At 42.4% G+C, this 71183-nt stretch overlaps 2 protein-coding genes and 1 pseudogene across 8 annotated transcripts; 2 read left to right on the top strand and 1 right to left on the bottom strand.

The window, feature by feature from the left end:
- Positions 1–11681: 11681 nt before the first annotated feature.
- Positions 11682–32856, top strand: MCM3 (minichromosome maintenance complex component 3). 7 transcript variants are annotated; one of them, XM_032299672.1, is made up of 18 exons: positions 11847–12084; positions 13332–13444; positions 13919–14127; positions 14600–14730; positions 17782–18020; positions 18516–18624; positions 19678–19831; positions 20172–20303; positions 20893–21101; positions 23428–23602; positions 23987–24113; positions 24857–25007; positions 28054–28194; positions 29159–29262; positions 30110–30195; positions 30675–30744; positions 31494–31641; positions 32090–32212. In XM_032299672.1, exons 1-18 carry the CDS (start codon positions 12007–12009, stop codon positions 32210–32212), a joined length of 2499 nt encoding a protein of 832 aa, XP_032155563.1. In that variant the 5' UTR covers positions 11847–12006. The 7 variants fall into 7 exon arrangements, with proteins under 7 accessions (XP_032155559.1, XP_032155563.1, XP_032155557.1 ...); XM_032299668.1 differs by lacking the exons at positions 11847–12084; positions 31494–31641 and adding an exon at positions 11682–11704 and having other exon boundaries at positions 32090–32855; XM_032299666.1 differs by lacking the exon at positions 31494–31641 and having other exon boundaries at positions 32090–32856.
- Positions 32857–47005: 14149 nt separating this feature from the next.
- Positions 47006–47966, bottom strand: LOC116565822 (annotated as a pseudogene).
- A 1997-nt stretch (positions 47967–49963) lies between these two features.
- Positions 49964–56949, top strand: IL17F (interleukin 17F). Its single transcript, XM_032299376.1, has 3 exons — positions 49964–49996; positions 54317–54567; positions 56459–56949. The coding sequence occupies exons 1-3, from the start codon at positions 49964–49966 to the stop codon at positions 56694–56696; spliced, it is 522 nt and encodes a 173-aa protein (XP_032155267.1). The 3' UTR covers positions 56697–56949.
- Positions 56950–71183: the final 14234 nt, after the last annotated feature.

Raw genomic sequence — 71183 nt, 5'->3', positions numbered from 1 at the left:
AAGGACTCTTAAGGATGTGCCCAATGCTGCAGAATTTGCTGAGGTGATTGTTTTCATACTCCTTTGACTGCTGGAGCTCATCAGGGATGGTCCTGGAACAACAGATGCTGCTGTGGAGACTCCAGGATAGTTGAACTTGCTAATGTCCTAGGCCCCTGTGCTCTGCCACTTCTTTCCTCAAGCTGGAGCCTAAGGCAGCGAGAGATGGAACCAGAGAGCTGTTCTCTTGGCTATCATTCACCCAGGCTGACCCATCCAGAGATCCCAGTCCTGTCCAGAGCCCAGTGAGACTGGTTGTCTCATGAGTCTGTCTCATGGCTGCCTCCTTGACCAGCCACAGCCACCCTAATCCGCTGACGGGGAGAGATAAGTATGGACCTGTTGGTCTTGTCCTCTCTTGAAGCAAACAGTAGGCTTCCTCTAAGTAAGCCGCAGGTGGCTCTGCCCACACGTATCTGCCTCACTGCAGTGTACAAAGACTGTGCAAATATCTCACTGACATTCAGCTTTCTTCCTTACTTGCCTCCGCCTCAGCCAGTTACTCCTGCCGGGTGAGCAGGTCTTGCATGCTGGCTGGCCAATGAGAAAATGGGCCCAGGGTGGGTCAGCTGCCCTCCAGGAGACTAGTTGCACCAATGTCTTTGTGAGAAAAATCCCTTGAGCTACAACTTAACAGAACAGATTGGTTCCCACAGCGCAGTTGACAGAAATATCTTGCCAGGCTAGACTTTCTCTGTTAAGACAGCACCACCCCACCCACAGCTATAAACACATCTGATTTCTTTTGAAAAGAGATGATTGTGGCCGGGCATGGTGACTCACACCTGTAATCCCAGCACTTTGGGAGGCCGAAGCAGGTGGATCACCTGAGGTCAGGAGTTTGAGACCAGCCTGACCAACATGGTGAAACCCTGTCTCTACTTAAAAATACAAAATTAGCCAGGCGTGGTGGTGCATGCCTATAATCCCAGACACTAGGGAGGCTGAGGGAGGAGAATCGCCTGAACTCAGGAGGCTGAGGTTGCAGTGAGCCAAGTTTGCACCATTGCACTCCAGCCTGGGCAACCAGAGCAAAACTCCGTCTCAGAGAGAGAGAGAGAGAGAGAAAGAAAGAGAGAGAGACAGGATTGTTACCACAAAGACCAGGGCTGGCTTTGGCAGGCCAGGGCTGGGTGTGAGGGAATGCTTGTGGGGCTCCATGCTTCAGCCTGGGACAAAGAGGTGGGAGGGATAGGATAACGCGGTGTCAGGAACTGCCGCGTCCCTCTCCTCTATCCTCCCAACCGTGGCTCCCTGTCAAACCTCTCACAAAGTGAAAAAACGTCAGGCTCAGGAATTGGTGACCCTGCTACTTCTGGGGCCTCAGAAAGTTCCTGTTCCCAGACACTGTGCCCAGTCTGTTTCCTTTGTCTTCCTGACAAAGCACTCTTGGGCCACCTAGAAACTAGTTTAAGTGTCCCAGCTTAGAGCCAAAGAGCATAAAGTTTTCCAATTTTGGGGGGCCTGAAAGAGGGACCATGAATTCAGTGAAGCAAAAGAGGAAGGCTTGGAGGGCTCACCGAACAAAAGGAAGCTGTATGAATGGAAACAAGAGGCCAAGAAATCTATGAAGATCTGAAGGTCTATATTCAGTGTTAATTTGACAGACCTTATTAAGGCCTACTCTGTGTCAGGCGCTGGGCTAAGCGCTCAGGTTAAGAAGCAGAACAAGACATGGTTCACTGGAGTAAACAGGCATATAAACGCCAATTGCAATATGATGAAAGAAGCGCCCAAGGAAAATTGTTAAAGCAAGAAGGCTAGGTTGTTCCATCCCACTGTCTGTTATAGGGATACGGTGCTGGTGGTGACTGCGTGAGCAGAGGCAAGTGGGAGCCCTCTACCACACCCCCTTCTCCTTCTTTCCCCTTCTCTCCTTCCTATCCTTTTCCTTTTCTTCTGTCTCTTCTTTCCCCCTCCTCTACTGCCATAAAATGCCACCTATGGGCACTCACAAATCCCATTAATAGAACAGAGTTATATATAAGCATCCCCCCTCATCTACAGTGTTTCTTTTCTTGGTTTCAGATACTCAGTCAACTGTGGCCTGAAAATATTCAATGGCAAAGTCCAGAAATAATTCATTGTAAATTGTCCTTCATTCTGAACAGCATGATAAAATCTCTTGCTGTTCCCCTGTGTTCTGCCTGGGAGGTGATTCATCCCTTTGCCCAGTGTATCTACCTGCATTAGTCACTTAGCAGGGTCTTAGTGAGCACGTCAACTGTTGAGGTATTACAGTGCTGCGTTCAAGTAACCCTGTTAGAACAGGCAGATAGTTAGATGTGAGCATGAAAGGGATCCCCTGGAGGAGGAAGCACTGGAAAATATAGCACCTTAGAGACTGCCTGATACATGCGTGCTAAATATGAGCAGAGAGGAGGGGAAATACCAAAAGGAATGTCCCCTCAAGGAGAGGAAATACCAAAAGGAATGTCCCCTCAAGGAGGGGACACTAAGAAATGTTACTTTCTCAAGTATGCAGAAATGAATACCCTGAAACACCCTTTAAGATGCCCAATAATCGCTCATTTTGTGGTTAAACTGTCAGAATGTAGCTAGCTACATGCTAACAGGAGGGGGAAAAGGGCAAAAGGGGAATTCCTAAGAGATATGCAGGCGCCGCTATGTGACCTTCCTGGAGTGGTGGTTATAAGACACACTGCCATTAGGCAGGATTCACACTAATCACTGGGCCTCATGCATGCACATCACCCAACAGTAAGGGAGGGTCCCACAAGCCTGGGCGGTAAACTAGGTGGGAACAAAGGCAGAGACTTAAGACAGAAGCCAGGAAACTAGACAAAGACAAAGGCAGAGAATTGAGACAGAGGCCAGAACTTAAAAAGTCCAGCATAATAAAAACTGCATCACAGAACTCTCGGGCCTGTGCCCAGCCAGGTCAGCCCACTCTTCTCCTGCAGTGTACTTTTATTTCCATAATAAACCATTCTTGCTTGCTTCACTAATTGGTCTCTTGGCTGAATTCTTTCTTCCAAGAAGATAAGAACCAAGGATCTCCACACTTCTTGATAACAACCCTTATTAAATTTAATACTGGACCAAAATGTAGGAGTGGTAATGCTACTATATTATAATTTTCTATTTTTTATTGGTTATTGTTGTTAATCTCTTACTGAGCCTAATCTATAAATTAAACTTTATCATATGTATAGCAAGAAATGTGGTATATACAGGGTTTGGTACTATCTGCAATTTCAGGCATCCACTTGGGATGTGGGAAGGTGTTGCTAACCCCATGTATTAGTCCAGTTTTTAGTTGCTATCAAGGAATACCTGCGACTGGGTAATTTATAAAGAAAAGAGGTTTAATTTGCTCATAGTTCTGCCAGTTGTACAAGCATGGCACAAATGTTAAGTTTAACTTAATCAGTATTAGATTAAAATTAAAAATTATTTTCCTTAGTTGCATAGCCACATTTCGAATGCACAATAGTTACATGTGGCTAATGGCTATCAGACTGAACAGAGCAGATACAGAATATTTACATCATTGAAGAAAATACTGCGAGACAATCCTAGTTATTTACATCTAGCTTCTAACTCCCCAACTAATTAGTCATTATTATTCGTATTAATTTTTAGAGTCAAGACTTTCTTAGATTTACCTTTGTGTTTACCAATTTATTTGCTTACCATTGTTTTTTGCATTTATAGGGATATAAAATATAAATCCTAAGCAAAGAACATTAAATCATTTTTCATAGTATATCTCCATTTCCCCCACTCTGCCATCGTACGAGCAATTTCTTCAGCTCTATCTCCTAGTTTATCTTTTTTCAAATAAGTATGCTCTGCTTTCAACTAGTCTGTTAATTTTTCTTTCAATAATATATTTTTGAATTTTAAAAGTATGATTTGCTCAAATCTACTTTTCTTTCAGGTTCTTCTTCTGTCCTGAGTATTTCCCTATCTTTAAAAAACATTTCACTTTGAATATGTTAATTTTAGAGTGTAACTGATTTTTCTGGACCTCAGTTATCTAAACTATGAAATGGAGCTTTAGAATAAATGGCCTGTAAGGTGACTCCCAGCTCCGAAATTCTAGTATGCACTTTGACATTCATTTATTTTTTAATAAATATTGTTGGAGTACTTTGCATTTCCAAGTAATGAAGGTGACACCGAAGCATGCCAGTGAATAAAGAATGGATATTTCAAAAGCTACCTTCCACAGACCTCTACAGGCCCTGAGCCAACACCTTCAGTTTTCTCATATCCCCTTCCTGTATTAGCATAGAGAGAAACAGGTGGCTGACCAGATGGACAGAGGCCAGGAAAAATTTCCATCTGAGTTTCGTTTCAGATCAGAGATATTTTTTGGAGGCTCATCAAAGAATCCAGTGAAAGGCTGGGAAAAAGAGGTGAACGTTAGATCTCTAAGCTCAGAGATTTTTGTTTTGATCGTTATAACATATAAAATATAAAATAAGAGTTTCAACAGTTTTTCTACACTCTCTAAAACCAACAGAACACAGTAGTGCTGGAGGAACAGTAACAAAGGTCTGTGTTTCTGTTTAAAGATTCCTGAAGTTGACCCGGAAGAACATAGTAAGATGCTGGAAGGGAACTGTGGGTATGACCTGGGGTGAGGGATAGGAGAGGTGATTTTATTATATTTTCTAAAGGGCAAGTAATTGATCAATACAACCATTTCTGCAGTTTATATCTCACAGTGCCTCACAAGCATCTTTCAGGTTTTGCTCCTGTGTTGTCAAATGTTCTGTGAGTAAAGGATACAATGAGATTCAGTTGTCCCAAATCCTGGCTTCCGTCAGTCTTTCACACTGCGGGTAAATGCTGTGGATAGGAACTGTAGTTTATTAGGCAAATAACATGGAACCAATTAAAAGAAATATTCAACACATTTCAAGGAGCATTGATTCTCCAGCCCCCTTTCAAACCAGATGCGATCATGATGCTTTGTAATTTTATTTATTTCCTTTGCCAAGGTTTTTAGAATAAACTTGATTAGGGAATACTTTATGTACTTTCCCTTCTTGAGACATACTTTGTATATAGTACTTTGTTTTAAAATTCAACAAAATAAACTTTCCTTCCTCTTCTATACTGTCCCAGACAAAGTTTAGAAACTAAATGTCAAGGTTGAATTCTTCTTTTGACTACCACTATTTTGGGAGACTTGACTGTCTCTGAAATTTCTTTTCCATTGTGTCAACCATAAAACAACTGTTCATTCTAACTAAAGATATAAGTAAAGATCTTTAACGTTTGCATGCTTTTTGTAAGTCCTTGAGGCAGTATATCTAATTTATACTACCTACATATAATTTTTATCCCTCTGTATTAGCCTGTTTTCACACTGCTGATGAAGACATACCCAAGACTGGGTAATTTACAAAGAAAAAGAGGTTTAAGGGACTCATAGTTCCACGTGGCTGGGAGGCCTAACAATCATGGTGGAAGGTGAAAGGCACGTCTTACATGGTGGCAGACAGGTGAGAAATGAGAACCAAGCCAAAGCTGAAACCCCTTATAAAATCATCAGATTTTGTGAGACTTATTCATTACCACCAGAGTAGTATGGGGAAAACTGCCCCCATAATTCAGTTATCTCCCACAAAGTCCCTCCCACACACATGGGAATTATAAGAGCTACAATTCAAGATGAGATTTGGGTGGGGACACAGCCAAACCATATCATCCTCCTTTTCCCTCATTCCTGCTTCTATCCAAATAGCTTTTCTATGTGTGAGTTTTCTTTCTGAAATGTCTTGCCCTCATCCTTTCCTTGCAGATCCCTTTATGAACATCTTTTCCTGGTCTCATTTCTTTTTTTTTTTTTTTATTAAAATAATTAATTCTACATATGCTCTGTCCAGATTAATGTTCCTAAAGCACAAATTTGATAGTCTTTACTTTGCTCAAAAGCCATCAATGTCTCCCTTTCTCCCACTAAATCAGGCACTGTGCACTTATTCTGCTGGCAGTGACCTCTAGAGCCAGGCCCACTGTACCCAGCTGCTTTCAGTCGTACCTTTACTGTGTCCCCTCCATTCTAGTCACATTGGTATCTCCCAAGGGCTTGGCTATACCTGCCTTTACTTAAAATGCCACATCTCTCTAGAGGCAAGATTGCCCACTTTTTGATCCTCAGATCAAATACTCCCTCCTCTCATTAGCCTTTCCTCATCTCTCCAGTGCAAATTTATATGTTATTTTTAATAAATATGATGCTTTATACTATTCCTATAGCATGTATTTTTAACTCAATTAAAATATTTTAAAATATAAAATACCTGTCCACTTAATATTGAAATAAATTCAACTGAGTCTAAAGGATCAGATTCTACATTTGAACATTAACATATTCATTTTCTTGTTATTTTTTGAGACAGAGTCTCACTCTGTTGCCCAAGCTGGAATGCAGTGGCGCAATCTTGGCTCATTGCAACTTTTGCTTCTCGGGTTCAAGTGATTCTCCTGCTTCAGCCTTCTGAGTAGCTGGGACTACAGGCATATGCCACCACACCTGGCTAATTTTTTGCACAGATAAGGTTTTGCCATGTTGGTCAGTCTGGTCTCAAACTTCTGACCTCAGATGATCCACCTGCCTTGGCCTCTCAAAATGTTGAGATTATAGGTGTAGCCACCATGTCCAGCTCTCATTTGTTCTTAAATGCTATTTGATATAGTAATGAAGATCTGGGTTCAAATCCTATCCCTGCCCCTTGCTAGTACAGAATTCTGAGATCTTTTAAACTTTAGTTTCCTCACTTGTAAAATGAGGATTAAAATTGACCACTTCACAAGGTGAGGTAAAAATTAAATGAGATTTTATGGTTTATAAAGTGCTTAGCAAAGTGTCTGGCACATAGTACATGCTCAATGAATGGTTACTTTTTTTTTTTTTTTTTTTTTTTTGAGACAGAGTCTTGCTCTGTCGTCCAGGCTGGAGTGCAGTGGCATGATCTTGGCTCACTGCAACCTCCGCCTCCCGGGTTCAAGTGATTCTACTGCCTCAGCCTCCTGAGTAACTGGAATTACAGGCATGCACCATCACACCTGGCTAATTTTGTATTTTTGGTAGAGACGGGGTTTGTCCATGTTGGTTAGGTTGGTCTTGATCTCCCAATCTCAGGTAATCTGCCTGCTTTGGCCTCCCAAAGTGCTGGGATTACAGGCATAAACTACTGTGCCTGGCCCTTTTTTATCTTTCAAAATGTGGCTACTGTAAAATTCGAGTTATATATGTGTCTCGCATTATATTTCTATCAGGCAGCACTGATCTAAAAAAGTCTTTGTTCCAGGACAGAATTAGGTATACAGATGCTTAACTAATATTTGATTGGTTGGTATGACTAAAGCTCTTCATCATTTTTAAAAACATTTATTTATTTATTCCCCTACAATGCCAATATACATCATTTTGTTACATTAAGGGATTGTGTCTTTAAAAATGCATGCTTACACAAATCTAGACAAATTTACAGAACAGAGTTATTATTAGAGCATTTCATATGCTATATTCATATTCACTCAATTCATTTTTAGTAATTGTCTTCTGCAAATCTCTGTGGCTCTAAGCACTGAAGTAAAGCTCTTCAGAGCATCACTAAAGACTTGTACAATTAAGAAAGGGGGCTGGGCATGTTGGCTCACACCAAGTTGGGAGGATAATTTGAGGCCAGGAGTTTGAGACCATTCTGAGCAGCATAGTGAAAACCCATCTCTTAAAAAAAAAAAAAAAAAAAAAAAAAGAATGATGATGACATCTCAGGGAACTAAGAAATTGGATTACTGAAATTAACCTTGGCAAATACCAACGAACTGCTAATTGTTGGCAAGCCAACTGTGTTGTTACATTTCATGGGAAAATCAGGATCAATTATTTTCTCTGTCTGGCTTCTGGATTTTCCTGCTCTTTTTAGCATATCTAACCAGGCCTCCAGGAAGCAACAGATGAGTGCAAAAGGGAGACAAGAAGGGTGATCAGGCTTTTTATTTATTTATTTATTTATTGAGATGGAGCTCACTCTTGTCACCCAGGCTGGAGTGCAATGGCGTGACCTTGGCTCAATGCAACCGCTATCTCCTGGGTTCAAGCGATTCTTCTGCCTCAGCCTTCTGAGTAGCTGAGATTACAGGTACCTGCCACCATGACCAGCTAATTTTTTGTATTTTTGGTAGAGATGGGGTTTCTCCATGTTGGCTAGGTTGGTCTTAAACTCCTGATCTCAAGTGATCCACCCGCCTTGGCTTCCCAAAGTGCTGGGATTACAGGTGTAAGCCACTGACCGCACCCGGCCAATCAGACTCTTTTAAGAGTTTTCTAAAAAAGTCCATTTAGCATTTCATAATGTTCCTTGAGCATGGAGTAAATGCATCTGATGGCTTCCAACACTGGCAGAATCAGAGCCAAACAATAACCTGCCTATGTTTTTTTTTTAGCCAATTGGACTTCCAGCAGACAAAGGTCTCACTCACGGAAGTGTCTGGATTGGTTGTGTTGTAAGTTTTTTGGCAGAAGTGGGAAGGGGGCTTGAATTCGGTTGTCTGAATTGTTCCAGAATACACTCCAGTGCTTCCTCCCCTTCTCCTATCCCTTGACTCCTCTCCAACTACCATCCACCACCACTATCAATAGTTAACATTTATGTAATGCTTACTACATACCCGACACCTTTTTCAGTATTTTACATCTGTTATGACTTCACTGGATACTTAAACCTTCATTTGAGCTAGATATTACTATCCTAATTTGAAAGTTGAAAAACTGTGACACAGAGTAAGATATATCTGTATATGTCGCACAGATAATATACAGAGCAGCCAGAAAGAGTAACCAAATCTGCCTGCGTTGGTGCTTGAAACTCTAGACGCTATAGCATCTGAAGATTCTGACTTCACACTGTGGAACTGCTAGTTTAGGGCAAGCCTGTGCCTGCAGATGATTCCTTGAGCTGCTGTGACACCTGGAGGCATAGATTTTCTCACCTCCAAGCTTTGGTGGCTTCTGAGTAAATGTCAAAGGACTACTAATGAATTATGGCACTTTACTGAGTGCCTAAACAGGTTATTAATCACAGGTTATTAATCACAGATTATTAATCACAGGTTATTAATCACATTTGAAATGTTCTGCAACATATAATGTTCGTTGGTTTGAACAAAGGTATATATACTTTCGTGTCAATAATATGTATTAACGGATTTGTATTGTGCCTTTGGGTATTTTTTGGACCCTGTGGGCATAGAAAAATGGAAGTATTACAACTATTTTGCAATCTCTTTGCAATCTTGTTTTCTTTCTACTATCATCCTGTACAGGTATATTCCGCTCTCCGGGGAGCCCCCTAGCGTTTAGGTAGCCTTGGAGATGGGCTTGAGTCTATTAAAAGTGTAGGGTAGACTCAGGCCGGTAAACCCAGCACTTTGGGAGGCCCAGGTGGGTGGATCACGAGGTCAAGAGATCGAGACCATCCTGGCCAACATGGTGAAACCCCGTCTCTACTAAAAATGCAAAAATTAGCTGGTCGTGGTGGTGCGCGCCTGTAGTCCCAGCTACTCGAGAGGCTGAGGCGGAAGAATCGCTTGAACTCAGGAGGCGGAGGTTGCAGTGAGCCGAGATTGTGTCCAGCCTGGCGACAGAGCAAGACTCTGTCTCAAAAAAAATAAAAAGTCTAGGGTGGAAAGAAAATTGAAACTGAGGAAAGCAGGAATGTGACCCAAGTATGGAAACTGTAGATATACTACTTTATTAGGTTATATGTGCTTTTAACTTTTAATCGGGATAGAGGAGGGCCACGGGGTAAGCTCAGCTGGACTCTATATGAGATATGGACAAATGCCCCAATTACTCTGTAGCAACAACCTGATTGGTTTTGGGCAGTTTGTAGGTATGGGGGATCCAAAGGAAACACATTTCCTCTGCTTAAAGATTTCATGCCCTAATGAAAGAAGGGAGAAACACCAATTAAATAGAGGTGTGCCCTTAACAGCTGAAGATGATGACATTAGGACAAATCAAATCTTTATCTAAGACCATTGCATAATTAATTCATTGAATAGTATTGTCATTACATAGTTTCCAAATTTGCCATTAGCTCATGGAATGTTAGAGTAAGACATATTAACAGAGATATTCTACTTCAGTTTCTTCATCTTATACTGTATATAAGGAAACCAGCCCAGAAAAAAGTGGAGAATGAAAGACATGGTTTTCAGATTTCCACTCTTTCAGACTTTCCACTGCAAATGACTTGACTTCTTTTCTAGTTTGAACTAAGCTTCCCGGTTCTTTTAGTGTTAATTTCAAATTGTTTCCAGAGCAGAGCTTATCTCAGTACTGTGATCAATAAATTCATAATAGTTATGATTAAGTGATAAAAAGTCTTAAGTAAATCAGTAATTACTTCTTGCTATATAACTGCAAACAGGATCTTTATTCTAGATTTTTTTTTTTTTTTTTTGCCCATTAATATACACAAAAGCAAGCAAATGACAGCCTTTTTGCTTTGGCTAAGGATAGATTTATCTGCCCGCTAGGATGGCACAAAACATGTAATAACTGCAAACTGCATAACTAGAAATACATACACCCACACAGATAGATGGCATATATATTTTGTTTAGGCAGATTATTCTTAGAATATTTATCAGTACATAGTGAGCCCTGAAGACTTTGAAACACAAGCTAATTATCAGTTGGCTGAAATTTCAGATAACAAGTTATCAACTATCTGGGGTTGGACATCTGGTATTTTAGCTTCTTGTTCAGTAAAATTAAAAACAATGCTGGGGCAATGGGCATGCTCTTTACTGTGTAGAGTGGTTACATGGGTGTAAACACAGATAAAAATTCATTGAGCTGAAGATTTGTGCATTTTACTGTGTATACATTATACCTCAAAATAAAACTAAAAAATAATAAAAACCCAACCACGACGGACTAAAAACAAACATACAAATTTGGACATGCAATGATCTTTTAATGATTACAACCATTTAACCATAGATTTTTAATCAAAGTCAGCATGAAACACTATTTCCCCCTTTGTGTTGATCATTCAATAAGCTAAGTTACTTAAAAGGATCCTGAGATCTTTTCATAAGACCAGAAAGTCTTTAATTTATCCGTTACTAAGTAAGATGGAGTAGTAACGGTTTCTAGAATTTGTATAACACACGCTGCGGTCTCTAAGGGGCGGGGAAAATACCGAATTTTTGTTCACTTTATCATCCTCCGCGGCCTGATGTCTTTATGGGGTTCTTCAGGCAACGGTTATCAGACGGCAAATAGGTTAACTAAATAATCTTTCCCGAAGATGCTATAGTTCTATATTCTATCCTATAGATTCTCAAAATCCAGTTTTCCACCAGGATGCCACTTGAGGACAGTTCTGATTTGGATATATCTTAAAAATGATTTTTTTAATGTTTTCATCTCCCTGCGTTATAAACCACCATCCTCTGACGTTTAGTCTACTTTCAAGGAAAGTCCCACCGCTAGCCAGAATTTGGTCAGTGCATCGGGTCAAAAGTTCTGCAGCTTGAAAAAACCCTGCAAAATATCCGGGATAGAGGGCGAACACTCCTAGAACGCAGCGCTTTCCTTTTCTCCAGGCCGCTCCCTCCAGCTACCCAATGACCAGCCTCTATGAACCTCCTCTCGGCCCTATTGGTTAGTTTTCCAGTCAGTGAGGAGGAGGTGGGAGGGGAGGAACCTAGAGCCCCGGATGGTACGTTTCCCGCCACGGCGAGGCGCCCAGCGGAAACCTGGAGAAGAATAAGCTTTTGATTGGACAGTTGCTATTCCGGCGTCAGAGAATTCAGCCAATCATAATGTTTATATGCTACCAGGGTCCCCGCCTCTTCCTCGAGGTAACCTTTGGTGGCGGGAAAAGTTCGGAAGTTTAGCGCGGGGTGGAGTGATTCTGGGAACCTCCGCGCTGCTTTGGTGGAGGTAGTTCTTCGGCGGCGGGCATGGCAGGTACCGTGGTGCTGGACGATGTGGAGCTGCGGGAGGCCCAGAGAGATTACCTGGACTTCCTGGATGATGAGGTGAGGGAGGCGCCGGCGCGCGAGCACTAGCGCTCGGAGTCCCTGCGAACGCCGCCCGGCCAGGCCCGCCAGACATCCAGACCGTGTTCCTCCCCGGAGCCTGCTGACCCGAGCCTCCCGCCCCAATCTTGTAGTTCTCGCGCTGGACTTGCTAGTTTGTGTTCTATAAGCGAACTCTTAGGAAGCGATCCTTTAACTTTGTCCTGAGTACAAGCGATGTTCCGGGCGCGCGAAAGGCGACAGGTTCCCATTAATGCCAGCAGAATGGCAAAGCCCACCGCGGCCTTTTGCACTTGACACCCAGCTCTCTCTTGATTTGGGGAGATTGTGGGCTAGGGAATGCCCTAGGGCTGTAGTGATCAGCCGCGTTGCCGGGTGCTCAAATTTTAGGGACTGACTTTTTACCTGGAGGAAAAGACTTCCTAATTCGGCTGCACTGTTTTTCAGTACCAACAAAGATGCAGATAAAAAGTGTTTTGTATGCAGGCTAAGGGGATTTTATGTGCAACCCAAGACTTAAAGCCATAGAATGTTGAAAAACCATCTTGGAGGGTTGATGATATAACCAAATAGCTGAGATTCTCTATTTTAGGAGAACCCTTGCCTTATTACAGAAATGATCGGGAAAAATATTACTTTTGTACATAATTCTTAAATGAAAAGCCATTTTAATGTGAATATTGAGTCACATTATTACAAAATGTACAAATTATATACACTTAAATTTGTATACTACATGTAAATATATGTAGAATACATTGATATATAGTATACATTGATATACATGGTGAAATGTATGTTAGTGTATACTGTATACAGCGTATATACAGTGAAGCAAATTATACAGTTATATACAGTGAAGCAAATTAATATATCCATCTATTTACATTGTTACCTTTTTACTTACATTTTAACAAAGTTTGCATTTATCGTCCTTTTAGACATTTCATGAGCTCATTTTAAATCTTCACTAAAGACAGAAATGACAGCATACAGAAAAGTTGTCCATGAGGATGGGAATAACAGCATGGACCTTGAAGAAGTCATTATAATTCTTACAGCTCCCTCTTAGGGTGTATTTCAAATCTGAAAATAGTGAATGAAAGGGAAACATCGATGAGCATATACTTGGGATTCAGCTCTGCTGCAGTGATTAGCGTAGTTATCTGGCTGTGAGAACTATTTCTATTAGAAACATTTTGTTTTTGAATTTGTGGCTATTGTGATATGTGATGGCCGTTTTGCAGGAAGACCAGGGAATTTATCAGAGCAAAGTTCGGGAGCTGATCAGTGACAACCAATACCGGCTGATTGTCAACGTGAATGACCTGCGCAGGAAAAACGAGAAGAGGGCTAACCGGTGAGTGGCAAGGGGATATACTGGTCCTCAATGAGAATGGCTCCCTTCCCTCATGGCCAGATTGGAATATACTGGTCCTCAATGAGAATGGCTCCCTTCCCTCATGGCCAGATTGGAACGGCCTCCGAGGAGAGGACTTGTATGAAACAGTATTGATCTAGAAGCCTTAATAGCTCACCAGCACCTATTTTTTTTTTCTTCCAAAAAGTAGGTGGTTGGCATTTTCCTCCCAAATGCCCTCCTTCCAATGTTTAGCTGAATATGATTTTTATATATTTGATAAGTTGAATTAAAGTTGGTCCTTAGTTTTGGTATTCTGCAGAGTCTTATAGGATGGCAGGAGAAAGCAGAAGCTGGAATTTCCTATTGTTCTTAATGATCCAAGAATATTTGCTCTTTTGAGAATGCATTTTTTTTTTTTTTTTATAGTTCTGCCCTGTCTGCCTAATTTTTCTTTCTCTTGTCCATGTACAGGCTCCTGAACAATGCCTTTGAGGAACTGGTTGCCTTCCAGCGGGCCTTAAAGGATTTTGTGGCTTCCATTGATGCTACCTATGCGAAGCAGTATGAGGAGTTCTACATAGGATTGGAAGGCAGCTTTGGCTCCAAGCACGTCTCCCCACGGACTCTTACCTCTTGCTTCCTCAGCTGTGTGATCTGTGTGGAGGGCATTGTCACTAAATGTAAGTGGATTAAAGGGAGCCACTAAGGAAATGAAGGTAGAATAGACTTAAGGAGATGGGGAAAACAGGAAGGGCAAGGTAGGTGTGGGTAGCTTGTGGCTTCAGAGAAGTGGAGCGTTGGAATTATGTGGTAAAACTTCGAGAGGCTCAGTGCACAATGATTAGGGGGATCTTGAATAATCACTTGAGTTAGTAGAATGATGAATTCTGATGCTAGAGGAGTCTTGGTTTGCGGCAATCTTTCATTTCAACCCCTAACTCCACCTTTTAATTGGGATTGGTAGTGCTTAAAATTTTACATGGATATGGTGGTGGTCTATGTATAAATAAAAAAGTGAATAAAAGGTAATATTGAAATAAGTTAACCTGGTCAAAAGAACACAGTGTTTGGAGTCATGATAGGCTCGCATAGGTTTGGGTCCCACCTGAATCAGTCTAGTTGGGTGACTTTATGCACATTTTTCATTCCTAGGTTCTCTAGTTCGTCCCAAAGTTGTCCGCAGTGTCCACTACTGTCCTGCTACTAAGAAGACCATAGAGCGACGTTATTCTGATCTCACCACCCTGGTGGCCTTTCCCTCCAGCTCTGTCTATCCCACCAAGGTAGGGGGGATACATTGAGCCTTCTTGGGGGTTGGAGTCAAAGATTCCAAAGGCAAGGAATTGTGTAATATCTGGTCTTTTTTCTATAAAGGGTGAAAAATAAGGACTAATCCAAAGGAAAGATTGATTGCAGGCCAGAGTTTAATATGAAAATCTCACAATTCTTACTTGTTTATTTTTAGAGATGAGGTCCTCCTATGTTGCCTAGGCTGGGGTGCAGTGGCTATTCACAGGTGTAATCATGGTGCACTAAATTCTCAAACTCCTAGGCTCAAGTGATCTTCCTGAGTAGTTGGGATTACAGGTATGTGCTATGACACCTGGCTTCCTAATTCTTATTTTTTTTATTTTTTTATTTTATTTTATTTTTTTTTGAGACGGAGTTTCGCTCTTGTTACCCAGGCTGGAGTGCAATGGTGCGATCTCGGCTCACCACAACCTCCGCCTCCTGGGTTCAGGCAATTCTCCTGCCTCGGCCTCCTGAGTAGCTGGGACTACAGGCACGTGCCACCATGCCCAGCTAATTTTTTGTAGTTTTAGTAGAGACGGGGTTTCACCATGTTGACCAGGATGGTCTTGATCTCTTGACCTCGTGATCCACCCGCCTCGGCCTCCCAAAGTGCTGGGATTACAGGCTTGAGCCACCGCGCCCGGCCTTTATTTTTTTTTTTTTAGAGATAGGATCTCTGTCTCTCAGGCTGGAGTGCAGTGGTACGATTATAGGTCACTGCAGCCTCAAACTCCTGGACTCAAGGAATCCTCCCACCTTAGCCTCCTGAGTACCTGGGATTGTGGGCATGCACCACCACGCTAATTTTTTTCACTTTTTATAGATATGGGATCTCACTATGTTGCCCAGGCTAGGCTTGAAGTCCTGGCCTCAAGTAATCCTCCTGCTTGCATCTTCCAAAGTACTGAGATTATAGACATGGACCATCATGTCCAGCCACAGCTCTTCTTATTTTTTTAAGAAAACACTTGTTCACTTTAGAAAATTATGGAGTAGTCATTAACATAGCTGTTTTAACAAAGTTATATAATTTTATGATCTACCTTTTAAACAGTAGAAAAATAATGCTAGACTGTTAGGTAATCTTTACAAATATTTTGTTGTGGGTTTGGGAGAAGGCTGGCATAGGAAAATGCTTTCTTTATTCTTAGTGTCCAGATTGATCTGGATTGAGGACAATACAAGGCTTTCTTCAGGAGATGAGAGATCATTAGTATTGATTACTTGATGTGTGAAATCATTCTATCAGAGAATTCCTCTCCTCCTCTCATCAAATTTTAATTGAGAACACTGTATTCAAAGCACTGTCAAGCCCTATGGAGGACAAGGATATAAATTAGACCAGTCCTCATCATCAGTCTTCAAAGTGATAGAGAAATGAAACATATAAACAAAAACAATAATGGGTATCTTAGAATTATAACTTAAACATACTTTAGCGTCATTTAGTCTACCTCCAGATGAAATGCTGAGATCAGAGAAGTTAAATGATTTGCTTATGGTCCCAGTTAGTGATGGCTTTAAGGACTAGGACCTGTGTCTCTTTCGTATTTTTTTTTTTTTTTTTTTTTGAGATGGAGTCTAGCTCTTGTTGCCCAGGCTAGAGTGCAGTGGCCTGATCTTAGCTCATTGCAACCTCTGCTTCCTGGGTTCAAGCGATTCTTCTGCCTCAGCCTCCTGAGTAGCTGGGATTGCAGGTGCCTGCCACCCCAGCTGGCTAATTTTTGTACTTTTAGTAGAGATGGGGGTTTCACCATGTTGGCCAGGTTGGTCTTAAACTCCTGACCTCAGGTGATCTGCCCACCCTTGGCCTCCCAAAGTGCTGGGATTACGGGCATGATCTACTACCCAGCCTGTCAGTTGTATTTTCTAAGTCATTCTGTTGTCTTTGGACCTTAAGGTCTCCACTTTTCTGGAATTTCCTCTTCAGGAAGTACTCGGGGAATACTCCTCTGTTGATTACTGTGGCCAAGCTTCTTTGTTCAAAAGGTGAAATACATTGGATCAGATCTTCTGGAGGTTGTTTAGGCTGGTGCTTAAGAACGTGGGCTTTGGAGTTCACATTTGTGTCAAGTCCAGGCTCTGCTACTTAACTGTGTTACCTGGGGGAACTTATTTCATCTCTCCTAGTATCCTGGTTTCCTTGTCCATGATGTGTGAAAAATACCTTCTTTATAAAGTTGTGATAACTACATGAGATAATTTTGTGAAGGAGGAGTAGCACAGTGCCTGGCACATAGCAAGCACTCAGTAAGTGACAACTGTGTTTTTAGAAAATTCAAATGTCAAGGAAGTAAAACTTTAGTAGATATACAGGAAAGCTCACATAAGTATGGTTTGATGACATTTTAGAAGCTGAGTATATCTATGTGACCAGCATCCAAATGAGGAAATGAAGCATTAGCATTCAGAAGTCCCTCTTGAGGGCTCATGTTACCCAAGGGTAACCACTATTCTGATGTCTTAACAGCATAGATTACTTTTGCCTGTTTTTCTGTTTTATTTAAATACTCTTGTGTTGGGCTTCTTTTGCTCAACATTGTGTTTATGAGATTTATCCATGTTGCATATAGGTGTTTCATACATTTTTATTGCTGTATAGTATTCATTTATGCAAATATACTGTGCTTGTTTAACCATTATACTATTGGTGGCATTTTTATATTTTAAAATATTTGACTATTAGGCATAATGCTGCTACGAGCTTTATAGTGCATGACTTTGGGTGAATGTTTCTGTTGGTTATTACCAAGGAGTGGAAAAACTGCTGCAGAATATAAGCATATATTCAGCTTTAGAGGGGAAGTAAGAATCTTAACTTAGATGTTAATATAACCTAGTCCATTCAGACTAGGAGTTGCCCCTTCCATTTGATAATTTGTTACTAAAACAGGAACAGAAAAAGCTAGAGAAGGTACTTGGCTCTTTTTGTTCCTGAATAATAAAATTTTATGAAGTCATCTTATTTCCCATGACACATCAGTGTGGCATTTTTAAGACAGGACTGAGATCACTCTACCCCTCTGTGTGTCTTTTTCTAGGATGAGGAGAACAATCCCCTTGAGACGGAATATGGCCTGTCTGTTTACAAGGATCACCAGACCATCACCATCCAGGAGATGCCAGAGAAGGCCCCAGCCGGCCAGCTCCCCCGCTCTGTGGATGTCATTCTGGATGATGACTTGGTGGATAAAGTGAAGCCTGGTGATCGAGTTCAGGTGGTGGGAACCTACCGTTGCCTTCCTGGAAAGAAGGGAGGCTACACCTCTGGGACCTTCAGGTAAAAGGCCTGCCTTACAGTGTATGGAATGCTGTCGACAGCTTCCATTTCTGGTAATATCCTTTCTCCAGTTTGCTGTATTCCAGAGAGTTGTATCTGATAGGTGGAGTGCTCTCTCTGCCTGGGAGACAGGATACCTTCAATACCTCTTTTCTGTCAGATAAAGCGGGCGTCATATGCCAAAAATGAGACTTATCTGTGACAACGATTATAGCCTCATGGCTTTCCTGGGAGTTTCTCATGTAATTACACTTCATCCCCATACACAGTTCTGTCTGAAGCTCTGTGGGTCAATTTCAGAGGTGGGGCATGATCAGCATATTTGGGTCACAGACAGAACCAGTTGTTTAATTGACAACAGTTACCCTCCCTCCACCAACTCTGATCTGCTGGTCTAGTTTGGTAGCCTAAAAAGGCTTACTCTTGCTGGGGGTACTAGCTACTGATGTTAGGAATTGAATATAACAGGCTTTCTCTTTATTCTCTTTGTCCCAGGACTGTCCTGATTGCCTGTAATGTGAAGCAGATGAGCAAGGACGCTCAGCCTTCTTTCTCTGCTGAGGACATAGCCAAGATCAAGAAGTTCAGTAAAACCCGATCCAAGGTCTGGGCATTCTTTAGATATTTGAGGGTGGGAATGGATTTCTAAGAGTTGTGTTTTGTTGCATGGCTGTTTTTGTACTAGATCAGAAGAAAGGGTTAAAGTTTTTTTCTCAAAAGTATTTGGTGTTAGCTTCTTCTATTTTTGTCCCAATCAATAAGTGAAAGGGTGTTTTTGCTGTTTGTTCTTTAATAATTCTTTGTTATTAAACAATTTTAATACCTGCTACCTGTTGGGCTGCTAAATGAGCCTAATACAAATATTAGGATAGGAGTTAACTTAGCAGTGTACCAGTAAGTGTATTTATTACTGAAGACATTAGTGATGCATTACTAAAATTAAGCATTTTTTCTTTGTTTTAGTTCTCCAACTTGTTTTTCTTTTTAAAGATAGGATGTATATCCACATTTAGAATTGAACTACATATATGAATGTGTGATGATAAAGGTTACTGCTCAAGCATAGTACATATTCTTTTTTTTTTGAGACGGAGTTTCACTCATGTTACCCAGGCTGGAGTGCAATGGCGCGATCTCGGCTCACCGCAACCTCCGCCTCCTGGGTTCAGGCAATTCTCCTGCCTCAGCCTCCTGAGTAGCTGGGATTACAGGCACGCACCACCATGCCCAGCTAATTTTTTGTAATTTTAGTAGAGACGGGGTTTCACCATGTTGACCAGGATGGTCTCGATCTCTTGACCTCGTGATCCACCTGCCTCGGCCTCCCAAAGTGCTGGGATTACAGGCTTGAGCCACCGCGCCCGGCCTCATAGTACATATTCTTATTAAACCTAAAATGTTTTGAACCTGGGGCGACTTTTTTTCCCTTGAAGATTAAACCTCTAAACAGGTTTCGGAATCCAGGCTGCCTTTGTGCCTACTCTGATAATGGCCTGATAATGTGATTTGTCTTAGAGAAGAAGCTTTTGCAATTAGGAACAATGTACATGTTTATATATTTCTTCAAGTATTTTCTATAGGCCAAAGTATATAAAGTGGAGTTCCACAAAGTTCCATTGAATTTCACTAGGCTTGCCATTGGTTATTTCTCCTGCAGGATATCTTTGACCAGCTGGCCAGGTCATTGGCCCCTAGTATCCATGGGCATGACTATGTCAAGAAAGCAATCCTCTGCTTGCTCTTGGGCGGGGTGGAACGAGACCTAGAAAATGGCAGCCACATCCGTGGGGACATCAATATTCTTCTAATAGGTATGATGTTGGGGATTTGCTTTAGACTCTTGTTCTTTTGGAGTTCTTTTGTAGGGACCTGTAATATGTAAGATTGAATATTCTGTACTTGGCAGTATTTCAGTCCTATCAAAGGACAAAAGGCTAAAATGAATCTTTTTTTTCTTAATTGTGTCTGGAATTCCTGACTTATAGCATATAAAATATATTCTTCCGTGAGTGGTAAAGGGAAAAGCGAAGGAAATAATTTTGAAAGCCAGTTACTGTATGACTGTTGTGTCAAGAGCTGTGCTAGAAAGGCAGAACTTGCTGGGGTTGCTGGGGAGTTTCCTAGAGAGTCATCACTGCCCCCACCCTGCAGGAGACCCATCGGTTGCCAAGTCTCAGCTTCTGCGGTACGTGCTTTGCACTGCCCCCCGGGCTATCCCCACCACTGGCCGGGGCTCCTCTGGAGTGGGTCTGACGGCTGCTGTCACAACAGACCAGGAAACAGGTAAGGGTGTAAGGGTCCTTGGCAAAGGCCCAGCAAAGAAACTGAGCGTAGATCCATTGTGTGCCCTGGCCTATGTTCTGAAGATATATTCGAGAGGTTATTTGGGGCATGATTGTAGAGGACTGAGTATTCAGCAATGGTGGGTGAATTATTCAAGTCTTTGGGTGTTCATCTGTTTACAGGAATGTTTTTGATTTGAAAGGAGAAAAGCTTAGCACATTAGAAAGGAAATAAAAATGAAAATTCTACTATTTTATGAACTAGAGGAAGGGATTTGGAGACCAGTGAAGAGAGAGCAGAAGTCTAGCTGGGATATTACTTGAGGATGATGCCAATGAGCAAATCTATAAAGGAAATTTGTGAGAAGTTAGTTACTTGGAGGTCAAAGTGGGACAGAAAGATACTAATATTTAGGTTTTAGCTGAAAAGGTGACCCACCAGGGTTTCCTCTAAGTTTCTTGGAGCCAAGACACCTTTGCTGCATTCTTATGTGTAAAGTGAGAGATTCCTAGGAAGGGGATTCAAATCCCTTGCTTCTGGCCCCTATAACCTAGACTGTGGCACATATGTTTACCTTCTCACTTCCCAGGGGAGCGCCGTCTGGAAGCGGGGGCTATGGTCCTGGCTGACCGAGGTGTGGTTTGCATTGATGAATTTGACAAAATGTCTGACATGGATCGCACAGCCATCCATGAAGTGATGGAGCAGGGTCGAGTGACCATCGCCAAGGCTGGCATCCATGCTCGGCTGAATGCCCGCTGCAGTGTTTTGGCAGCTGCCAACCCTGTCTACGGCAGGGTAAGTGGAATCAGGCCCCAGTCACTGTCCTCACCTTCATCTGGTTTTGCTAACTGGGCCGAGAAGTGTATTCTAGGTGACCCAGGGGAATAGTAGGCCAAAGACTAAAGTAAGGTCATTTTCTTGTTACCGTCCTTTGTTTAGAGCAGTGTTCCTCATCCAGGCCTGCACAGCAGAATCCCCTGGAAAGTTCCTTATTTTAAAGTAACTTCTTAATACAGTTAAACAGTCCATTTAATGTATTTAACAGTCCATTAAATAAAAAGACTACATGCACGTGGCGGGAGAATTTCTAAACAGAACAGAGATATAGTATGAAAACGAAAAGACTCACTTCTCTCCCTTCTCACTTGGCCAAGAGATAACTGCTTTGAAGTGTTTCAAGAAACAATTTAAGCATGTACCAGCAAATATACTAGTTCCTTGTTAAGAATGATCTCTTTATCTTTATCATGACCATGATGTGCCTAGATATGTGTCTTTTTATATTTGTCTGTGCTCGGGGTTTGCTGTGTTTTCCTTTTAAAGAAATAGATTTCTAATATTCCATCATAGGGATTTAGGGATTTATTTAACTGGTCTCCATTTGATGGGTATTTAGTGGTTTCCTTTTTTTCTTCCTATTATGAATGAAGCTGTAGTGGCCATCCTTTTATGTGTGTTTTGTTGTCGATTTGGGAATATATCTATAGTGTAAATACCTAGCAATGAAATTATTGGATGAAGAGTTATATGCATTTTTCTTTTGGTAGAGATTGCAAAATTATCCTCTAAAGATTGTACCATAGCAATACTTCCATTAGTAAATGCTCTTAAATGCGTTATATTTACCAACTCCTTTTATCCTCTCAGTAACTACCTCACAATGTGTAGTTATCTTTTATTTACAGATGAGAAAATGGAGGTACAAAAGATTATGTAACTTGCTTAAGAGCCACAAACCTGAAAATGGCAGAGCCAGGATTTGAGCCCAGAGCTCATGCTGTGTCCTGGCAGTTTATAATCCCCTAGTGTATGGGAACATCTTGTTGCAATGGTGTTTTTATATATACAGATGTGTGGTCTCCAGCTCAGAGTTTCTGAATTGAAATCTGTGAGTTGGGGCTCTTGGTAGCTATGGTTTAGAGAAGCTCTGCAGGTTGGTTATATATGTGTAGACAAGGCTGACAACCATACGTTTTAAAATTAATGATAGGGCTGGGTGCAGTGTCTCATGCTTATAATCCTAGCATTTTGAGGGGCCAAGGTGGGAGGATCACTTGAGCCCAGGAATTTGAGACCAACCTGGGCAATATGGTGAGACCTCGTCTGTAAAAGTAAAATAAAATAAAATAAAACAAAACAAAATAAAATAAATGGTAATGTATGTTTATGTCATTCTGAAGAATGATTGGGCAGTATAAGAAAAATGGCAGGACCTGAAATGTGAACATGGTCAAAGTCATTATTACCTAAAGGCTGTGAAGTGTATGTGGATGGGTAGGCATCAGTCCAGTAGGCCCAGAATTGAAAGGAGAGTATTGAGGTCCTTGAATCCTAAAGAAAAACTCCCTTGATTCATGCTTGTTTTTTGAGACGATCTCACCCTGTCATCCAAGCTGGAGTACAGTGGAGTGATCCTGGCTTACTATACCCTCGACCTTCCTTGGCTTAGGTGATCCTTCCACCTTAGCCTCCCCAGTAGCTGGGACTATAGAGGTGCACCACCATGCCTGGCAAATTTTTTTTTTTTTTTTTTTTTTAATTTTTGTAGGGACAGGGTTTTACCATGTTGCCCAGGCTGGTCTCAAACTCCTGGGCTCAAGGAATCCACCTGCCTCAGCCTCCCAAAGTGCTGGGATCACAGGTGTGAGTGGCTGTGCCTGACCAGTTTCTAAGATGTTATGATTTATAGATCATTGGCTATTTTAGTTGAGGTTTTACCCATATCTTCTGAGTAAGGGACTCCAAAAAGTTCTAAGTGCTTCTAGCCTAACCAGCTTGCCCTGTCTTTAGGGAAAGGGATCATCTTTCAGAGTCAATCCTGCCTTGGGAATGAGAAGAGCAGAATAAGGCTTGGGAAGGAGGTCCTGGTTTTGAGACCTACACTCAGCCTGTTAGAGGTTACTGTGGTATAGGAAGTGGGGCTTCCTAAGGAGGTCAGTTAAAGAAGGGTTGCAGGTAGAGGAGATGATTTACCTTGTTCAGTGGCTTTAAAATTTCACTGTTTTTTGTCTGTTTTGCTCTTTGAGGTCAAGCCTTCCATTCCCACTCCCAGAGTCGCTGCAGCCTTGTTCTTTCTTCCTATTGATGTCATGTTCACTTCTGTTGTTCTCGCATTCCCCAGTATGACCAGTATAAGACTCCAATGGAGAACATTGGACTACAGGACTCACTGCTGTCTCGATTTGACTTGCTCTTCATCATGCTGGATCAGATGGATCCTGAGCAGGATCGGGAGATATCGGATCATGTCCTTCGGATGCACCGTTACAGAGCACCTGGGGAGCAGGATGGCGATGGTGAGGCCATGAGGATAGTAAGAGTAACTAATGGAAAGGGGCGAAATGCATGGTAGTTTGGACACAGCCCAGGTGGTGGTAGGTGTTTTAGTGTCGGGGTTGATGTTGAAGAGCCCTCAACTGCTTAGCTACCTCCCCTTCTTCCTTACTGGAGGTTATCCTAAGGTGGGTCTTTTGTCGTTTTCTGGGTCTGGGAATAACTTTGAGCATCTTCTGTGGGCCAGGCAGTTCCACCATCTTTATTTGTGGGTTCCATGTGTCTGATTCTTTTTGGACCTTTTCTGTATGAATCTTGGTGTCTTCCCTTCTTGTGCTATGGAAGAAGCAATTTTCCCTGGGTTAAACTCTTTATTACTCTCCTTTCTCCTAACTGGCGTATACCAGCTATGCCCTTGGGTAGTGCTGTGGATATCCTGGCCACAGATGATCCCAACTTCAGCCAGGAGGATCAGCAGGACACCCAGATTTATGAGAAGCATGACAACCTTCTGCATGGGACCAAGAAGAAAAAGTGAGCATTCTCTTAACTCTTCCTCAAGGGTACCTGCAATTTGTGTTATATTAGAACATGTGTATATCTAAGCTTAGCTAAGGCATTATGTGCCCAGATCAAAGCCATGCCTGGAGTCATAACCATGTGGACCAATTTTCTTTTCTGGGTCCACAATATATCCTTTATCCTGGTCAGTTGCCTTGTAAAAGTTTGAGTGATTCTGATGGTGGATGTGTGATGTCTTCTTATACATGAAAGATGACACATGTCAGGAAGCCACTTGTGATGAAGGGCTAGTAGACAGCAACCATTTGAGACTTTGTAGGTAGACTTGGGTGAAGGACACGTGATCAGGCACTCAAAGTGTGAATTGTGGGGTCTTACACCTCTGTTTTTGGCCGTGATGCAGTAAGAAGCATAGCATAACCTTCAAAGCTGTTGGTTTAAGAAGTAGAATTTGGAGTCAGAAAACTTTATTTGAGTCCACTTTAGCTTCTCTGAGCCATAGTTTTCCCACCTACAATTAGAGCAAATAATACCTAAACTTTCTACCTAAACTACCTAACTCACAAATAATACCTAAAATAATTAAATAAAAATATGTGAAAGAGTCTTGCATATGTTCGATATACATGGCAGTTATGATAATGGGTTCTAGGCTTTGTCTGTTTTGACCCTGGGTTTTCCGAGAGGCAAAGCCACTAATCCAGGCAGGTGGTAAGGTGCGGCAGGGAGATGGAATTCACTGTGTGTGGCTCCAGGGAGAAAATGGTGAGTGCAGCATTCATGAAGAAGTACATCCATGTGGCCAAAATCATCAAGCCTGTCCTGACACAGGAGTCAGCCTCCTACATTGCAGAAGAGTATTCACGCCTGCGCAGCCAGGATAGCATGAGCTCGGACACCGCCAGGGTGAGTGCCCAGGGGAGCATGGGCCTGGGGTCCCTTAGGTATAAGACTGGGGCAGGAGTCCCTGCCATCTGGGAGCTTTGAAAGCATTTTAACTTAGTGACTTTTTTTTCCTGATCTGAAGGGCTTCCTGTTACACAATTTTAATCATTTCCTTTTACAAAGGAAAATGAAATAAGGACCCCAGAGATAACATGTATCTCATGAGTTCGAATGACATTGGCCTCCAGAAGCTGTGATTCATTCAGCAAACATAGTGACTTCTGGGAAGTGACCTAGTCTCTCTTCTTACAAGCAATGTAAAATTAATAAGGACTCTTCTCAAAGAGCTAAGATCCAGGAGAGAGAAGCACAAAGGTAGATAGAAAGACATCCATACATATTTATAATTATATACCCCGGTGTGGTACTTACAAAGGAATCAGTGTGAGAGGCTATTTGAGTATAGATGAAGAAACTGTTAATTTTTCTTTTAGTTTCCCTTAGGGGTATGAATATCAAGAGTATGTTATTTGGACTGGACTTTGAAAAATTACTAGCAGTTAGGCAACCATGATGATTATTCAAAGCAATTTCTAGTAACTTAACATAGCTGTCCTTGAATTTGTCTAAATCTTTCTTTTTGAGACAGCGTTTTGGTCTTTGTTGCTCTGGCTGGAGTGCAATGGCGTGATCTTGGCTCACCGCAACCTCCACCTCCTGGGTTCAAATGATTCTCCTGCCTCAGCCTCCTGAGTAACTGGGATTACAGGCATACACCACCAGCCTGGCTAATTTTGTGTTTTTAGTAGAGATGGGATTTCTCCATGTTGGTTAGGCTGGTCTCGAACTCCCGACTCCAGGTGATCCACCTGCCTCAGCCTCCCAAAGTGCTGAGATTACAGGCATGAGCCGCCGTGCCTGGCCCAAATTTGTCTAAATCTTTTAGGGGCTGTGTAGTTTGCGTAGGATTTTACAGCAGAAATATCCAAATCCAGAACTCTTATTACATGACATAGATGTAGACTCTTGAATTAGACATGATCCCAGATTATCTACTCCAGCCTCACCCACTCTGTCTTCTCAAATGCTGGGACTTTCTCGCCCTGCCACTAGGCTGGAGTGCAGTGTGGCACGATCTTGGGTCCCTGCAACCTCCGCCTTCTAGGTTCCAGCTAGTCTGCCTTAGCCTCCCGGATAGTCGGGACTATAGGCGTGCGCCACCATGTCTGGCTAATTTTGTATTTTTAGTAGAGACAGGGTTTCACCATGTTGGCCAGGCTGGTCTCGATCTCCGGTCTTGATCTCCTGACCTCGTGATCCGCCCGCCTTGACCTCCAAAGTGCTGGGATTACAGGTTTGAGCCATTGCACCTGGCCGGGATTTTCAATACCCCCAGTGACAGCATGCTCTGAACATTACTGTTTTGAAATTTTAGAATATTTTTTAAGCTTAAACCCCACAATTTTTACCTATGGGTGTTAGTCTTGTTTTTTGGAGTTTGCGTATCACCTATCTTCCTCATTAAACAGTTTACTTTCTTTTTAACTGTTCCTTTCCACATGGAACTTCTGGTGTGTCACAGGCCCTCTCATTGAACCTAGAATTGAGCATCATACACTATTTTAGTTGTGGTCTTAGTGTAGGGTCTGTAAGTCTCTCAATTTGTATTCTCTAGGTCTGCTAGTGCAGGCTAGGATTTCACCAGCATTTTAGGTGGTTCAAGAATTAGAACATGTAATGAAGTGTATGACTTCCAAACTCTGGTAGCTTTCTAAATTATTACAGGATTTGATGAATGAATTTAAATGTGAATGCATTTATTTTTGAATGTCATTGTGGATATACATGGTAATTTAGGAAACTTGAAACAAGAAGTAACCAGGATATGTCAGTGATGGGTCATATAATGGGAGACTGGGGAGGTGTGCCAGAAGGAAGTAGTTTCATGTCTGATTCCACCTCTGTAGCTAGTTTTTGGACTGTAGACAAATCCTTTCACCCCTCAGGTCAGCTTCCTTATCCATAAAATGAGAGGATTGGACACATTAGAATCACCTGAAACTTGTACACATGTCTAGTCGTAAACACCGAGATTTCTGATTCATTCATTTCCAATTCATTCTGACTGATTAGGTCAAGGACGCCATTCAGACAATAGCATTTTAAAAGGTAAAAGCATCTTGGTTTGGTATTCACCGGTCCCCGTGAAAACCATTTGTTAGAAATGTGTCCGAGTTCTCCTCCTCTGGACTGAGTTTACTCAATCATTACATATTTGTCCTCAGATTACTTCTTTCCTTATCCCTCCTTTAGTGTGACTTTGGAAAATTGACTTGAAGGTCTTTGAGTCCCATTTCCTTCATGTATAAAACTTCCTCAAGTTTTAAAGAGGGTAAAATGGCAGAATGTATATAAAGGCAAACTTCCTGCTGCATTGCAGGCCTGCAGACACTGATTATTTTTCTCCCTTCTCCTTTCTACGCTGTAGCCTTTTATCTTTCCAGTTGTAAGATGCCTCATTTTCTTTTTTTTTTTTTTTTGGGGACGGAGTTTCGCTCTTGTTACCCAGGCTGGAGTGCAATGGCGCGATCTCGGCTCACCGCAACCTCCGCCTCCTGGGTTCAGGCAATTCTCCTGCCCCAGCCCCCTGAGTAGCTGGGATTACAGGCACACGCCACCATGCCCAGCTAATTTTTTGTATTTTTAGTAGAGACGGAGTTTCACCATGTTGACCAGGATGGTCTCGATCTCTTGATCTCGTGATCCACCCGCCTCGGCCTCCCAAAGTGCTGGGATTACAGGCTTGAGCCACCGCGCCCGGCAGATGCCTCATTTTCTTCCCTGTTCACTTGTTCCTCCTTCCTGCAGCACTCTTGGGTATATTTCCTTGATCATGTTTATCATCTTTCTGAATTTCAGATGGCATCTATAGAGAATACAGAGCTCTGAATTCTCTGCTTGGGCCGCCTGGCGCTTTTCTGGTAGTGTCATTTCCCTTTCTATGCAGTAGGATTGATGGGTGTGCCTAAAGGATTCAGGATAAGCAATCTTCCCTTTTCTTCCCTAGACATCTCCAGTTACAGCCCGAACACTGGAAACTCTGATTCGACTTGCCACAGCCCATGCAAAGGCCCGCATGAGCAAGACTGTGGACCTGCAGGATGCAGAGGAAGCTGTGGAGTTGGTCCAGTATGCTTACTTCAAGAAGGTGAGGATTCAGATGCCTGGGCATGAGAGGCTCTTCTGAAAACAAATCACAGTTGCATGGGCTTCCCAGCCTTCTGTGGCTGACAGCTACATTTGGATTGTCAACAAAAAGCAGTATTTGTCTCCCAATGTTCAGTCTGCCTCACTCTTTCCTCTCGGACACTCAGTGATTCTCAACCCTGACTGCACCTGAGAATTGAAGGAAAGCTTTAAAATGCTGATTCCAGGGGTCCTAGAGATTCTGGTTTAGTTCATGTTCTGTACTTTCAGTCAGCTGCTTCTCCGTCTACCCCTACTTCCTTTGTGTTTTAAAAAAGTAGGTGTTTTCAAAGGAGCTACCTCAGTAGTCTTCCTCATCCCTCTGTACATTTCCCCTTGGTAGTCTCTTCAAATGTTCCATTGACACCTCAGAAACTCATGTTAAAAGTTGAACTCTCAGACTTAACCTTTTATCCTGTTTCTGTTTTTGTTTGTGACATTGCGTCTCTGTCATTTTAGATATTAAGCGTCAAAGCCTAGACTCCCTTTTCCTAGTTGCCTACTCCTGACCTAGTCTGGTGAATTTTAGCCTTTTGGTGTTGAGTTGTGGGTCTGATAAGCTCTTCCTCGCTTTTTGCTAGGTTAAAGGTTGTCTTGGATTTCAATTAGACACCTGATTTATAAGGAAATAGATTGTTTTCCACTTAACCATTATGGGCTAGATATTCGATTCTTTATTCAGTAAACATTTACTGAGTACCTACTACATAAACAGCATTTAACATACTTCCCAGCATTGAAAAAAGATGGGTATCAGTCTCTACTTGTGCCCCTGGTCCTGGGACTTAGGATCAAGAGGAGCTGGGTAAACCATTGGAAACATGGAATTCATTCCTGCTGATGGTACAGAAGGGACTCAGAGTTCTTGAAGCAGCCACCCTGCATCAGTGACCCCTCTAGCTTACCCACACTTGCCTTGGTCCTAGGTTCTGGAGAAGGAGAAGAAACGTAAGAAGCGAAGTGAGGATGAATCAGAGACAGATGATGAAGAGGAGAAAAGCCAAGAGGACCGGGAGCAGAAGAGGAAGAGGTAAGGTGGAGCAAAGCCAATGAGATTAAAAAGTTCCAGTTGGTGCCCAGGCGCGGTGGCTCCTGCCTATAATAATCCCAGCACTTTGGGAGGCCGAGGCAGGTGGGTCACTTGAGTCCAGGAGTTTGAGACCAGCCTGGGAATTATGGCAAAACTCTGTTCCTACAAAAAATACAAAAATTAGCTGGGTGTGATGATGCACACCTGTGGTCCCTGCTGCTCAGTAGGCTGGGGTTGGAGGATCGCTTGAGCCTAGGAGGCAGCAGTTACAGTAAACTGGGATCATGCCACTGTACTCCAGCCTGGTCCACAGAGACCCCATCTTAAAAAAAAAAAAAAGTTCCGGTGGGGGCTGGGGAGAGGAGTAGAGGCTGGAGGAAGTGCTCCTTATTGATATCAGGTTGTTCATGGAGGATGTGCCTAGACCTGCAGGGTTTGAGGATGAAGATAACCGGGGTAAAGGAGGGAGCGAGCCAGCCCTTCTCTTGTGCTTTTTACTGCCCTACTGCTAAAGAAATGCTAAACAGTAGAAGCAGCAACCCAACCACTGAGGGTTTTGAATATATACTTCAGAATTCTAAGGGAAAAAGCTCCATGGCTGTGGTTGCATTTATAAGGGTGAGTGATGTGGAAAAAGAGCATTGGGAAGCAGTGCCTGTTTGTGTACTAGTCTGGGGACTTGGTCTTGTTTAGAACAGGCAGCAGTTTGCAAAGGTCTAAGCCTAGTGCTTCACTTTGACTTAGGTGGTTCTGAGTCCTTTACTACATGGTTAGAGGACAAGATGGGGCTCCCTCGCCATTCTGTCTCCAAACTCTTTCTCTCTCTTAACTGCTGTGTGTGTTTTAGAAGGAAGACTAGCCAGCCAGATGCCAAAGATGGGGATTCATATGACCCCTATGACTTCAGTGACACAGAGGAGGAGATGCCTCAAGGTGAGCAAGCACCCCTTACTGATGAAAGAGGTTCTTTCTGTGCCTCATGGACTTTTCCAGTTGCTCTGTGCACTTTATTTTCTTGTGGACTCTTATTTGTTTGGCTCCCTGCTTGGAGCCTGTGTCTAAGAGCTTTGTCCCAAGAGAGCTTCAGGCGAAACCCACAGTAAAAACTTTGGAAAAAGCTTTGCTCTATTGTGTACAGCTTCTTGATGAATTGTGCTGTTTTGTTACACCTGGTATAAGCATCTCAGATAATATATATGTTGAGGGTCTCCTGCCTGACTCAATTCCTTCATCATCCAGTGAAGATTTCCCTTTATCCTAATTGTTCTGCCTAGCCCCATGAGAACCCTAGGAACTAGGAGTGTTCAGCAGGCTGAGTGAGGGAAGGGGAGTGGAGATGATTTCTCTAGTGTTTGTGGAAACTGCTTCACCTTGCTGTCTTCCCCAACTCTACAACTGTCAACCCTCTGAAGTACACACTCCAAAGACGGCTGACTCGCAGGAGACCAAGGAATCCCAAAAAGTGGAGTTGAGTGAAGCCAGGTGAGTAGAGAAATTACTCCCACCCTTCAGGGATTCTGTGTATCTCTGAGGAAGGGACGTTGTTTCCTTGCAGAGAGTGAGAAACTGCTGGTTATGGATAGAACTCAAAACTAGAGGCCCGCGGCTTTTAACGTTTTATATTCTCATTTAATTTCAAACTTAACTGAAAAGTTACGAGAAAAGCATGAAGAACTTCTGGATGTCCTTTTCCCAGAACCCTCAGTTGTTTAAATTTTGCCATTTGCTTTATTAAAAATTCTCTCTCTGAGAATTTGAATTATGTCCTTGTGGGGTCAGGAAGAAGTGTTTTATAGCAAGGACAAAACTTATGTCTTATTGTAGCCTCTGATTCTTCTTGGTGGGATAGATACATTTTGGCCATTTGTTTTTGAAATGAATTTTTACCATCAGGGTTTTAGAAAACATTTTTATCTATAAATTTTTAAAAAAGTTTAAAAAATTTTAAACCAAAGAAACTCCATAGCCAAGTTTTACCCTTTTTTCTTTTTATACCTTAAACACATAACACAATGTGTTTACTGAAGAAAATTTGAAAAGTGTTTAGAAAAAAAATTAAAATCAATTATAACTCTATCCCCCAGAGACAACCATTGAACTGTATCTTAAGATGCTTCTTGAATTAGCTCATATAGATCTCACTCTTTTTTTCTTTTTTTTTTTTTTGGAGACAGGGTCTCACTGTGTTGCCCAGCCTGGAATGCAGTGTTTATTTTTTATTTTTTGTAGAGGGGGGTCTTGCCATGTGGCGCAGACTGGTTTTGGACTCCTGGCCTCAAGCAATCCTCCTACCTGGGCCTCCCAAAGGGCTGGGATTTTAGGCATAAGCCACTGGGTTTGTTTGATCTCATTCTTTTTAATGACAGCAGGATTTCCATCGTATGGATATATAAAAATTTATTGAAATTCTGTAATGATAGACATTTGGGTTGTCCCCTGTTTACAGTAAAACAGTATTAAATTTATCAGTATGCACTCATGCAAGTATAGCTATAAGGTTTGTTCCTAGAAATGGGCTCCCTGGGCCAAAGGATATATGCTTTTATGGCTTTAGTTAAGTGCTGCTAAATGGTTCCCCATTGATGCTGACCAGGTTACTATTTTACAGTGAATGGGAATGCCAGTTTCCCACACACTAGTACAAGAGTTTAGCTTTAAAGGGGGCTTCTCAAGGGTAGCACTGCCATCAGAGGCACATTGTGTGCGAGAAAGAATATTGAGGGGACATCTCTACTGTATTAATACTGTGGATTTTCCTAGCATAGCTCTTTCCTAAGAGCATTTGGGTTTGTTTACTCCTCTTCCCCCTTTCTTCTGTCTGGGGCAGGTTGAAGGCATTCAAGGTGGCTCTCTTGGATGTGTTCCGGGAAGCTCATGCCCAGTCAGTTGGCACGAATCGCCTCATAGAATCCATCAACCGGGACCGCGAAGAGCCCTTCTCTTCAGTTGAGATCCAGGCTGCACTGAGCAAGATGCAGGATGACAATCAGGTCATGGTGTCTGAGGGCATCGTCTTCCTCATATGAGGAGGCCTCGTCACTGAACTTGGGTTGTGCCAAGAGTTTCTTCCATGTTTTCCACCCTCTCCCCCACCCAAGTCTTTGCCTCTACTCCCCTGACTAACAATGTTGAATTGAACTGAAGGCGAGGAATGTTGGTGATGAAGCTGAGTCAGGACTCGGTAGACCCTTTGGGAATGGGTCTGGAAAGCTGCCATGGGATGAGGAAAGGGGATTCAGTGGGAAAGGGCGAGGACTATTGCATCTTCATTACAAATGCTCTGGCTCGTACGCCCTGCTTCCCGGTCCCACACAAACCCAACTGTTATTTTCTGTAAGTAACTTGACTTCTGAGTACTTTTGGCGGCACAACTCTTTTCTGTTGGCTGTTATTTTTTTCCTTCCTCCAGAGCACTTTGGTCTATACTAGGCTTGGGTGGTTCTAACTGGTGGAGAGAGGCTCTGAGGCAAGTCATGCAGGTCAAGAAAGCTTTCTTTGCAGTAGCACCAGTTAAGGTGAATATTTTACCCCAAAACAAACCCCATATCTGGATGAATATCCAGGATGTTGAATAAACGTAGCCATTTTGTACACGTGGTCTTAAGAGTCTGTTTTTTATACACACATTGAGCTTTGTTTTCCTTGAGAGCAACCAACCCAGCAGGGTTTGCTGCTCCCGCATTTGCAGCAAACTACCACAAGGTGGCAGCAGCCTGCTGTGATCACTCTGGGGGTTCTATCTTCTCTAGAGGTAGTTTTCTTCCTCAGCAGCACCAGCATTTATCAGTCAAAATTGGTAGTGCAGACCAAACCCTGCCAATTTAAAATAGCTAAATGGCCATGGGAGGCCAGTGAGTAAAAGTCCAGGAAAAGAATCGCCCGTCTGCCTGGCACTTTTTGCCTGAATCTAAACTTACCCTTCATGAAGATAAAATACCTGGTAATATCAGATACCTCAGAATCCTGGGAGTTCTTGCCTATAATGAGATCTTGTTACAGGATCCTTTTTTTTTCTTTTCTTTTTTTTTTGAGACAGGGTCTCACTTTGTGCCCAGGCTACAGTGCAGTGGTACAATCATAGCCCACGGCAGCCTCCACCTCCTGGGCTCAAGGGATCCTCTCACCTCAGCCTCCTGAGTAGCTGGGACCATAAGCATGCACCATCGTGCCCAGCTAGTAGAGATGAGGTCTCTGTTGCCCAGGCTGGCCTCAAACTCCTGTAACTCCAGTGATTCTCCTGTCTCTGCCTCCTAAAGCGTGAGATTATAGGCGTGAGCCACGGTGTACAGCCTACAGGATGCTTTTGAAAACTATCTGGGTGTCCACTTTTTGGGGTTGGTTATCCTGTTTTCACAGGGGCAGGGCAGGACTTCTCCTACCATTGTATGGTTTGAGTAACTTCTGAAAAAATTTTTGAAATTACTTAAAGGAAAAAGAATTATGTAGCTTTTTGGGGGGCCTGGGTCACATGGACTGGAAGCTGCTTTCTGGTGGCACATGTGGCTCTGAAGTGCCAATTCTTGGCTGTAAGATTGCTGAGGTACTTTCTTCTCCCTTTTTGCTGAGGGGTGATCCTTTACCATGAAGCAGGAGATATTGTTTGGTTCATTATGACAAAGGGATTTTTTTCTTAAAGGGAATGCAAAATTGTTGGGGAATTCTGTTTTATCTGTGATTCTTTTTTCCTCATAGATGTGAGATCCAAGTCCTATTGGAAGTGGTCTAGAGAGCACAGTTTCAAAGGAGAGTGCAGTGGTACCAGAAGGAGGAATTCACCATTCACTGAGCATTGGCAATGAGTCCAAAGTTGTGCTAGGTACAGCAGTGGGTGCAAAAGTGTGCTCTGGGCCTGTGGTACAAAAGTATGCTGTGAGGCCTGTGGGCTGGTGATAAGTCAATATGTTGGTGAAAATTTAAAAATATAAAGTATACAGCTGGGCATAATGGCTCATGCCTGTAATCTCAGCCCTTTGGGAGGCCGAGGCGGGCAGATTGCTTGAGTCCAGGAATTTAAGGCCAGGCTGGGCAACATGGCGAGACCCTGTCTCTCTAAAAAAAAAAATTACGATTATATACCAAGTGAGGGTACACACCATAAGAGCTATAGGAATCCAGGGAGGACGATGAGGATGTCAGGCACTCCATACAGCTATGAGGAATAGCTCTAGGAGTTTTTAGGGAGTCTCCTCAACTGATTTGTTTTAGAAGGGCAAACATTTTGTAAATGGGAATCTTAGTCTATCCTTCGCCCCTGAGGAAACTGAGCCACCCAGTTGGAGTATATGTACACCTACCATTTCGATAATAGCTTGTAATAACAGGTTTGCTTTGCTGACCATTTCATCACTCTTCAAGCTAGCCAAAATAATAGAAGGTAGAAGACTATACATAGCAGCCACAATAGATACCGTATTAAAATAGCATGACTCAACCTTTACATCGAGTTTTAAGAAACTTGCATGTGTAGTTCCCAGCTTACGAGAATGGAAGAGCTGGCAAGTCTTGCCAGGAGAGGTTCTTGCTCATTGACAGGTGGTTCACTGCAGTACCTGATGTGGGCTGTGGGGACCTGAAAGAGGATGCTTAGGTGGACTGATGTGTCCTGAGGTCAGTTACGCCCGAGGGTATCGCCGTTGCCACCCTGCAGACATTGCAGTGGTGACCCAGAGTCACCAGAGAAAAATCACTAAGTTATCTATGTGCCTCATTCCAAAAGGGAAGTCTGTTTACATTTAACAGATGTCATCAGAAATACTGTAGTTAAGATAATTTGGGGGGGCTTAGAGAAGTAAATTGTATCTTGAAAAATGGTACCTTATTCCTTAACTCTCCTGGATAAATGAAGTGGCAAAACGAAAGGATGGTTTTCAAAAAGGACAGTTTGGTAAGGATTGCTGAGATTGAATCTCTTTTCTGCCATTTACCAAATAACTTCAGGTAAGTTTTGCACTGCTATTTATTTCAGCTGTAAAATGGGGATGATTCTTGGCTTGTAGGATGGTTGTGAGACATAACTGGGAAAACAGATGGCAGGTTTTGCCTGGCGTATTATTACTTCATGGGGATGGTTTTATTACTGCAAGTTCCAGAGCCTTTTAAAACAAAGTGATTCATTTTGATAAATGTTTATGAAACATGATCCTTTCATCAAAACCATTTACAATTATTTCACCCTGGCTGCATTCCTGAACTTTCATCCCTTCCCTGCCTTTCCACTCCCTGATGGTTCCAAATTCCAGTCAGTGTGGCTCTGATGCAAACACTTCCCCTGGGAAGGACCCTCAGCGCTGGCCGTGGCATTGCATTCTTCAGTTTTCTCCTGAGGACAGTGTTACCTCACAACAGGGCAGGATGCTTGTGATGAGGTAGGAAGACATCGAGGGAGATAAAGAGGAGAAAGGCTCACAGAATTCCGTGACTGCCAGCCCTCCCTCTCTCATGTCTGCTGAGGAGATTTCAAACTATACCAGTTGTCCTAATGATTCTGAGCTTGTGAGGCAAGCTCTGCCCAGAGGGTTTGGTCAGTGGAATATGGCAAGCGCGAGAGTCACCTGTACACTGGCTGCCTGAGGTGCTCAGCCCTAACAACAGCTCTGTGCAAGCTCTTTCCCTTCCCTGCCATCCTTTCCCTTCCCCACTCCTCGAGAGCCAAGTGACACTACGTCTGCTGTACATGTAGGGAAGTGGGGAGGCTGGAGTGTTAAACTCTGGTTACATAGGAAATGTCACCTGAGAGCCAAAAGGTTGGGAGGGTGACATGATCCCTGCACTGGGAAGCAAAGGCATGTGCATCTGAGTTCCTTTTCCGGCACTAGGTGCCAGAGTTAACATGCCAAGCGAGGTTAGCCACTTAGAGGAAAGTGCATGGTTTCTGTATCTGGAAAAGGAGGTGGCTGAACTAGTTGATTTCTAAGGTCCCTTCTGGTAATGCATGTGACTTTTTCTTTCTTTTTGAAATTGAGACAGTCTTGCTCTGTAGCCCAGGCTGGAGTGCAGTGTTGCAAACATGGCTCACTGCAGCCTTGACGTCTGGGCTCAAGTGATCTTCCCTCTTGAACCTCCTGAGTGACTGGGACCACAGGTGCATATCACTCTGCCTGGCTAATTTTTAACTTTTTTTGTAGAGACAGTGTTTCTCTGTGTTGCCCAGGCTGGTCTTGAACTCCTGGGCTCAAGTGAGCTTCCTGCCTCGGCCTCTCAAAGTGCATGAGCCACTGCACCTGGCCGTGATTTTCTTTACATTCAGTGTCAGTTCTATTCTACCCACAAGATGTGTTAGCACTGGCACCACTTGATAAAACCTGGGTTGGACTGCTTGGAGAGGCAGGTCAGAATGGGTTATCTGTCACCATCTTAAATATGCCTTTTGGGGACAGTGATTTCTATGCTTCCTTATTTTGTAGGTAGTGTCCCAGGATGTTGCCAATTATTTTAAGAGATTTTTTTGAATTTCTAGAAACACTTTTTTTTTGACACAGAGTCTTACTTTGTTGCCCAGGCTGGAGTGCAGTGGCACAATCTTGGTTCACTGCAAACTCTACCTCCTGGGTTCAAGTGATCTCCTGCTTCAGCCTCCCAAGTAACTGGGATTACAGGTATCTGCTATCATGCCTGGCTCATTTTTGTATTTTTAATAGGGATGGGGATTTCACCATGTTGGCCAGGTTGGTCTTGAGCTCCTGACCTCAGGTGATCCGCCTGCTTTGGCCTCCCAAAGTGTTGGGATTACAGGCGTGAGCCACCACACCTGGCCATCCTAGAAACACTTAGGAGCAAAATTAATTTTAACTCCATTTTAAGTTCCTGAAAAATAAACCCGGTTTACTTTCTTTTTCAGGTCTGCTGCCTTAGTGATGTGTCTTGGATTCTGGATGGTCCATTATTAACCAGCATGTAATCTTAGCTCATTCTCTTCAGTCTTTTCGTGAATATTTTTACTATTAAGTTCTAAGTATTTTCCCACAGCCTGTAGGGGGATATTAGCCTCTGCTGAGATTTACCATTCTGATAATAGGTCTCCCAGCAGGTACTTGTAGTAAGCTAAGCCTTCCTACCTTGAAGTACCACTATTTAACCTTGCAATAGAAAGGACAGCTCCTGTAATCTTGCGTATGTGTGCTGCTTTTCTAGTAATTTCAGTGCATGAAGTCCTGAATAGGAACCATAATAAAATCTGAGAAAAGTCTCCAAAAACAAAAGTGTGTGGTTATTTTTTCCTTCTTTTTTTTTTTTTAGAGACAGTCTTGCTCTGTTGTCCAGGCTGGAGTGCAATGGTGCAAACACAGTTCACCGCAACCTCAAACTCCTGGGCTTAAGCAGTCCTTCCACCTCAGCCTCCCAGGGAGGCTGATCTTGTTTCAGCCTGGCCTGATCTTGTTTCCATTAATCTTAATATAGGCCGAACGTGGTAGCTCATGCCTATAATTCCAGCATTTTGGGAGTCCAAGGTGGGTGGATCACCTGAGGTCAGGAGTTTGACACCAGCCTGACCAACATGGTGAATACAAAAAAATAAAAATACTAAATACAAAAAAAATTAGCTGGGTGTGGTGGTACATGCTTGTAATCCCAGCTACTTGGGAGGCTGAGGCAGGAGAATCACTTGAACCCAGGAGGTGGAGGTTGCAGTGAGCCGAGATTGCGCCATTGTACTCCAGCCTGGGTAACTCCATCTCAGAAAAAAAAACCTCCTTAATACAAAGATAAATGTGTATAAGATAATATGTAAAGGCTAAAAAGGGTTCAGAATAAAAAGCCCAAAGACTAATTTCATTTCTCATTTTCAGGTTACAGGCAGAACTGCTCAGGCATCTTGACCCCAAGTCTTCAGATATCACTTAGAAGGTGCTGCTTACTTTGTAAGTGTGGTCCTCTGACAACCCCCCCAGCTTTTTCGGTACCAGGGACTGGTTTTGTGAAAGACAGTTTTTCCCAGTCCAAGGGTGAATAGAGGGCTGGAGAGTGAATGATTTCCCGGTGAAACTGTTCCACCTCAGATCATCAGGCATTAGATTCTCATAAGGAACGCACAACCTAGATCTCTTGCACATGCAGTTCACAATAGGGTTCGAGCACCTATGAGAATCTAATGTCCCCGTGATGACAGGAGGTGGAGCTCAGGGCTGTTCGTACTATAATCATTTCCCTCCTTTGTCAGCACATTGTTAAAGAGCTGATTGTGTTAGACCGGAGAAAAATGGCCCTGAGAGAGTTGGAGAGAGTGATCCCTTTATTTGTAGATAGCGTCTAGGGGGGAGTCAAGAGGGCTGGGTCCAGGCCAGGCTTCTCCACCACTGGCTATCTATGGGAAAGCCATTCAACCCCCATCATCAGCTGAGCAGGTCGGACCAGATTATTTTTAAAGACCTGTATGGCTCCTGAAATCTATGGTAGCTGCAGATATCAAAGATGAGATGTCTTACCTGACTTGATGGCTAAACTAATGGCTTGCCAGGTCTAGGGATAGCCTATAAGGTATTAGAGATGTCACAGAATAACAAAGTTGGTAGTGGTATTCTCCTGAGCTGTTTAATGCAAATCTGCATGATCAACATAAATGTGCAATCTACAAGAAGCCTTCTCTCCTGCTTAAACAAAGGCTGGGCTATGCATAGCCAAGAACCTTACGTCTTTATTTTTTCCTTGGTGTCCTTTCTCATCCACTTTCCTTTGATACTACCCGGTCCCCAGTCCCACTCAGGGTCAAAAGCATTAGAGAGAGCAGTGGAATGAGCCCTGCTAACTTAGGAGCTCCTGCCCTCTGCTCTGGAGCCCGGAGGGCAGATACGGGAAGAGCAGGTAGGTTCCACTTTTCCTTCTCAGGTACCTCTCTCTCTTCATTTTTTTCTCCTTTGCCCTTCATACATCCTTCATGCCCTTACCTCTACCGAGATGAAGAACTGTCCCTCACAGGAAACCCATTTCAACTGAAATTAGGGGGAACCTTCTACAGCATTTCAATGGAAATTAGGGGAACCTGAGAATCGTCATTCTGAGTCAGATCTGTGCCAGAGTGAAAGTAACACATTTCTTAGAAGTGTGGTTGTTTCAGTGCTCTCACTGTATTTCCTCTGCTCCTTCTTACTCTCTTCTCAATCTGGATCTTCATGGGAAACATACAGTTATGACACTTGGAATTTTTAGCATTTGGAGTCATACAATTGTTTTCCACAGAAGGAGGAAAAAACTGAAGAGGGCAGAAGATATATTACCCCACCCCATATACATGTGTGCATGTGCATGCACGTGCACACACACAGACACTACTACTTCCAAGACTGGAATTGTATCTTTAAATGACATATCATTTTTTTTTTTTTTTTTTTTCCTGAATTTCCATAGGATCACAAAGTTGGAAGGGACCTTAGAGGTCCAATCCAAACACCCCTCAGTGCGTAACTCCACCCTGGAACGTCACTACCGGATGTTCACCAAGCCATGGTGCTCTAGAGACATTCCATTCTCTCTCCCTTTTGAAAAATTTCTAAATTTTTGAAATAATATGTGGTATAAATTTTCTCCAGAACATTTCCACTTTAATAATTTTGTTGACAACTTTGTGAGTAACTAATATATTAGAAATTGAAGGTAGCAAGAAATTAGGTGGAAGAAGAAATAAACTAATATTGACATCAAATTAAGTGAATAAATACAGCTTTGGGTAGAAGAATTTGGTAGGGGTGTGAGAATGGTGGGAAGGCAGAAAGAAGTCACAGTTGTCTCTTTCAAGAAGTTTAAGATCCAGAGAGCAGATCGGGAATAAACACTTTAAAATGTAAAAAGCCGAAGCACATACAAATGCCATTCAAGTAGACAGTTAAAAAGTTGTCTCTCGTTGTCTCTAGTTAATTGCTAAATGAAATGAAAGTATGATGAGAGTTTGGAAGAAGGAAAGACAGGAGCGGGTTTTGGTCGGAGGACATGGACGTTGAGGTGGGTAGAACCCAAGTGGGCAGGACTGAAACGGTCATTCCAGGAACCAGACACTAGCCTGGAGAGGGTGATGACTCAGAAGTTCAAACTATTTTGTGGAGCAAAAGCCGAAAATTGAATGTGCTGCATGTGGAGGGTTTGGGAAAGAAATTTGCTTTAATAAATGAGGTTGGAGGGCAGGCCCCCACCCACCAACCCAAAACTCTGTTGGTTGTCAGTATGAAGACTGGGGGGAAAGGACAGGAGCAAAAGTTGCTGATCCCAGGTTCGTCAAGCTGAGGAGAAATTTCGGTGGGAGGAAGCCCGGAAAATGTGACAGCGTTTGACAGGTGCTCAGCTGGGCTTTCCCCAGGCATCGCATTCTAGAAGGCAGCGTGTTGATTAATTCCATCCACCTCAGCGCAGGAAATCAGCTTGGCTGCTGAGTAAGTGAAAGTCTGCACGGAACCCTGAGGAGCTGCCCCCGGCTCGCAGTTGCAAGGACAGGCCTCGCCCACAGAGGCTGCTGCCAAATGTTGGCAAAGAATAGCCTCAGTTTCCTACTGTTCTGTTCATCCCCATGCTTGCCAATGAACCTTCCAAAATAGGGACAGTTCTTAGTTATGAGGGAGTGAAGCTCTGAGATTTAAATTACTATTTTTTAAAAATCCCAATAGCCTTTCAAGTATACTTGAGTCTCAATTTCTGTTTCAGAAAATGTAATGTGTTCCATGAACCTCACTGCAATTTTATGGGAAGTTCGTTCGGCACCTTCCCTAATGTTCCCTAATGAGGTACATCCCAGACTTTCATGTGATATGAATCGTTTAGGCATCTTGTGAAAATGCAGCCTGATTGAGTAGGTTTGGGACGGGGGCTGGAGAGTCTCCAGTTTTAACAAGCTCCCAGGAACTAACAAGCTAGATGCTGCTATTCCCAGAACCAAACTTTTTGAGGAGTAAGATTCTCCTAGATTGCAGGATTGAGGGGTAAGAAAGAGCCAAATTTCTCATTCCAAATCTTGCTCTATCCATATGTGCTGCCTCCCCTTTGGAGGCTGTTGTCCCCTCGCATATGTATATATACCTATAAGACTTTGCTCCATGTAGACGTCATAAGCCGGTTGTTATGTGAAGAGGTTTACCTTAGACATGGAAATATTGGAAGAGAATTAAAGAATTAAAGCACAACATAGACACTGAAACAATTTGAATATGAGGCTCCTGACTCAGTTCCCTGGTCATCTCAGCTACTAGGAGTTTCTGGCTAGCAGCTCTCCTCATTTCTCTTTTCTCTAGGGTTAATTAGTATTCCTATTATTATAATTATTTTGAAGACAAGGTCTTGCTCTTTTGCCCAGGCTGGAGAGCAGTGGCAGGATCATGGCTCACTGAAGCCCTGACCACCTAGGCTCAAGAGATTCTCCCACCTCAGTAGCTGGGACTATAGGCACATGCCACCATGCCCAGCATTTAAAAAAAAATTTTTTTTTTTGTAGAGACGGGGGTCTCTCTGTTGCCCAGGCTGGTCTTGAACTCCTGGCCTCAAATGATCCTCCCACCTCAGCCTCCCAAAGTGCTGGGATTACAGGCATGAGCCGCTGTGCCTGACATTATTTTTTATGTGTAGCAATTTCTCTGTCTTTACCCTGGAATAGGCCCTATCTTTGCACTTCCAAAAAGGTAGGTTCTCTTCAAGACAGAAGTGCCATCTGGTCTGACATAAAATTCGCAGCTCTCTGAGAAGGAGAAAACTGTTATGGCAAAATTTTTTTTTTGGTAGCACTTTAATTTTTCTTCCTCTCACTCAGCACAGAGACTGGTACAGAGTGAGTGTTTGTTGTTTTTGCTAACAGGTAGATAGAACTTGAATGTAAAAGCCTTCACAGGTCTACAAGATAGATTCAGAATTGAGAGGTCCCTCATGTGATCTGGAACTTTCTCTGTTGACTTAAACCGTGTTCCACCCAGGATCCTCACACAGCACTATGGGAAAACTCCTTTCCTATGTCTTTTTTTCTCCTTTTCTTTCTCAGCTTTTGCTTCTGATCCCCTTCTTTCACTGCTCTCTCTCCCAGCTTGTTTTTCACCAGAAGATCAGAAATTGCATACTTTGAGAAAGAGAGAATGAATGAGAGACAACTGTAGAGACAGAAGGGAAAGGAGGACTTCTGTGTTTTTTTAATCTTTTGTTTACCTAAGCCCCAAGTAATTTCTACTCACACAAATATTGGCATATGAAGGCCCTAGCACAGCTTTTTCATCTGACAAATAATCATTACTATTTTTTGAGATAGGGTCTTGCTCTGTTGCCCAGACTGGAGTGCAGTGGCACGATCACAGCTCACTGGAGCCTTCACCTCCTAGCTAAGGCGATCCTCTCATCTCAACCTCCTCAACTTCCTGAGTAGCTGGGGCTACAGGGGCGCACCACCACAGCCAGCTAATTTTTATATTTTTCTGTAGAGACAAAGTCTCACCATGTTGCCCAGGCTGGTCTCCAACTCCTGAGGTCAAGCTATCCACCCATGTCGGCCTCCCAAAGTTTTGGGATTACAGGCGTGAGGTACCACACTCATACCTAGTCATTACATTTAAAAAGAAGGGTTAGTTTCTACGAATTGTGATTTTGTGGAGATTCTAAGAAATGTATAATGGTTTTGAATATTTGACTCAAACAAATAGAAAACATTGAATTAGTAGGTTCAAAAAACTCTGTAACTGAAAATGTTTTGCATTAAAAGGGAAAAAAACCCAGGAATGATATAGAGTTTGTGGGGTCTGTAGTTTTCTGCTTTTTGGGAGAGGCTTACTTCCCTTTTACTCTGTGGTCCCTGGCTCCACTTCGTGGAAGGTTTAACAAATTTCTTTTTTCTCTCTGTAATCTCTTTGGCCACATCTGACATGGTGTCGGTGAATATAGCTTTCTTAGAGCTTTAGTTCTTGCTCCCTGATGGTTGGGGAGCTGAGGATTTGTTTCTGATTAATTTCTAGAGCTCTCTCAAAAACTTAGTAAACTTCTCATCTGAGTCAATTCTTTTTTTTTTTTTTTTGAGATGGAGTTTTGCTCAATTCTTTTTGTGGCGTAATTCCTAGAATATTTCTATTTCTTTGTCTCTTCATTCCTATAACTCTCTCTTGATTTGATGGCAGATTACTAGAACTATAAGTTTATACTTTTAACCTTTTAATTAAGAAAGGTTTCCAGATGCTTCATTCTAATTCTTGCCCTTTAGTAATTTACTTGGTTGAAAGGTTTTATTTTGCATTTCTCCTTCAAAGGCATTTTGAATCTTCTCTTTTACCCTTGAGGGATAGAAACAGTTATTTTTTATTTTTAAATTTTCTTGCATCTTTACAGCGCCTGAATTTCTTTCCTTTTTTTTTTTTTTTTTTTTTTGAGATGTAGCCTTGCTTTTGTTGCCCAGGCTGGAATTCAGTGCTGTGATCTTGGCTCACTGCAACCTTTGCCTCCAGGCTCAGGCTCAAGCGATTCTCCTGCTTCAGCCTCCACAGTAGCTGGGATTGCAGGCACTCACCGCCACGCCTGGCTAATTAGGGTTCTGAATTTCTGTACTCTCTTCATTTCCTTTCATTTTTGTTTATCAACCTGCCAACTCTTTCCTGAGCTCATCTTTTTCAGGTGTTACCTTGCCAAATGCAGACAATAGTATCCAAACACACGCAACTAACATTGTTTTCTAATCTCTTTTTCTAGAGCTTCAAGTTTATTATGTACAAGAGCTGCCTCTCAAATTATTGCAGGCAGTGGGTTAACTAAATGTGTTGCCATTGTAGAGCATGGATTATCATTTGTCCAGCCTGCAGTTTTATTGCCATTATTGCATGTCACCTGACCACTGTTTCATGGCTTTTTGTTATGGTAGCTCTTCACTTCAAGGCATGAATTTCTGTAGCTAAAGATACACTGTCATGTTGCAGTAGCATATCTTGATTAGATGCACTTTTTTTCTTTCTGAGAGAGGGTTTCACTCTGTAACCCAGGCTGGAGTGCAGTGGCACAATCTCTGCTAACTGCATCCTCAACCTCCCAAGTAGCTGGGCTCAAGTGATCCTCTGGCCCCAGCCTCCCAAGTAGTTGGGACAGCAGGTGTGCACCACTATACCCAGCTAATTTTTTTTTTTTTTTTTTTAAATAGAGATAGGGTTTTGCCATGTTGCCTAGGCTGGTCTTGAACTCCTGGCCTCAAATGATCTGTCTGCCTTGGCCTCCCAAAGTGTTGAGATTACTGGCGTGAGCCACCATGCCTGGCTAGATGTTCCTTTTTAAAATGAGAATAAAACCTTTTAAAAGTTGGATTTGTAAAACTAAATGTATATCTTTATATTTTCATTATTCCCAGTAATCTCATGTTATTATCTTATTGGTTTATATGTGTGTGTTCATTTTTTCCCACAATTATTTTAACCTCATTAAGGCAGAGACTGTAATAGTAGTCCATTACCTGTGATAGTAGCCCCAAGAAAACGTATCATGGCTCCAAGCACATATGAGGTCATGAAAACATCTTGCTGATTTGGTTATTTGATGAACTATAATATTTTGTCACATTTGAGGCTGTGTAGCTCATTGCTGAGGCAACAGAGTGTTCTGGTATCTCTTTTTTGTGGGGCTCTTGGAATTGACTGTAGTGGTCTAGCTGTCAGTGTATTGAATAATGGCTCCGATGCATTATTGAAACTCTTAAAGCTGGTGTCAGCTTAGATCCTGAGTGGTACAGAGCCCGTCAGGGAAGAGTTCCACCATAGACAGCGTGTGCCCATCAAATGTTCATTACTGTGTCCCTGGTGTTAGCACATGATTTGCATTATAGGAAGTGCTCAGTGAATGTTAGATGAGATAAGGATCTGGATCTGTTGATTCAGTTTGAACTCAGTGATAGCCAGTTACTAGTTTGGCATCCTGATAAGACAGTTGTTTTTACCTCAAGGGGGAAAACTGTGACTAAATTTAGTAAAGGTCAGTGTGGCCTCCTGCTTACATGAAGAACCATTTTGTTCCCCGCACTCCCTGCAATCCAGCAAATCCTCTTGTACTGAATTAGGTACTCTTAGTTCCAACTGATTTATTCATTCCTTCTTTCAGGAGAGCTGGCATATTCTTCTATGCATTGAGGTGTGGCACTGAAGGTATGGCATTGAGGTATGGCATTGAAGAAAATTAGTGACTCAATCCACTCAATTTAGTACACACTTAAAGGCGTATTGCACATGTTGCTTTAGGAGCATGAGTGATACAAGCAGAGATGAAAACATGGCTCTTGATTTCATGGAGCTAGCTCCTCTGTGCACATGGAAGGTCACACCCGGGTAGGCCTTGAAAATTCTCCATAAGATGGGCTTAGGGGCTTCAGTCTGGCTGGAAGGAGTTGGCTAGGGGACTTGAGTCTGTCTTTGCATAGAAGACACTGTTTTTTCTGAGAATGTATATTTGGAGAAGGAGGCTGGTAGAGATTATTGGGAGGCGGGTAAATTTACCCAAACATAAAGACCCCAGAGATCTCTCCTAAAACATGTCTGTGAGGGAAAGATACATAAAGTATCAGCACAAGAAGTTGAGGAAGGGAACAATGCCTGAGAGGGTAATTTGAGGAAGTCTTTGTGCAGAAGTTACATTTCTGGCTGTTCGGAGAGAGGTGCAGAGGACTGCACAGGCATGGAGGGGAGCAGGGTGGATGGAAGGCCTGTGATCACAGACTTTTGATCAGTTTTGGAGGGCCTTCCAAGGAACCTAAGAACAACTTTCTCTCTATTTTCTTCAGGTGAAGAAAATGGTGAAAATTTATTCAAATGTGCTGAGTTAGAGGCAAATAACTTTGCCCTGCCAGAATGTGTCCTGCCTTGTGAAAAGATTATATGTAATTTTACCTGATCTTAATGGTCATAAAATAAGTTACTATTTTTTGGGGGATGTCTGTGTATCTCTAGGGCCCAATGCCCGACATGTAGAATGTGTTTAACAAATATTTGACAATTTGAACTGAACTGAGATGAATTAACTTTTTGCAGGTCATTTAAAATTACACGTCAGAGCATTTAAAGGTTTCTTTTTTTTTCTTAAAAATTAGAAAGAACGTTTATTGTTTCTTGTTAAAATACGGTGTTCTCATGAGAAAAGAGTGTGCAAAAAGAGCCTTCCTACACCCTGGGCTTTCTCACTTATCCCAACAGGCTGGAACTGTCCTCACTGCATAGGAGGAAAAGTTCTTCACCTGCTTCTGGGAAATTAGGCACTCTACTCTAGTTTTACTTTTGATTACTTTCATGTGTAAAAAAAAAAAAGGCAAAATCCAACAGCTAACGGGTTATCTCTTCCTAGGCATGTATGCCCAGTCCACTTGGACACAGATGTGGACCTCAAGTCCACTTCCCCATGTGCAGCCCAGGATTAGGTGGCACCCTGGAAATCAAGTGGGTGTTCCTGGCTGGGGATTGAAGAACATCTCAGCTCCTGGTCAGCTGGTTGAAAACATGCAAAGTGCCTCCAGTGAGAAGCTAAGATTACCCCTTTAATGAGAAACACTTTGGGTGTGGTAGAGCCAGACGGCAGGCAGCATTCTTGCCACAGGTAGTATCTGGTCTAGAAGCTAATAGATCCCCAAATCCTCTTACGGTTCCTTGCATTGACAGGAATGAATTCAAGTTTCAAAATGACACACCCAAGTTATACAAGGTAGAAGATGTCATTAAGACAATAGTCTCACCAAGTCCATGAAAGCTGTGATCCCGCCATCTCCCTTCCCTCGCTCTCCAAGTCTGCTTAGTTCTGCCCACTACTCTTCCTTCTCAGCAACAGTTCTAGTATCCAGAAGTCTTGAGCAGCCTTCAGCCTCATGAGTTGGGCGTGGCCCAATTGGGAAACTTCATGGCAACATCAAGGCCAAGGAAACAGGCTGCATTGGCGGGGAAGGCTCAGGTCATCACTGCATCAACAAGGATGTGCTTCCTTCATCCCAGATCAGCTCCCTCACACATCTCCAGAACCATTAGGATATTTCCCAGGAGGTTCAGTCTGGAAGGGAGACTGGAGCACATCTTGGGGGACTGCCACAGCCCAGTTGAAGATTCCTGCTCTGCCCCAGCCACCAGGATTCAAGGCACACTGAGCTCACTGACCCTCTTTCCCTCCAGAGTGAAAATATTTTTCAGTCATTCATATGTCGTGAAATATATTCCACTAGCTGGGACATCTCACATAAGGGTAAGCATAGTCCCTTCTAGATGCCTTGGATCCCAAACTCCTGGTACAGCTTCTTTGCATAGTTCAAGGTACCAGTATACTTGGTTTCCCCTGAAGAAGCCTGAAACGGTAACAAGCACTTGATGGGTTCTCCAGGGATCATGATGCCTGTGGTAAATGTACCAGATGACATCCCAGCTGCAAATAGCGGGGGATAGCTGAGCATATCCTCTGGGTGTTTCTGTTGTAGTTTCTTCCCCAAACCAAACCCAGAGAATTACACAGCAAACATGGAGGTGACCCCGATGATAGGGGCAGCCATTCCCTGATATAGCTCCATGGTGCCCTAAGAGTCATCGGGAGACAGTCAAAGATCCCAGAGTACAGGGGAGGCTGTACTGACAAACTCAGTGGCTGTGTCTGCAGTTGGACCTTGGCAGTGTCCAGAGGGTGCCCCATGAACACCAGGCACACAGCACCAAAGCCGCTAGCCAGCAGGTTCTTGAGCGGGCTGATGGGCTTTGGCGGGTCAGCCATGGGCAGTCTGCCTGTCCCTCAGTCTGTTAGTTCCTGGGCTGTCCTGGCTCTGCTGCCCCAGCTGCAGTGCCAGGGCTGCCAACCTTGCATTTAAAGGCTTTTATTTGCTAATTCATTTTGGTTAAAAAAAAAATCATTCTCAGAGATAGCCAAGGTAATGGGCATTTATGTGTTATATGAATGTGATGTTATAGATATACATTTGCCCATGGTTCCTGGTTCATAACTCCCACAACCCTCATTATATCCTAAGTGACAAAAATAATAAGCCTATCTTTTGTTAGGGGATTTGGCCTTTTTTTTGTCTTTGGTTCCTGAAGCAGCTTCAGACAACTTCAGGGCAATAAAGGTGAAAAAGATAGTCTTTTATTGTAATGTTGGGGCACTTTAGGCCTAAGAAATAGGCCTCAGAGAAAAGAGTCTCTCTCTCTGAACTTCTCCTGCCCACCTTTCACCTGTTCCTTTTTCTCCCCAAGGCCATAGAAACTGAAAATATCCTCTCATCGAACATCACCCCCACACCTTTTATCTTGGAGCTGGTCGTAAATAAATTATTTAATATACCTTGTCTAATCGTAGGCCATGAGACCCTCAATTCAGGAAGGGTCCTCCCTTCTACCCAGGAGGAAGGAATGGTGCTCAGGGAGGCCAAGAAGAATCTGAACAGACAGGCCTTGGTGGGTTTCCTCATTCAACCTGTTAATATCAGGTTATGCCCTTTTTATCCAATCACATTTATGCACGGTTTTCCCTGTTTTTATCATGTCAGCCCAGTGAAGACTCCATAAAAGACCCAAGAGGATGAGCTATGAAGAGCCTTTGGACCACTGAACTTGTGGAGGCTCTAAGAAAGGTAAACAGTAACTCATCCCTGTGCTGGGAGGGTGGTGCACCCCAGATTCATGGGAATGAACACTTCTGTGCTTGGGACCCTTTCAAACCTTGCCCTATGTATCTATTCATCTGGCTGAAAATATCCTTTACAATATGCTGGTGAATATAAATGAGTGTTTCCCTGAGTTTTGTGAGCTGTTCTAACAAATGAATCAAGCCTAATCAAACTCAAGAGGTTTGTGGGAACCTCTACTTAAGGCCAGTTGGTCAGAAGTTCCAGAGGCTTGAACTTGTGACTACTGCTTAAAGTGGGAGCAGTTTTGTGGGACTGAGCCCTTAGCCTATGGAATCTGACTCTACCTACCTGGAGACAGTGTCAAAATTGAATTGGATTAGAAGATGCTCAGGTGGCGTTGGATACAGGATTGATTGCTTGCTCGTTGTTGGAGAGAAATCCCCAGATATTTGGTCACAGAAGTCTTTTGTGTTACTGGTTGTGGTGTGAGAGCGAGGAAAACAGTTTGTTTTTTCAACACAATTAATAGTGATTATTTATTAAGCACCAGTAGGGGTCTAACCATGGGGTTAAAAATAATTAATTCAGGGGGGTAACAAAACTACCAGGGGATATCATTTCTGAATATTTAATTGATGTCTTTCATTTCTTTGGTTTTGTCTTCCCATTCATAAAATGGAGCTAATGATAGTCCTCTAGTTTAGTACCAAGGTTCCTCTAAGGATGAGATTTCTCCCATTTAAATCATGATGCATATTGCATGACTAGAAAGTAGAACATATGGTGCGTGACAAGGGTGTTGGCAATTTGCGGAAGAACAAAAAAGATTTGACAACAATTTCTAACTTGGTTCATCTCTGTAGTAAATTAGTTTAAAAATTTTGCTTTGATTTGTGGGCAATGGGGGTGGAAGTAGGGTAGGAGGAAATAAAAATTTCATCCTTTTCCTGTCATCCCTTTCTTTAGGGTCCCCTTTGGTTCCCCTTCAGGAAATGAAATAAAAAAAAAAAAAAAAAAAAAAACCCATGCATTCGTCAGTAACTCTGGGTCAACCACAACTTAAAGGCAGTAAGCAGGTCAGTTGAAACAGGGGCAGTGATTGCTATAAAACAAGCAGGTACTCTCATTGATAGAACACAGGCATACACAGGAAGATACGTTCACAGAAAGAGCTTCCTGTACAAAGCAAGCAACCAGCGCAAGATGACAGTGAAGACCCTGCATGTCACAGCCATGGTGAGTAGCAGCAATCATTCTGGTTTAAGGACAGTCATGCCTAGGATTTCAGGAAAGCAGATTTCTCAGGAATTAGGCTCGATTGGGGTCTTTTTGGAATTACTTCTTTAAAAACAGAGATGACTTTAATTTTGACTCCTGTCTGATGGAGAAAAAGAAAAAAATAACTAGAAAAGTTATAATGGGGTAAAAAAACACAGCTCCTCATCCGATGGCTTTTGTTCAGGTAGTGTTAGCATGTGCAGTCCTTGGCATCACAGACAACTGGCATGTTCTCTCCTGCTTGTGGCCATCCATTGTAGAGTTAGGTTGGCCTAAAATTCTTATCTCATGGTGGAAGCTTAGCCAGCCCTTTAGGGGTTTTATATATATAGACCAAGGAAACTGGGGCCTCAAGAGGTTGAATGATTCCCCTGAGACTGCAGGAGTGCCCTGGATGGAAGAAGTGAAATCATCCAGTGTTGACTTTGGACAGCTCCTCGAGAAGGGAAATTTCCCATGTCTCTGATTGCTATTTACTTATTTATTTTGCATCATCTCATTCTTCTTGGAGGAAAGAGAGATGTTAATGCAATGAAAATCTAGCCCCAGCAGGTCTGGTGGAATCTTGCCTGGAATTAGTCAGACAAGGCCTGGGAAGAATTTACTATAGAGGCACATGAAAACAGGGGTTAGGCAATCCTGCATCATATTATTGGCTTAGATAATTTCCTTTTTTTCTCTTTTTACAAGCCATACAACTTAAAAGAGGTTGAATATCATAAAACATTCATGGCATGCAGCAATGATACATTTTATTTTATATTTATGTGTTATTTTAGAGATTACATGCAACGCAGCAAAGTGCTATATTTAGAGGCACAGGCTTTGGTGTCAGGCAGACCTGGCTCCACTGCTTGCTAAATGTAGGATTTTGGGTAAGTTATTTAGCTTCTCTGTACCTCAGTTTCCTCAACTATACAGTGGGAATAACAATGGCATCTTTCTCATGGCATTTATTGGGAGGATTAATTAATATCATTGAGAATAAATGAGTCTATACTCTGTACAGGCAGATTTGTATATGCTTAGTTTTTATTTAATTTGGCCATTCTAATAAACAACACTGATAATGATAGGGAAAGCATTCAGTAAATGTTAACTACTCATAGTAATATTGTTATTATTATCCTGGAAATTCTGATCAATTCACTGAAGTAGGTGGGGATACTTTCCATTTTATACAGATGATCAAAAGCTCAATTGTTAAGTGATTTATTTAACATTGCTGGATACTGTAAGCACAAGAACTGGCACACCAATCTAAGCTTTCTGGCTCTAACCACAGTGTGCTTCTCTTTGAATGGTTCAGAGGCAAGATTTCTGGATTTAAAGCCATTGCATCTGATCAATTCTGTTGAGTAGCTTTGTGCTCCTTAGCTATTTCTATTTCTAGTTTCTTTGAAGAAATCTGTTGGGTTGTGAGCAAGAAACATAACAGTGCAAGGAGCATTAGAATGGGATTAGAAGTTGAGAGGTGCAGGCAGATGGACATCCTCAGTAAGTAGTTGAGGCAAATTCTCATGGACTTAGAGGTTGGCCAACTGGTGCTTATTGGGACAACTCACATTGCAGGTGAGTACAGGGGGTGTGTTCAGATTGTTCAGTTGGGCTCACATGAGAGTGAGGTGCAAAGCTAGGCTGAGAAGGCTGGTGTCCTGTTATAGCCCACCTTCACCTGGTGCTTTCCCTTGCCTCTCTCCCCTCTTCTGCAGATTCAGAGTGATATCTGTTCATCTGCTTTATAGGTGGCATATAAGAATTCAAGTCTGTACAATGCTCTGAATTTCTCTGAGAGGTGCTGTTTAAAATCATTCTTAAGAACAGCAGCAGCCTTATCAGAGCCCCTGTTCTGTATTACATAACCACTAAAATCTACAGCTCAGATCAAAAGCTTTATGGAGCAAATTGGAGTAATTTGCAGACATTATCTGATTTCCTGATAAAGAGCTATGTGACTTACAACACTTATTCACGTCTAGTACAACTGTCACGTTGCTTAAAATGTTTGGCTCATCTAATGAGACAAAGCTAAGATTAATGTTGATAATAATAAAAATGACCTTCAATGGCAATAGCACTGACTACTGACACCCAGGTCTGAGTCCCCAGACTGGTTCTCATAGGCTGATGAACTTAAATTATTTGTTCCCTCTGGGACAGAACTCTTTTACCTGGCTAATTGGGATAAGTAATACTAGCCCTGTCTACCTCACCAGGTAGTTGTGAGAATCCAGTGTTTAAAGCGATATAAAAGTGTTTTCTAAAATAGTCTAAGCAAATGTAATAATGATTTGTTAAAAGCATGGTAATTATTGCTAAATCATATAACCCCAATGTATGTATTTAAAAGCTTTCATAATGAAAATTAATAGTGATTCAGTGAATTGACACAGAAGAGCAAAGAGAAAACACAAAGGGGGAATTTACTTAAGAACTCTAAAGATGTGATTGATAGCAACAGAGCAAGACTGTCTCAAAAAAAAAAAGGCCATAGCACTTTGTCAATACAGAAGGTATATGAGCGTAAATTCCACATCTATCTAGTCCACTGTGTAGACTGTATAACAATATAGAGTTAGCAACAGTCACCTGTATGGATACTTATCATATGCTGCCAGTGTTCTTCATGGTTTATATGGATCATTCTATTTAATCTTCACATTGTTTGTTGGAGGAAACAGAATCATAGCTTCTAAGAGTCCCAGAGTTGAGTTACAAACCCTGGACTTCTGACTCTGAAGCCCGTGCCTGAGCTACCACACTGTAGAGTCAAGAACTAGTTGTTGAATGAATGAATGATTGTAGGGGGATGAAAGTTGATGATTGCTGGTTAATCTGAAGGCAAATCACCCTTATTCTGACTTCTCTGGGTCAACCTTGCTTTCAACTTCTTTTTAGTATCTGCTTCCTCAGTATGGCAAATGGACACTATGACCTTTTTGTTTACTCTTATGTAAGTTTTTTGTCTCTAGTACCTGCAAAATATGAAAAGGAGGGCCTTTGAAACCAATATGTCTAATCACCTTTCCTACCTTAACTCAGGGAAGGTATGAGCCTGAACAACGTGAAGCCTAGAGAATGAAAGCAACGTAGCTTCAGCTCTTCTTCTGTATTATGTTGAGAGTTGGTGCTGGGCCTTGCTCATCCCCAGTAAGGGTCAGTGGCGATGGTGGGTGAGCAAAGCATGGTTGTGACAAAGGGAAGCTGGCAAGATTTTTAACTTTTCTTTTCATTAAGTCTTCAGTGCACCTTCATTCTTTGTGCATTCCGATAACACCAGTTAAACTGGTATTTCAATGTAAGAATAAAAAAAGTGCTCCAGAGCTAAAGAGAAATAGTTTCCATATTCCCTGTTGTTGTGCATCATTAGTGCCCCAGTTTCTTTCAATTAGCATGGATAATTGGAACTTTGCTGTCGTTGGTTTTGCATAATGTTTTTCTTAATGTAGTGAGCTTAACTATATAGTTCAATTTAACTGTATCATTTTGTTCATTCATTCAGTCACCTACTCTTTCATTCATTCAAAAAGTGTTTATGGAACATGTGTAAAATGCACGTTCTCCTGCAGGAACTTGCAATCTAATGGGTGTAGATCTGGCATGCACACAAATACTACATTTCCAGACAATTAAAAAATGCTGCTTGCGTGCTAGATGATCAAAGCTTTATAATTTAAGGATAATAAACACACTTCTGACTGAACCATTTTAGGGACTGTTCTTAGAGGAGATCACATCTGAGCTGGGCCTTAATGGAAGGGTAGCATTTTGACAGACAGAGGTGGGGCAGTGTATTCTAGGTGGAAGGGTGCCTCAGATAAAGGATTTTGTGGGAGATTCATGGGATATAAAGTTGGAAATAAAAACAAGAGTTATCATTTGTTAAGCCTTTATTTTTGTTATACAATTTATATGTGTTTTATATAGAATATTCTATTTAATCTCATTAATAGTTTCATAAAGTGAGCATTATTATCCACTTGGAAAGAAGAGAAACTTAAAGGCTCAGCAAGGAAGCCAGGATAGGATTTTAACCCAATTTCAGACCCTGGCATCTTTCTGTCTCACTGTTTAGGAGCTCTTAGACTATGGAGGGCTTCAATAACTAGTGAGGCTAATGAGTTTTGTTCTCACTTTGGCACCTTGATACCTTTATGTGTGAGTGTTCCCATTTCCAGGTGAGGAACTGAGGTGCAAAGAGAAGCCCTGATCCCATAAAAGGATGAGGAATGCTGAGTTCCGCCAGAGCATGCATCTCTTGCTAGCAGGTGATGTGAGTCTCTGATTGCAGCTTCTTCTGTTTTCCAGGTGGAATACTTGCTGCTGTTGATATTGGGGCTTGCCTTTCTGAGAGAGGCAGCAGCTCAGATAGTCCCCAAAGAAGGACAAACATTTTTCCAAGAGCCTGAGAGTTGCCCGTCTGTGCCAGAAGGTAGTCTGAAGCTTGACATGGGCATCATCAGTGCAAACCAGCGTGTTCCCTTGTTACGTAACATTGAGCGCCGCTCCACCTCCCCCTGGAATTACACGTAAGTGCAAATGAGACTGATCTTCACATTCTTTGGAAAAATATGTTAACTTGTTCTAATAATAAAGTAGAAAATTTAGAATACATAGAAAAAATAAAAGGGAAAATCCTCTTAACAATGAAAATCTCGCTTTACCTGGGAGCTCACATCTTTCTTGTCTTGGGCTAGGTTCATCTTTGTGGTGAGGATCCTAATATTTTGCTTCCACATTCTCATACACTCTGTGCCTTTTTCTGCTTCATGCAGTTCTAGGATGGAATTCACAATTTTCCTGTGTTGGAGAAGAGGAAAGCAGATTACATAATAATCTTCTTGAAAGCAGATTGCATAATAATCTCTGCGTGAGGATAAATGGGAAACAGAAAAGTCGGTTTAAGGAGATTCACTCAGATTAGACATTATCCATTCAGGAGTGGGAATGGGTGGAGGAGAAAAGCCAGTTTGGGAAATGGGATGTTAGGTGGGGACCTTCAGGGTACGGTCTTGTAATTTTTGCCTTAAGATACAGGTTCTTAGAGCACCAAGCACCCCCACCCCCTACTCTCTACACATAAGTATAAAAACATATTCCAGGGACAATTGAAGTGCTTCTGTGGTTGTCACATAGCGTCTCATGTGAGTGTGCTATGAGAAAAACTTGGGACTGTAATGCCCCCTGCCTCAAACTGGGAAGATGTGGAGAGACCAAAGAATGACTTGGACAAGTCCAGCTTAGCAAATGATCAGTTAATTAAGACTTACATATGGGGCACCCCAGGGCAGGACAGCTCTAGAAATCCGGCCTGGCTCCCATCTCTAAGCTGTTCTTAAGGGAATTTTCTGGCTCTTTGCCTACTGTATATATGCCATGGGACTGTTTTCCTTGGTAGGTTCTCAGATACTCTCTGAGATGTTTGGGTTCTCAGTGGCCTGCTCCTCGGCTGGGCACGGTGGCCTTGGCTCACTGCCCATCCTTCAGGGTTCAGACAGTGGACACACACCCTTGAGTAACCTGGTGGGAGTCCTGTCACACTGCAAGTGGAGTGTGTACAATGGCAAACTGGCAGGATAAACTTTGCTGTTTTTGTGCCTCCAGGCAGAGGGGCCTATTAAAGGAGAAATGGAGAGAAGCACTGAGATTCACAGACCCCTGGGACTGTGGCTTTCCTTTTCAAACAGCAGGCTCTGTAGACCGACTAGTGATGGAAGACCGACTAGTGATGTTCAATCTAGGCAGAAGATAAAGAATAATTGTAATAGGCCGGGTGCGGTGGCTCGTGTTTGTAATCCCAGCACTTTGGGACGCTGAGGCGAGCGGATTGCCTGAGCTCAGGAGTTTGTAACCAGCCTGGGCAACACAGTGAAACGCTGTCTTGACTAAAATACAAAAAAATTATCCAGGCATGGTGGCATGCACCTGTAGTCCCAGCTACTTGGGAGGCTGAGGCAGGAGAATTGTTTGAAACCAGGAGATGGAGGTTGCAGTGAGCTGAGATCACGCCACAGCACTCCAGCCTGGGCAACAGAGCGAGACTCCGTCTCTAAATAAATAAATAAAAAGAATAATTGTAATAATAATAATGTCAATAAAAGATCTAACATTAATTGAATCCTAACATTTGTACAGTGAGATATTTTATATGTACTTGTATCACTGAGTATTCTCAACAGTCCCATGAGAAAATGGTATATGAAAATCCCCATCTCATAGTTGAGGAAACTGAGGCTTAGGAAGGTAAGCAAATGCCAGCGGCCGGGGTATGCATCCAGGCTGTGTGGCCCCAGAGCCTATGCCACAGCCCTGCAGAACTGCCTGCCTGCAGGTGAGCACCCAGTGCTGTGGGGCTCTCATTTGCTGTCTGTCGTCCTCCCCCATGCCTCATCATTGTGCTTTGGCTTGCTCCTCCTGCAGCGTCACCTGGGACCCCAACCGGTACCCCTCGGAAGTTGTACAGGCCCAGTGTAGGCACCTGGGCTGCGTCAATGCTCAAGGAAAGGAAGACATCTTCATGAATTCCGTTCCCATCCAGCAAGAGACCCTGGTCCTCCGGAGGAGGCGCCAAGGCTGCTCTGTTTCTTTCCAGTTGGAGAAGCTGCTGGTGACCGTTGGCTGCACCTGCGTCAAACCCCTTATCCGCCATGTGAGCTGAGAGAGGCACATCAGCTCAACTGAAGAAGCTGTAGCAATGCCGTTCCTTACCCAGTGCTCTGCAACAAGCCCTATTGATCCCCAGTTCCCTCTACTTCACAGGACTCTTAATAAGACCTGCATGGATGGAAACACAAAATATTCACAATGTATGTGTGCATGCACTGCATTTTATATTTGATACTGAAATGTTAGGAGATAAATTAATACATTCAGTGCTAATATAATAAAGCATTAATAATTGAAAAATACTTCAGGTGTTTGTTTCCAGTCCCAGCTGGTACTCACAGACCTTGTGGCACTAAAGAGTTTGGAATTCTATATGCCTATCATTTGTTTTTCATATTTCCTCATCAGAGCACCGGTTTTAGAGTTGTTTTATTATTAATGGTGCTTGCAGGTTGGTTACATAGAGAGTTAAGGAAAATGGTGCAAACAGAACCGAGGTAGCCTGGTGACACTTTACTGCTTCATCATCCCAGCTACGTTATTTTACAAACCAAATACTTATTGGCCACTGTGCTAGCCACTGGAGATACAAAGAAAAGTAAGAAATGCATGTGGAAGGGCCATGTGTAGGGAGCGGCCATCCAAAGAGCCCCTGGTCATGAGGGCCGTGGTGGCCACTTTGCATCCTCCTCTGACTTCTGGGCTCTTTAGGGGTCACTGGTTGTCATTTATCCATCTCTTACACATCTTAGGGACACACAAGCTTCCAGATTCTGATCTCCATACCACTCTGAGAACACTCGGTGGTCTTCTGATGCCTCTGTTGCACACCACAGTTTCTCCTTTACTTCCACCATGCCACTAGCTCAGAGCACATCTGCTTTGCTGCTGCCTCCCAGATTCCAGAGAGAAAGCAGTTGTAAGTCCTCACTCCCACGTAGGACTTGGCTTGAGGAGGGAGAGTTGGCAGCAGCCTGGCTCCCATTTAGAACTCTTTAGTCTGTTGGTAGGTGTGGAATGGGAGTGGCTGAGGAAGCACTTTATCTCTTTGCTCCAGAATCTTGTGCTTAGGATATAAATACTGACTTTTGTACTTAAATTTCAGGTTCCTAAAATGTAAAATACCTTCCTCTCATAGCTATCAGCTTCACAATTGTGCTCTGAATCTTACAAGTTCCTTTTGATGCTCAAATCTGTGTGATGAAACTTTTCTCTGTTCATTTTGGCGATAAGAGCTATGCCCGGGGGGTAGTGCATATAAAAAGCTCTCTGTCTGAGTAGTGGAGGAAGTATAAAGGAAATTTCAGGGGGAAAAGAATTGCACCACTGAGTGTATCAAGATACTATCTTGGCCCAGTGTGGCGGCTCATGCCTGTAATCCCAACACTTTGAGAGGCCAGGAAGGGAGGATTGCTTGAGACCAGGAGTTCAAGACCAGTCTAGTCACCACAGAGAGACCCCATCTCTAACACACACACACACACACACACACACACACACACACACACACACGATTAGCCAGGCATGGTGGTGCACATCTGTAGTCCTAGCTATAGCTACTTGGGAGACTAAGATGGAAGGATCGCTTGAGCCAGGAGTTGAAGGTTGCAGTGAGCCATGCTCTCATCATTGCACTCCAGCCTGGGTGACAGTAAGACTTTGCCTAAAAAAAAAAAAAGACATTATTTTATATTTCATTACACATGCACACATATACTTTTGAGGCAGTGTACCAAAGACTATAATCAAGGTATGAAATCTTAGGAAAATACAGGAAATTCCTGGGAAGTTTCAGAAACAAGATGACTTTTGCACTGAGATGAATATGAATTGTTTTGGAGGAAGATGTGGGAGAGGCATTCCAAGCAAATGTGACAGCATGAGCAAAGGCAAGAGGTACAAAAAAACGTGGTGTGTTGGGGGACAGAAAGTAGTTCTATGTGCTCAGGATAGCGTGGACATGGGGACACGGGGACACGGGTGGGGAATGCATAACAAATATTCCTTTAATAAATGAATGAATTCACATGGTAGTAGACAAAGAACAGTGGGCAAATGGGCCACTTGTGGATGGTTTTGTAAGCTCTGTTAACAGGAACGACAGGGGTTTAGTTATATTTCGCAAGATAACTTTGGTGATAGAGTGCAAAAGGGATCAGAAATCTGAAGTCCAGTGAGAAGATCAGAGAGAAAGCAATTTCACTCTGACAGTACATTCACATTTTTAGAGCTGGATGAACCCCGATAGATCACCTGGTCAACCTTTCTCATTTGCAAAGGTGGCCCACAGGAATTAAGTGACTTGCTCAAGGTCACTTGGCAGTTAGAGTAGAAACAGGTTCACTGACTCCAGGTTCATGACTTTTGATATGGGTTTTGCAATGACACTGTAGTGTGTCCAATAGAAACTCATTTCAGTCATTTCTCTATGTGGCCTCAGGCTTTATTTCTCTATGTGGCCCTGGGAGAGTGTGCAGAGCTACCTCCGCATCACACATCTCCAAATACACTGTATGTTGTGCTCTGGATCCTGGGGCTCTGAGTGACAGCTTCCCATTATGGTTCCTGCACTGAGGGTTGGCTGTCCTTCAGGAAACTGCATGTCCTCTCCTGCTCACAAGGTGGCACGCTGTGTTCAGTTGTTCCCAGATTTCTCGGTATATGTTGAAAAAGAAATGACTGCTTTAGGGGTAATTTGTTTTATTTGGCAACTGGAAGCCACTGCTAAGGCAGAATGAGTAGGCTATCTTCTTCTGTTCTGCGCTTAGCATTCTGGGAGAGGCTTTGTTTTTCCTGTAGGAGAAATGGCTGAAGTTAAGCAGTTTAGGTATTCAAATACAACGTTGCATCATAACATGTGGAGAGAGAAACCTTTCTTTCCACATGGAGACTTGAAAGCATAGAGCCTTTTCTTTTGACATCCAGTTCTTTTTTGTGAATACTTGGCTAAGGGGGAAAACAACCCCAACGTATTCTTTCTCTGTCTCTGTTTCTGTCTTTCTTTCTTGTTCCCTACTTCCCCAAATTTGGATAAAAGTCACCTATATGTATAAAGCTCTGTGTGAGAAATTTTACTTATAATTTACAGTGAGGAAAATAGAAGGTTGGTTTTTCTTCCCCCATTCCCTTCCATAAAAGAGGTAGAAAAAAATGTATGTAATATGTAGACAGCCCTTAGCTTTGAATCCTGGTTCTACCATTTTCTGCTTGTGTGAATTTAGGCAATTTAGTCCTTCTGAGACTCAGCTTCTTCATCTGTTAAATGCAAGATAATATCTATTTTAAAGAGTTCTGTGTAAAGCAATTGAAATAAAAAATGTAAATTATTTAATCTCGTAACTGGGTAATGGTAGGCTTGGTAACTGGTAGTCATTATTTCAAGAGGCACAGAACTTACATTTCCCATTTTGCTTGGCCCAGAGAAACTCAGAACCAACTTTTATGTTTAAGTACCACAGTTTGCTGGCAGATTAGACATTCATAAGAGAAAAAAGAATACCACAGTTATATTGTTGCTCATGGTTTTCAAATTTGCTTTATTTAATTTCTATATGCATATATTAATATAGTATACACAGTACAGGTATATATTAGTATATAGAACCTGTGTTTAAATTAGCTTTCTATCTATGAAAAGTTAAGAAAGCTATAGATTCAATTCATTAAAAAAATTCCCCTTGGGCCCAAATGTCTATTGCATCCCCTCCAGTGGTATAAATTGGAATAAAAACATTTTTAGCTCAATAAGTTTTAGGAGTGATACATGCATGTTCAGCTAGATAAGTGTGTGCTTTAAAAATTGTGACCTATTCCTGGCTCCCTGGCAGTTTAGTGGGTACCGATTTTGTTCAGTAGTGAAGAAGAACATATTTCAAAAACTAATAAAAATTAATCATGATTTGAGCATCAAGATGTCCTTGCCGGCAAAATGTGGATCTCTTAAATGGTACAGACATCATAGCAATATCAGAGAAAACAGCATGATGATTAAGTGTGTGGACGTTGGAGCCAGAGGCCGGGTTAAAATGTCAGTTCTGGACCTTACTAGCTGTACTAGTTGCTAATGATTTGGGGCATGTTACTTTGCCTCTCTGTGCCTCTCTTTCCTCAAATGTAAAATAGAGATGATAATGTGCCTACTTCATAAAGTTACTGAGGGAATAGAATAATAATCTATAAGGTATTTGGAATAGTTCCTGGCATGGTAGGTGTATTGTTTAGTGTATTATTAAGAAAGTTAAAATCTGTCTATTATTCTACCACAATAACAGATCACGTTAATATTTTTCTTTCTCTTCTGCTCATCTGCCTGACAGATACATATTTTATAAGGCTGTAACTGTAACATATGTGGAATTAGTATTTGGTAATTTTTACTTAACATTATATTCCGTGTATTTTCAATGTTTCCATAAAGCATTCACAATGATTTTTAGTAGCTGCATAATTCTTTCTAGTTGATGAACCAGAATTTATTTAGTTATTTTATTTTTGGAAATTTAGCTCCAAAAATAAAAGAAAAATTATACTTTAAAAAGTTAAATAATACTTGTAACTGTTTAAATTACTTTTTAAAATTATGAACTATGTAGTACAAACAGAAGAGTGTATGTCTTTATATACGGATCCGTGCCTTGCATATCAAAATTCTGTGTATGTATGTGTGTGTTTTCATATCTATAGCCAACCTTGGGGCAAGTTAGTTAATTTCTCTGAGTCTTAGTTTTCTCAACTATAAAGTGGGGTGATAATGTTGGTCACATAGGATTTTAAAGTGGATTAAAATAAACAAGGCATGTAAAGCATTTAGGGCAGTTCCCAGTTCCAACGAGCTGTTTTAGTCTTAGTGGTTATGCAGAGCCTGTGGATTAGGGTTCCCACCTTTAAATTCTTATTTTCAAAGTCAAAGAAATCAATGCATTAGACAAACATGGGTTTATGAGTTGTTCTGGGGTTGCAGATGCGAAAATATTCAGAGCCTTCTGATTCCACAGGCTTACCTCTGTGGTTTCGTTATGTGCTATCTATAGGTGACATACCACAGCCCTTTTGTATGGCCTGAGGCGAGGACCAGACCTTGTTTATAGTGGTGACAACACCAGAGGCCCTGTAACCATTTGCCACAACCACATTCTCATGGCTTTGACAGAACTCAGCTCTGGGAGGCACAGCTCGGATGGGTTGTGTAGACTGAATGTCGGAGTGGGATCTGAGAGTGACTGTCCCCCTTGTAAGGGACACCATGCTCACGGAAAAGTGCTTAGTATTCTTAAGATACTAATCCATTGGGTAAGAGTTCCCCAGGGTCCCAGGCATCTGCTGGTCTCACATTCCTGGGCTTCTCAATGTCTAAGGGAAAAAACACTCAGACTTCCCACAGACCACTTGTCAAATGCCTATTTGTCTTCTGCGGTTACCTCAAACCCCAAGTGGGATCCATTAAGAAAGCAAGGTTTGCTCTTGCCTTTTCATGTTGCTTGTGTCTGCATATGGGACACCAAACTTCTGGCTACTATATTTGAAAATACGGAAAAAATAGAATTTAATATAAAAGAAAACAGATATTTTTGTTCAGATCTATGTTGCTGAACTTTGTGAGATCGATTAAGGACCATCAATTGGGTTTAAGAATTGGAATGAATGCAGTTCTTGCCATATGGAAATGAGTTTTGCTGAGTGAAGCAACAATGTAATTACTCCTACTGTACGGTAGATTAACCAAGGGATTCTCATGATTCTCATTAGTACTAGAATGCTTTGTGATGAAAGCTAACACTTGCTTACTGGTTACAATAGAACACACACTTCTAACTTCACATACATGCACTTAATTAACCATCATCATAACTCTGGGAGGCAGGAAATATTAAATAGGCCCATTATACATACGAGAAAATTGAGGCACAGATTGAGATCGTATCTTTCTTAAGGTTATAATAGTGATATAGTGGTAGACTTCTGCATTTCACTCACCAAGCTCCATTGCCTTTTGTGCGAGATCCGCCACAAATCACTTCCCTGTGTGAGAGGATCTGAACCATGGCATCTTTTCTGAGGATCACTTTTTCTGTGAATGGTCGGGGAGAGCAAGATAATTTCAATATTTTCTTAGTTACATAATTATGAAATTTTAAGCCTTTGGAAAGCTCATTAGAAAGCTAACTGATAGATCCTTGGGTCTGCCAGCTTCTATCAATATCTCAAATTATAATGGCCCTTATCCTGCTTGTCTATAGGAAGTGCAGTTCTTTACTAAGCCCTCTTCTTCAGGGTTTTCTGGGAATCTGTAAGCAACATCCTCATTTCCTCTAAACTTTTCCTGAAATTGTTCACCAACTTGACCAACTATCTGGTTTTAGACATCAATTCCTATTCCCCTCAGCCACCTGCAGATAGAGGCCTGGTAACTTTTGTCAGGCTCCATGCTTCCCAAGGCTAGGTCATAAAAGTCTATGCACCTTCCACCTTATTCCCTTCAAATATTCACTCTGGGGGAGTCAACTGCCATGCAAGAAGTCCAACTATCCTTTCCCTCCTGGAAAGGCCACTGTCAGGCTCTCTGGTTGGCAGTCTCATGGCAGCTCCCAGCCAATGGCCAGCACCCACTGCCAGCCATGAGAAGAAGCCATCTTGGACATCCAGCCTAGGTGAGATTTCAACTGATGAAGCTCCAGCCAATATCTGAATGCAACCTCATGAGTAGAACCAGCTACATAATCTATGGATTCCATTGCAAAAATTAAAATGTGGGGCCTATTGTTAAAAACATTAAGTCCGTCAAACAGAGCATTGAAACAACTGTGGGGCCCTTTTAAGCGCAGGGCCCTGTGCTACTCCTACACAGGCTACATACGTATGATGCTTGCCTGCTCACGAGATCTGAAGAGAATTGCCCAGCTAAACTTTTCTTGGATTTTTGTGATCAAAATAAAATGGCTTTGGTTTTACGTAATAAAATTTTGGGATGACTTATTACATGGCACTAGTAATCACATCAGGTTCCAAGAACAATTATTTTAGATTGCAATAGCACAATATTATTACATTTTCTTTTCTTTCTTCTTGTTTTAGAGACAAGGCCTTGCCCTATTGCCCAGGCTGGAATGCAGTGGCCCAATCACAGCCCACAGCAGCCTTGAACTCCTGGGCTCCAGCGATCTTCCTGTCTCAACCTGAGTAGATAGGACTACAGGTGTGCATTACCACACTGGGTTGATTCTTTCTTTATTTTTGTAGAGAAAGGATCTTGCTGTCTTGCTTAGGCTGGTCTTGAACTCCTGGCCTCGAGCATTCTCCCTAGCTTGGCCTCCCAAACTGTTGGGATTACAGGCATGAGCCACCACACCTGGCCTACATTTTCTAAATGTTCATTTAGTTTCATATTTGTGTCTAAGGAAGCTGAATTATATCTAACCTAATTCTATTTTTCATTTTGTCATCCAGCAGGAGTTCAAAGTTGTGCCTTTATATCCTTGCTGGAATTTTGGCTATCTCAACAACTAAAACAAAAAGCCTGAAAATACACACCTCTATGATAACCAGCAACAGTGCACAACAGCCCAGTATTTCTTATTAGTTAGAAAGACATTTTCTACAAAGGGCATAGTCTGAAGAAATGCAACTCTGCCTACAGTATCTATGACCTTTTACATCACCTTTTACAAAGAGCAATTTAGTCCCCGGGAACCACAGCTTTTCAAGGGTCTCCACTTTACACTTGCATAATTAAAGGGCCCACATACATGCATTTTTTTTTTTTTAAGAAAAATACAGGGAGCTCCAAGACACATTTTATGCAAGGCAGAAAAACGCTTACCTCTTGGAAAGGCAGATTTTCAAATTCTACTATTTGCCCCAAGATACTGAATGAAAAACAAGTCCACACTTCGTAATTTATTCTGAAGTAAAATAGAGCTGAGCCTCTGGTTTCAGTTATATATCAGAACTCGATATTAACAGGCATTGCTTTACTAATAGAATATGGTGATGAATTGACGTTCATAAGGATAGCAACCTTAGATATTGTTCTCTATGTGATCAAGACAAGATTATGTTCTGCTGTGTTAGAGCCCCATGTGTATCTGATTTTCTTTTTTGACAAGCTTTCCTGCCTGATATGCTAGGTAGAATAATGTTTCCCAGAGATATTTATGTCCTAATCTTTGGAACCTGTGAATGTTCCCGTATATGGCCAGAAAGACTTTGCAGATGTAATTAATTTAAGGATTTTGAGATGGGGAGAGTATTCTAAATTATGCAGGTGGGCTCTGAATGTAATTACTGGACTCTGTCTGAGAGGGAGGCGGGGGAGATTTGACTACAGAGACAAGGCAATTGAGAACCGAAACAGGGTGCCGCAGAGTTGGCTTTGAAGATGGAGGAAGGGACTACAAGCCAAGGAATGCAAGGACTGCAGTTTTGGAAGCTGGAAAAGGTAAACCATGATTCTCTCCTAGAGCCTCCAGAGGGTGTAAAGTCTGGCTGACACCTTGATTTTGGTCCAGTGAAACTGTAAGAGAAACGTGTGCTGTTGTAAGCCACCAACTTTGTGGTAATTTGTTAAAGTAGCGATAGAAAACTAACAGTGTGCTTATGTGTATCTGAGTGTTTTCTTTGAAAAATCTTTCTTGCATGGGTAATTCTTCATCAAGTTGGAGATTTGGTTAGCCTAAGCATTCTGTTTCCAGGCTGGAAGACCATTCACTCTAGCAATTATTCGGTATGATCTACCCACTTGCAATCTCTATGTCAGTGTCTCCTTCTGCAAAGCAATAATTCGGGTTCATTGTGTGTGGTCCCCAATTCAATTCGTCTGTTACAGACAATTTGCTTTCTCCAGTCGCCAGCCCAGTAAACAACATCTTTGATAGCAGCAGCAGATCAGGCTGGGAAGTGTCTCTGACTCACCCATGTGGTGGATTCTGAAAGGAGGCAGCAAGGATGCTGTTTCGGTTTGACTGCTGCGTGCCCTGTGTGGGAGACAACGAAGAGCATTATGGGGACCAAAGTTGGCTTCTCACCATCTGACCCAAACAGGCAACTTCTTACAGTAACCCCAAGGGAAGGAAGTCAGTGCTGGTGGAACTTAAATGAGATGTCTGACCTACATTTCTAGCCTCCAAAATGACCCCCATTTTACTCGCAGTGGCTCAAGGTTAAATGCATAAAAGTTAACATTGCATGACAATCATATTTAAGATAAAGATTATTTGAAACCCATTGTCTTTACCAAACTTCTTGAATTTGTTACATGAAAGGGCAGTAGGGTTGAGCCGGTAATTGTTCGTCTTTGTGGGTGTTCTGTTTCATGTCTTTAGGAAAATTCGCTTCCTCCACTTCTGGTGCTCTCACTCTTTGTTCCCATCTTTGTATGGCTCCAAGAATGTCAGCTATGGCTGTGTTCTCAAGCTTAGCAAAACGGACCATTTTTCTATGCGATGTGATTTATGACGAACTGGGAGGAGACTGTCTCTAAAATACATTTTGTGCTCTGCTGAAATACTCTCTTTAAAACATCATGTTTGCAGGCTTTTTGAAAGAATATTCACTTCTAGAAGGTTGACACATTAACCTGGTAAGGTAGATTCCATTTTCTAGATATTCTTTGAAAACCTCCTTTGAAGAATACAGCACTGGCCAAGCACGGTGGCTCACGCCTGTAATCCCAGAACTTTGGGAGGCCGAGATGGGCGGATCATGAGGTCAGGAATTTGAGACTAGTCTGGCCAATATGGTGAAACCCTGTCTCTACTAAAAATACAAAAATTAGCCAGGCGTGGTGGTGGGCACTTCTATTCCCAGCTACTTGGAGGCTGAGGCAGGAGAATTGCTTGAACTTGGGAGGAGGAGGTTACAGTGAGCCAAGACTTTGCCATTGCACTCCAGCCTGAGTGACAGAGCAAGACTCTGTCTCAAAAAAAAAAAAAAAAAAAGAATGCAGCATGTCCCCCACTGGGGAGTCAAAGTCAATATGGCACCATTCTTTCTGTTGTGATGCTTGTGGTCAAGAGGGGAGACAGAAAAAAAGTTAGCAAATTCAATCCCTGTCAACTGGGGTCATCATGTCATCATGTTTATTAAAATTTAGGCAATAATTGGTTCAAGCCACCCAGTGCGCCCTTCCTCTATACCTGTGGGGATACCCTAGGGAATCTTAGCATTCCTTTAGTGCGCTGGCTTCCTAAGGTGCTGCGGTCTTGATCTTCTGCATTCGTGGTCCACCTCCTGCAAGGTGGCACTACTCTGAGCTGACGTAGATGCTTTGCCGTGTGGGAAAGGCATACTGGGCATTTGCGTGTGTGGTAGATGTCACCAGAGATGGAGAGTGACAGAGGGAGGTACTCAGCAGCACTATGGGGCAATTAACTCCACACTTAATGGTAGGTATTCCTGTTCGTAAACATTCTTCAGCCGCCATTGGCACTGAGGAGTTCTCAGAGGCGAACACTTCTCCATGGGCTCCTTGCTTGTTTCCTCGTAGCTCTGTCCCTGACTCCATCTCTCCTCAGCTCTCACCCTGTCCGCCTTCCTGCTTACCCACTTCCATTTGCAGTATGGTTTAGTTTTTTGTTTCTCTCTTGTCTGCTAACGCAGGTCCTGGAGACTTTACCCCTTGCATCAAATACAGCCTTTCCAATTATTTTGCAAACCTTTCTACTGGGGGAAAAATAATGCCCCTCCCTGAGGGCAAAAGCAATTAGGTTGGTTATGGTTTTAAATAGAAATTTCTTTTGTTACATGGCTACAAAAAACAGTTCCAATACAGTGTGACAAATGTAACAATATAAATAGATATGCAGTACAGAGTCAAGATGAAAGAAAGTGACACTGAGTTGTTCTTTGATAGAGGGTAGGTCCTCTACGGGTTGCCGGAGAAGGTGACACTGGTGTTTCGTCTAAAGTATGAATGGGCTGGACGTGGTACCTTACACCTGTAATCCTAGCACTTTGGGAGGCCGAGGCAGGTGGGTCACTTGAGGCTGGGAGTTCGAGACCTGCCGGGACAACATGATGAAACCCCATCTCTACTAAAGATACAAAAATTACCTGAGTGTGGTGGCTGGCACCTTTAATCCCAGCTACTTGGGAGGCTGAGCATGAGAATCACTTGAACGCAGGAGGTGGAGATTGTAGTGAGCTGAGATCATGCCACTGCACTCCAGCCTGGGAGACAGAGTGAGACTCTGTTTCAAAAATAAATAAACAAATAATAAATAAAATTAAGGATGAATAGAAGTTTACTAGAAAGATTGGGAGGCAGAGGGCTTTTTGGTTGGAAAGCAGAGTATGTGCACGAGCACAGTGGCACAGAATGGCATCCCATGCTCAGAAAATATGAATGGTTGGCAAAGCAGGAACATGAAGTACAGTGAGGGAGGCAGGAGAACATGGGACCAAAGAGATAAATGGGGACCAAAATGTGAAGGAACTTAGGCCTTTAAGAAATTTGGATTTCCTTCTCCAAATAATGGAAAGCTATTTCAAGGTTTTAGGCAAGGGAGTGAAATGATCAATTTTGCATTTTAGGGAGCTCTCTGGTAACAGGGTGAGATTGGATCAGATTTGATCAGTTTGCTATGGTGTGGAGCTGCTATGGTTGAATGTTACTGTTAAAACTCAAGCAAGAAATAATGAAGTTCTGAAACATCAGTGGGGCTGGAGAAAGATAGAATCAGTAGGATTTTGTAACTATTCATCTCTGATTGGGGTTGGGGGTGGGCAGAGGCTGAGGTTAGGGAGGAGTTTGGGAAAACTTTCCAGGGCCTGATGGAGCCAATGGGTTTTGAGCCAATGGCTCAAAACCAAGATGACACTATTTAAGGACAAGCATTTTCCAGGTAGAGAAGGCAATGAGTTTAGACATTAAATATGGTGCCTATGGGTAATTGGATATATTGATCCAGTTTCATAGGAAGAAGCTGAAGGTAAAGTCCAGAAATAGAAGTTCTGGAGTCCTTGGGATAGTTGGTGATTGAGTCAATATAACCTGTGATTCAGAACCACAAACCAGGGAAAGATGGTATATTAGTCATGCACACCTTAATGTGAATTAGTTTTGTGAGGTGCTCTTTTTTTACTGCCAACTGAGATTATTCCACCATAAAAGGGAATTCTCTTTTGGGAAAAAAAAAGTAGAGAGACCTTGGATCTATAGTCCTTGGTTTTGATGATGAAAGTTACCATGGAGGCATTGGATGTCTGTAGGATGAGGAAAGGAGACAGGAAGAAGAGGGTAGGCCACCAAATAATGTCTTTCTCAACTTCACAACTTTACCAGTGGCTTCTCTTGGGCAAGAAACCCTCCAAACAATCACTAGTATCTACAAAAAAGTCTTTATAAGTTATGATTCCTTTATTATTTATTCTCTCACTCATTCCTCTGGTTTTTCTGCAAGTTTCCAGGTGTACAGGCAATGCTGGTTTGGAAAATGACTGTTCCTGGCAAGGTTGGGATAAGATTCTCATGGGAGTGTGAAGGATAAATTATGTAGCAAGGGCTGAGTCCTCCCATCCATCAGGAGTTATTGCTGCTTCCAGTGTCTAGTAGGCATCCTTCAAGGTGACCAGTTTTCTTACCTATTCAGCTTTTCTAGTATTTTCTCAGAGATATGTCAGCATACAAAAACCATTTTTATTGGAAGAACTCTGCACCAAGGCCATTGGTTCCTGTGGCAGCATCAAGACACTGGAACTACCTAGATCCTCAGCCAACAGTGGAGAAGAAAGCGCTCTCTTTTCATTGGGAGTTCACAGCTGAGCTGCACCTGGGCACATTCCTCATTATATAAGCAGAGTTTCTTTGCAGGAGGAGGAGATGAGGCTAACACTCAGGCAGGGGCAAGCAGAGATGAGAGATGGATGTAGACAGTAAGCATCCTGGTAGGTGGAGAGTTCAGTTCTAGTTCCTGGGCCTTAGGTCCCGTAGCCCCTTCTCCTTCCCAGTCACTTGGGCCAATAAGTGTCATTTTGCTAAAGCTGATTTGAAGACAACTCCTTGGGGGATATTTTCTTGGGGGGAGGAAAAGGGGATCTCAGAGGTGACCAAGATGGAAGTAAATAACCAGAAGAGTGAAATGTTGGGGAAACCAAGAGTGGAGATGTTTTCTAAAAAATGATTAGAAGATGATGTTGCAGAGATCCATTTTAATTGCTTTACTGTCATGGAAGCCAAATACAAGGGCTTACGAGGCAAGGAGAGGTGAGCAAGTGGAGGTGGCAGGCTCTGACTGCTTGGTCATCATATCAGGCTGTGAGAGATGCAATCGTGGCTCCAGCAATTACCATAAAGATTGGGAATGGTGCTCTATGACAAAACACTGTGACTCAGCCATTGAAGAAAACAAGTATTTTATTTGGTTTTGGTGAAGAACCCAGCTGTCTTCATTTACACGATGAGGTGACCATGGCAATGTGAGCACTGAGGATGTAGCTCTCAGAGTCTCCTGAGACCCAAGAAGACTTAGCATGCACATCCTTTCACAGAAGCATAACCTAAAAGAATTGGGGCAGACAGGCTGCCTTTGGTCCTCATGTCTTGAAGTGGGATGCTGCTTGATGTTGTGGGAGAGGTTGCTAAACAAACACCAGGAGCATTATTCATCGGATCACTTTTCTTAAAACATGGTTGGTGGTGATCCACGTGTCAGTGTCGGAGAAAGAGTTTTTGGGACGTTTAACTTCTCAGCATCTTAGATGGATAAATCTCTTTTACAGCAGTAGGGTCCCACAGAGAAGAGGAGATGAAAGACACCAAGGAGAAAAGGAGATGAAAGATACCAAGGAGAAAAGGGAGTCACACATAGTTTCAAGGAGGTGGCAGAGGGTGAGAGAGCAGACATGGGGAAGAGTGCCTCTGAGGCAGAAAGAAGGGTTGTGAACACGGAAAAGATGCATGTTGAAGGCCTTCAGCTCAGAAGGGTGCTCTGGGGAGCAAGAAGAGAATAAGGGTGGGGTTGGGGTCTGGAAGAGAATGAAAAAAAATGGCAGAGTAGACATAGGGACAATTGGGGCAGATGTTCCTAAACTTATTCAAGTGACAGAACACGCAGGAATCATAGCCTTTTTGTGAGTTGCTGAGAGATATTGATGAATTTAATACACATATCCTTAACAGGATTTACCTCAGCCTTATAATCTATCTTATGTTTACATTGTTTAGACATGTTATGTTTACATGTAATAAAAACAATAATCAGTCACATGCATTTGTCCATTAAAAATCACTCTGTAAACTGAGACACAATACATATCTCTAAAATTTGTCCTTTAATTGCTACTGATCTGAATAGAGATGAGAAAGTGGAAGAATAGTGTAGCTGAGTCATGACTATGCTTAAGATGGATGAAGTTAATTTTCTTTTCCTTTCTGTGTTTTGGAGGTAGGGTCTCATTTGGTCACCCAGGATGGAGTGCAGTGGTGCAACATAGCTCACAGTAACCTCAAACTCCTGAGCCCAAGTGATTCTGCCACTTAAGCCTCCTCCCAAGTAGTTGGGGTTACAGAAGTGTGCCACCACACCTGGTTAACTTTTTAAACAAA

This window comes from Sapajus apella, unplaced genomic scaffold (genome assembly GCF_009761245.1).
Source record: "Sapajus apella isolate SASKATOON/1434 unplaced genomic scaffold, GSC_monkey_1.0 scaffold41, whole genome shotgun sequence".
Taxonomy (NCBI): Eukaryota; Metazoa; Chordata; class Mammalia; order Primates; family Cebidae; genus Sapajus; species Sapajus apella.
The sequence above is the reverse complement of the archived record's forward strand: the minus strand, read 5'-3'. Positions and strand labels throughout refer to the sequence as shown.

Excerpts from the sequence above, each read along its gene's own strand:
- MCM3 (XM_032299672.1), top strand. The coding sequence starts at position 12,007 with ATGGCAGGTACCGTGGTGCTGGACGATGTGGAGCTGCGGGAGGCCCAG. Across the intron at positions 13,445-13,918 it reads AACGAGAAGAGGGCTAACCG|GCTCCTGAACAATGCCTTTG; the intron begins GTGAGTGGCAAG and ends GTCCATGTACAG. Across the intron at positions 30,745-31,493 it reads GTGGAGTTGAGTGAAGCCAG|GGGGGTCTTGCCATGTGGCG; the intron begins GTGAGTAGAGAA and ends TTTTTTGTAGAG.
- IL17F (XM_032299376.1), top strand. The coding sequence starts at position 49,964 with ATGACAGTGAAGACCCTGCATGTCACAGCCATG. Across the intron at positions 49,997-54,316 it reads CCCTGCATGTCACAGCCATG|TCTCTGATTGCAGCTTCTTC; the intron begins GTGAGTAGCAGC and ends AGGTGATGTGAG. Across the intron at positions 54,568-56,458 it reads ACCTCCCCCTGGAATTACAC|CGTCACCTGGGACCCCAACC; the intron begins GTAAGTGCAAAT and ends CTCCTCCTGCAG.